Genomic DNA, 72,089 nt, shown 5'->3' with positions numbered 1-72,089 from the left:
AGTACTTCGTTACGGTACGAAACCACACCAAAACGGTACAATACCGTACGAGTACATCCATACGGTACCAAACCACACCAAAACGGTGCAATACCGTACGAGCACATCCATACGGTACCAAACCACACCAAAACGGTGCAATACCATACGAGGACATCCATACGGTACCAAACCACACCAAAACGGTGCAATACCGTACGAGTACTTTGTTACGGTACAAAGCCACACCAAAACGGTACAATACCGTACGAGTACATCCATACGGTACCAAACCACCCCAAAACGGTGCAATACCGTACGAGTACTTCGTTACGGTAGCAAACCACACCAAAACGGTACAATACCGTACGAGTACATCCATACGGTACCAAACCACACAAAAACGGTGCAATACCGTACGAGTACTTCGTTATGGTACCAAACCACACCAAAACGGTGCAATACCGTACGAGTACATCCATACGGTACCAAACCACACCAAAACGGTGCAATACCGTTCGAGTACTTCGTTACGGTACCAAACCACACCAAAACGGAACAATACCGTACGAGAACTTCGTCACGGCACCAAACCGCACTAAAACGGTGCAATACCGTACGAGTACATCCATACGGTACCAAACCACACCAAAACGGAGCAATACCGTACGAGTACTTCGTTACGGTACCAAACCACACCAAAACGGTACAATACCGTACGAGTACATCCATACAGTACCAAACCACACCAAAACGGTGCAATACCGTACGAGAACTTCGTTACGGTACCAAACCACACCAAAACGGTGCAATACCGTACGAGTACTTCGTTAAGGTACGAAACCACACCAGAACGGTACAATACCGTACGAGTACATCCATACGGTACCAAACCACACCAAAACGGTGCAATACCGTACGAGTACTTCGTTACGGTACCAAACCACACCAAAACGGTACAATACCGTACGAGAACTTAGTCACGGCACCAAACCGCACTAAAACGGTGCAATACCGTACGAGTACATCCATACGGTACCAAACCACACCAAAACGGTGCAATACCGTATGAGTACTTCGTTACGGTACCAAACCACACCAAAACGGTACAATACCGTACGAGTACATCCATACGGTACCCAACCACACCAAAACGGTGCAATACCGTACGAGTACTTCGTTACGGTACGAAACCACACCAAAACGGTACAATACCGTACGAGTACATCCATACGGTACCAAACCACACCAAAACGGTGCAATACCGTACGAGTACTTCGTTACGGTACCAAAGCACACTAAAACGGTGCAATAACGTACGAGTACTTCGTTACGGTATGAAACCACACCAAAACGGTGCAATACCGTACGAGTACTTAGTTACGGTACCAAACAACACCAAACCGGTACAATACCGTACGAGTACATCCATACCGTACCAAACAACACCAAAACGGTGCAATACCGTACGAGTACTTCGTTACGGTACCAAACCACACTAAAACAGTACAATACCATACGAGTACATCCATACGGTACCAAACCACACCAAAACGGTGCAATACCGTACGAGTACTTCGTTACGGTACCAAACCACACCAAAACGGTACAATACCGTACGAGTACATCCATACGGTACCAAACCACACCAAAACAGTACAATACCGTACGAGTACATCCATACGGTACCAAACCACACCAAAACGGTGCAATACCGTACGAGCACATCCATACGGTACCAAACCACACCAAAATGGTGCAATACCGTATGAGTACATCCATACGGCACCAAACCACACCAAAACGGTGCAATACCGTACGAGTACTTCGTTACGGTACCAAACCACACCAAAACGGAACAATACCGTACGAGAACTTCGTCACGGCACCAAACCGCACTAAAACGGTGCAATACCGTACGAGTACATCCATACGGTACCAAACCACACCAAAACGGAGCAATACCGTACGAGTACTTCGTTACGGTACCAAACCACACCAAAACGGTACAATACCGTACGAGTACATCCATACGGTACCAAACCACACCAAAACGGTGCAATACCGTACGAGAACTTCGTTACGGTACCAAACCACACAAAAACGGTGCAATACCGTACGAGTACTTCGTTAAGGTACGAAACCACACCAGAACGGTACAATACCGTACGAGTACATCCATACGGTACCAAACCACACCAAAACGGTGCAATACCGTACGAGTACTTCGTTACGGTACCAAACCACACCAAAACGGTACAATACCGTACGAGAACTTCGTCACGGCACCAAACCGCACTAAAACGGTGCAATACCGTACGAGTACATCCATACGGTACCAAACCACACCAAAACGGTGCAATACCGTATGAGTACTTCGTTACGGTACCAAACCACACCAAAACGGTACAATACCGTACGAGTACATCCATACGGTACCCAACCACACCAAAACGGTGCAATACCGTACGAGTACTTCGTTACGGTACGAAACCACACCAAAACGGTACAATACCGTACGAGTACATCCATACGGTACCAAACCACACCAAAACGGTGCAATACCGTACGAGTACTTCGTTACGGTACCAAAGCACACTAAAACGGTGCAATAACGTACGAGTACTTCGTTACGGTATCAAACCACACCAAAACGGTGCAATACCGTACGAGTACTTAGTTACGGTACCAAACAACACCAAACCGGTACAATACCGTACGAGTACATCCATACCGTACCAAACAACACCAAAACGGTGCAATACCGTACGAGTACTTCGTTACGGTACCAAACCACACTAAAACAGTACAATACCATACGAGTACATCCATACGGTACCAAACCACACCAAAACGGTGCAATACCGTACGAGTACTTCGTTACGGTACCAAACCACACCAAAACGGTACAATACCGTACGAGTACATCCATACGGTACCAAACCACACCAAAACAGTACAATACCGTACGAGTACATCCATACGGTACCAAACCACACCAAAACGGTGCAATACCGTACGAGCACATCCATACGGTACCAAACCACACCAAAATGGTGCAATACCGTATGAGTACATCCATACGGCACCAAACCACACCAAAACGGTGCAATACCGTACGAGTACTTCGTTACGGTACCAAACCACACCAAAACGGAACAATACCGTACGAGAACTTCGTCACGGCACCAAACCGCACTAAAACGGTGCAATACCGTACGAGTACATCCATACGGTACCAAACCACACCAAAACGGAGCAATACCGTACGAGTACTTCGTTACGGTACCAAACCACACCAAAACGGTACAATACCGTACGAGTACATCCATACGGTACCAAACCACACCAAAACGGTGCAATACCGTACGAGAACTTCGTTACGGTACCAAACCACACAAAAACGGTGCAATACCGTACGAGTACTTCGTTAAGGTACGAAACCACACCAGAACGGTACAATACCGTACGAGTACATCCATACGGTACCAAACCACACCAAAACGGTTCAATACCGTACGAGTACTTCGTTACGGTACCAAACCACACCAAAACGGTACAATACCGTACGAGAACTTCGTCACGGCACCAAACCGCACTAAAACGGTGCAATACCGTACGAGTACATCCATACGGTACCAAACCACACCAAAACGGTGCAATACCGTATGAGTACTTCGTTACGGTACCAAACCACACCAAAACGGTACAATACCGTACGAGTACATCCATACGGTACCCAACCACACCAAAACGGTGCAATACCGTACGAGTACATCGTTACGGTACGAAACCACACCAAAACGGTACAATACCGTACGAGTACATCCATACGGTACCAAACCACACCAAAACGGTGCAATACCGTACGAGTACTTCGTTACGGTACCAAAGCACACTAAAACGGTGCAATAACGTACGAGTACTTCGTTACGGTATCAAACCACACCAAAACGGTGCGATACCGTACGAGTACTTAGTTACGGTACCAAACCACACCAAACCGGTACAATACCGTACGAGTACATCCATACCGTACCAAACCACACCAAAACGGTGCAATACCGTACGAGTACTTCGTTACGGTACCAAACCACACTAAAACAGTGCAATACCATACGAGTACATCCATACGGTACCAAACCACACCAAAACGGTGCAATACCGTACGAGTACTTCGTTACGGTACCAAACCACACCAAAACGGTACAATACCGTACGAGTACATCCATACGGTACCAAACCACACCAACACGGTGCAATACCGTCAAGTACATCCATACGGTACCAAACCACACCAAAACGGTGCAATACCGTACGAGTACTTCGTTACGGTACCAAACCACACCAAAACGGTACAATACCGTACGACTACATCCATACGGTACAAAACCACCCCAAAACGGTGCAATACCGTACGAGTACTTCGTTACGGTACCAAACCACACCAAAACGGTACATTGCCGTACGAGTACATCCATACGGTACCAAACCACACCAACACGGTGCAATACCGTACGATAACTTCGTTACGGTTCCAAACCACACCAAAACGGTGCAATACCGTAAGAGTACTTCGTTACGGTACCAAACCACACCAAAACGGTACAATACCGTATGAGTACATCCATACAGTACCAAACCACACCAAAACGGTGCAATACCGTATGAGTACTTCGTTACGGTACCAAACCACACCAAAACAGTACAATACCGTACGAGTACATCCATACGGTACCAAACCACACCAAAACGGTGCAATACCGTACGAGCACATCCATACGGTACCAAACCACACCAAAATGGTGCAATACCGTATGAGTACATCCATACGGCACCAAACCACACCAAAACGGTGCAATACCGATCGAGTACGTGCATACGATACCAAACCACACCAAAACGGTGCAATACCATACGAGGACATCCATACGGTACCAAACCACACCAAAACGGTGCAATACCGTACGAGTACTTCGTTACGGTACAAAGCCACACCAAAACGGTACAATACCGTACGAGTACATCCATACGGTACCAAACCACCCCAAAACGGTGCAATACCGTACGAGTACTTCGTTACGGTACCAAACCACACCAAAACGGTACAATACCATACGAGTACATCCATACGGTACCAAACCACACCAAAACGGTGCAATACCGTACGAGTACTTCGTTACGGTACCAAACCACACGAAAACGGTACAATACCGTACGAGTACTTCGTTACGGTACCAAACCACACCAAAACGGTTCAATACCGTACGAGTACTTCGTTACGGTTCCAAACCATACCAAAACGGTAGAATACCGTACGAGTAAATCCATACGGTACCAAACCACACCAAAACGGTGCAATACCGTACGAGTACTTCGTTACGGTACCAAACCACACGAAAACGGTACAATACCGTACGAGTACTTCGTTACGGTACGAAACCACACCAAAATGGTGCAATACTGTACGAGTACATCCATACGGAACCAAACCACATCAAAACGGTGCAATACGGTAGGAGTAAATTCATACGGTACCAAACGAAACCAAAACGGTGCAATACCGTGCGAGTACATCCATACGGTACCAAACCACACGAAAACGGTGCAATACCGTACGAGTACTTCGTTACGGTACAAAACCACACCAAAACGGTGCAATACCGTACGAGTACATTCATACGGTACCAAACCACACCAAAACAGTTCAATACCGTACGAGTACATCCATACGGCACCAAACCACACCAAAACAGTGCAATACCGTACGAGTACTTCGTTGCGGTACCAAACCACACCAAAACGGTGCTATACCGTACGAGTACATGCATACGGTACAAAAACCACACCAAAACGGTGCAATACCGTACGAGTACTTCGTTACGGTACCAAACCACACCAAAACGGTACAATACCGTACGAGAACTTCGTCACGGCACCAAACCGCACTAAAACGGTGCAATACCGTACGAGTACATCCATACGGTACCAAACCACACCAAAACGGTGCAATACCGTACGAGTACTTCGTTACGGTACCAAACCCCACCAAAACGGTACAATACCGTACGAGTACATCCATACGGTACCAAACCACACCAAAACGGTGCAATACCGTACGAGTACTTCGTTACGGTACCAAACCACACCAAAATGGTACAATACCGTACGAGTACATCCATACGGTACCAAACCACACCAAAACGGTGCAATACCGTACGAGTACTTCGTTACGGTACCAAACCACACCAAAACGGTGCAATAACGTACGAGTACTTCGTTACGGTATCAAACCACACCAAAACGGTGCAATACCGTACGAGTACTTCGTTACGGTACCAAACCACACCAAACCGGTACAATACCGTACGAGTACATCCATACGGTACCAAACCACACCAAAACGGTGCAATACTGTACGAGTACTTCGTTACGGTACTAAACCACACCAAAACAGTACAATACCGTACGAGTACATCCATACGGTACCAAACCACACCAAAATGGTGCAATACCGTACGAGTACTTCGTTACGGTACCAAACCACACCAAAACGATGCAATACCGAACGAGTACATCCATACGGTACGAAACCACACCAAAACGGTGCAATACCGTACGAGTACATCCATACGGCACCAAACCACAGCAAAACGGTGCAATACCGAACGAGTACGTGCATACAATACCAAACCACACCAAAACGGTGCAATACCGTACGAGGACATCCATACGGTACCAAACCACACCAAAACGGTGCAATACCGTACGGGTACTTCGTTACGGTACAAAGCCACACCAACACGGTCCAATACCGTACGAGTACATCCATACGGTACCAAACCACCCCAAAACGGGGCAATACCGTACGAGTACTTCGTTACGGTACCAAACCACACCAAAACGGTACAATACCGTACGAGTACATCCATACGGTACCAAACCACACCAAAACGGTGCAATACCGTACGAGTAGTTCGTTATGGTACCAAACCACACCAAAACGGTACAATACCGTACGAGTAAATCCATACGGTACCAAACCACACCAAAACGTTGCAATACCGTACGAGTACTTCGTTACGGTACCAAACCACACCAAAACGGTGCAATACCGTACGAGTACATCCATACGGTACCAAACCACACCAAAACGGTGCAATACCGCACGAGTACTTCGTTACGGTACCAAACCACACCAAAACGGTGCAATACCACACCAAAACGGTGCAATACCGTACGAGTACTTCGTTACGGTACCAAACCACCCCAAAATGGTGCAATACCGTACGAGTACATCCATACGGTACCAAACCACACCAAAACGGTGCAATACCGTACGAGTACATCCATACGGGACCAAACCAGACCAAAACGGTACAATACCGTACGAGTACTTCGTTACAGTACAAAGTCACACCAAAACGGTACAATACCGTACGAGTCCGTCCATACGGTACCAAACCACCCCAAAACGGTGCAATACCGTACGAGTACTTCGTTACGGTACCAAACCACACCAAAACGGTACAATACCGTACGAGTACATCCATACGGTACCAAACCACCCCAAAACGGTGCAATACCGTACGAGTACTTCGTTACGGTACAAAGCCACACCAAAACGGTACAATACCGTACGAGTACATCCATACGGTACCAAACCACCCCAAAACGGTGCAACACCGTACGAGCACTTCGTTACGGTACCAAACCACACCAAAACGGTACAATACCGTACGAGTACATCCATACGGTACCAAACCACACCAAAACTGTGCAATACCGTACTAGTACTTCGTTACGGAACCAAACCACACCAAAACGGTGCAATAACGTACGAGTACTTCGTTACGGTACCAAACCACACCAAAACGGTACAATACCGTACGAGTACATCCATACGGTACCAAACCACACCAAAACGGTGCAATACCGTACGAGTACTTCGTTACGGTACCAAACCACACCAAAACGGTACAATACCATACGACTACATCCATACGGTACCAAACCACCCCAAAACGGGGCAATACCGTTCGAGTACTTCGTTACGGTACCAAACCACACCAAAACGGTACAATACCGTACAAGTACATCCATACCGTACCAAACCACACCAAAACGGTGCAATACCGTACGAGTACTTCGTTACGGTACCAAACCACACCAAAACGGTGCAATACCGTACGAGTACTTCGTTACGGTACCAAACACCACCAAAACGGTACAATACCGTACGAGTACTTCGTTACGGTACCAAACCACACCAAAACAGTGCAATACCGTACGAGTACTTCGTTACGGTACCAAACGACACCAAAACGGTGCAATACCGTACGAGTACTTCGTTACGGTACCAAACCACAACAAAACGGTGCAATACTGTACGAGTACTTCGTTACGTACCAAACCACACCAAAACGGTGCAATACCGTATGAGTACTTCGTTACGGTACCAAACCACCCCAAAACTGTGCAATAACGTACGAGTACTTCGTTACGGTACCAAACCACACCAAAACGGTGCAATAACGTACGAGTACTTCGTTACGGTACCAAACCACACCAAAACGGTGCAATACCGTACGAGTACATCCATACGGTACCAAACCACACCAAAACGGTGCAATGCCATACGAGTACTTCGTTACGGTACCAAACCACACCAAAACGGTACAATACCATACGACTACATCCATACGGTACCAAACCACCCCAAAAGGGGCAATACCGTTCGAGTACTTCGTTACGGTACCAAACCACACCAAAACGGTACAATACCGTACGAGTACATCCATACGGTACCAGACCACACCAAAACGGTGCAATACCGTACGAGTACTTCGTTACGGTACCAAACCACACCAAAACGGTGCAATAACGTACGAGTACTTCGTTACGGTATCAAACCACACCAAAACGGTGCAATACCGTACGAGTACTTCGTTACGGTACCAAACCACACCAAACCGGTACAATACCGTACGAGTACATCCATACGGTACAAAACCACACCAAAACGGTGCAATACCGTACGAGTACTTCGTTACGGTACCAAACCACACCAAAAAAGTACAATACCGTACGAGTACATCCATACGGTACAACACCACACCAAAACGGTGCAATACCGTACGAGTACTTCGTTACGGTACCAAACCACACCAAAACGATGCAATACCGTACGAGTACATCCATACGGTACGAAACCACACCAAAACGGTGCAATACCGTACGAGTACATCCATACGGCACCAAACCACAGCAAAACGGTGCAATACCGAACGAGTACGTGCATACGATACCAAACCACACCAAAACGGTGCAATACCGTACGAGGACATCCATACGGTACCAAACCACACCAAAACGGTGCAATACCGTACGGGTACTTCGTTACGGTACAAAGCCACACCAACACGGTCCAATACCGTACGAGTACATCCATACGGTACCAAACCACCCCAAAACGGGGCAATACCGTACGAGTACTTCGTTACGGTACCAAACCACACCAAAACGGTACAATACCGTACGAGTACATCCATACGGTACCAAACCACACCAAAATGGTGCAATACCGTACGAGTAGTTCGTTACGGTACCAAACCACACCAAAACGGTGCAATACCGTACGAGTACTTCGTTACGGTACCAAACCACACCAAAACGGTACAATACCGTACGAGTAAATCCATACGGTACCAAACCACACCAAAGCGGTGGAATACCGTACGAGTACTTCGCTACGGTACCAAACCACACCAAAACGGTGCAATACCGTACGAGTACATCCATACGGTACCAAACCACACCAAAACGGTGCAATACCGTACGAGTACTTCGTTACGGTACCAAACCACACCAAAACGGTGCAATACCGTACGAGTACTTCGTTACGGTACCAAACCACCCCAAAATGGTGCAATACCGTACGAGTACATCCATACGGTACCAAACAACACCAAAACGGTGCAATACCGTACGCGTACATCCATACGGGACCAAACCAGACCAAAACGGTACAATACCGTACGAGTACTTCGTTACAGTACAAAGTCACACCAAAACGGTACAATACCGTACGAGTACGTCCATACGGTACCAAACCACCCCAAAACGGTGCAATACCGTACGAGTACTTCGTTACGGTACCAAACCACACCAAAACGGTACAATACCGTACGAGTACATCCATACGGTACCAAACCACCCCAAAACGGTGCAATACCGTACGAGTACTTCGTTACGGTACAAAGCCACACCAAAACGGTACAATACCGTACGAGTACATCCATACGGTACCAAACCACCCCAAAACGGTGCAACACCGTACGAGTACTTCGTTACGGTACCAAACCACACCAAAACGGTACAATACCGTACGAGTACATCCATACGGTACGAAACCACACCAAAACTGTGCAATACCGTACGAGTACTTCGTTACGGTACCAAACCACACCAAAACGGTGCAATAACGTACGAGTACTTCGTTACGGTACCAAACCACACCAAAATGGTACAATACCGTACGAGTACATCCATACGGTACCAAACCACACCAAAACGGTGCAATACCGTACGAATACTTCGTTACGGTACCAAACCACACCAAAACGGTGCAATACCGTACGAGTACTTCGTTACGGTACCAAACCACACCAAAACGGTGCAATACCGTACGAGTACTTCGTTACGGTACCAAACACCACCAAAACGGTACAATACCGTACGAGTACTTCGTTACGGTACCAAACCACACCAAAACAGTGCAATACCGTACGAGTACTTCGTTACGGTACCAAACGACACCAAAACGGTGCAATACCGTACGAGTACTTCGTTACGGTACCAAACGACACAAAAACGGTGCAATACTGTACGAGTACTTCGTTACGTACCAAACCACACCAAAACGGTGCAATACCGTATGAGTACTTCGTTACGGTACCAAACCACCCCAAAACTGTGCAATACCGTACGAGTACATCCATACGGTACCAAACCACACCAAAACGGTGCAATACCGTACGAGTACATCCATACGGTACCAAACCACACCAAAACGGTGCAATTCCGTACGAGTACTTCGTTACGGTACCAAACCACACCAAAACGGTGCAATAACGTACGAGTACTTTGTTACGGTACCAAACCACACCAAAATGGTACAATACCGTACGAGTACAACCATACGGTACCAAACCACACCAAAACAGTGCAATCCCGTACGAGTACTTCGTTACGGTACCAAACCACACCAAAACGGTGCAATACCGTACGAGTACTTCGTTACGCTACCAAACCACACCAAAACGGTACAATACCGTACAACTACTTCCATACGGTACCAAACCACCCCAAAACGGTGCAATACCGTACGAGTACTTCGTTACGGTACCAAACCACACCAAAACGGTACAATTCCCTACGAGAACTTCGTCACGGCACCAAACCACACTAAAGCTGTGCAATACAGTACGAGTACATCCATACGGCACCAAACCACACCAAAACGGTGCAATACCGTACGAGTACTTCGTTACGGTACCAAACCACACCAAAACGGCACAATACCGTACGACTACATCCATACGGTACCAAACCACCCCAAAACGGTGCAATACCGTACGAGTACTTCGTTACGGTACCAAACCACACCAAAACGGTACAATACCGAACGAGTACATCCATACGATACCAAACCACACCAAAACGGTGCAATACCGTACGAGTACTTCGTTACGGTACCAAACGACACCAAAATGGTGCAATACCGTACGAGTACTTCGATACGGTACCAAACCACACCAAAACAGTGCAATACCGTACGAGTACTTCGTTACGGTACCAAACCACACCAAAACGGTGCAATACCGTACGAGTACTTCGTTACGGTACCAAACACCACAAAAACGGTACAATACCGTACGAGTACATCCATACGGTACCAAACCACACCAAAACGGTGCAATACCGTACGAGTAGTTCGTTACGGTACCAAACCACACCAAAACGGTGCAATACCGTACGAGTACTTCGTTACGGTACCAAACCACACCAAAACAGAACAATACCGTACGAGTAAATCCATACGCTACCAAACCACACCAAAACGGTGCAATACCGTACGAGTACTTCGTTACGGTACCAAACCACACCAAAACGGTGCAATACCGTACGAGTACTTCGTTACGGTACCAAACCACCCCAAAATGGTGCCATACCGTACGAGTACATCCATACGGTACCAAACCACACCAAAACGGTGCAATACCGTACGAGTACATCCATACGGGACCAAACCACACCAAAACGGTACAATACCGTACGAGTACTTCGTTACAGTACAAAGTCACACCAAAACGGTACAATACCGTACGAGTACGTCCATACGGTACCAAACCACCCCAAAACGGTGCAATACCGTACGAGTACTTCGTTACGGTACAAAACCACACCAAAACGGTACAACACCGTACGAGTACATCCATACGGTACCAAACCACCCCAAAACGGAGCAATACCGTACGAGTACTTCGTTACGGTACAAAGCCACACCAAAACGGTACAATACCGTACGAGTACATCCATACGGTACCAAACCACCCCAAAACGGTGCAATACCGTACGAGTACTTCGTTACGGTACCAAACCACACCAAAACGGTACAATACCATACGAGTACATCCATACGGTACCAAACCACACCAAAACTGTGCAATACCGTACGAGTACTTCGTTACGGTACCAAACCACACCAAAACGGTGCAATAACGTACGAGTACTTCGTTACGGTACCAAACCACACCAAAACGGTACAATACCGTACGAGTACATCCATACGGTACCAAACCACACCAAAACGGTGCAATACCGTACGAGTACTTCGTTACGGTACCAAACCATACCAAAACGGTACAATACCATACGACTACATCCATACGGTACCAAACCACCCCAAAACGGTGCAATACCGTTCGAGTACTTCGTTACGGTACCAAACCACACCAAAACGGTACAATACCGTACGAGTACATCCATACCGTACCAAACCACACCAAAACGGTGCAATACTGTACGAGTACTTCGTTACGGTACCAAACCACACCAAAACGGTGCAATACCGTACGAGTACTTCGTTACGGTACCAAACCACACCAAAACGGTACAATACCCTACGAGAACTTCGTCACGGCACCAAACCACACTAAAGCTGTGCAATACCGTACGAGTACATCCATACGGTACCAAACCACACCAAAACGGTGCAATACCGTACGAGTACTTCGTTACGGTACCAAACCACACCAAAATGGTACAATACCGTACGAGTACATCCATACGGTACCAAACCACACCAAAACAGTGCAATCCCGTGCGAGTACTTCGTTACGGTACCAAACCACACCAAAACGGTGCAATACCGTACGAGTACTTCGTTACGGTACCAAACCACACCAAAACGGTACAATACCGTACGACTACATCCATACGGTACCAAACCACCCCAAAACGGTGCAATACCGTACGAGTACTTCGTTACGGTACCAAACCACACCAAAACGGTACAATTCCCTACGAGAACTTCGTCACGGCACCAAACCACACTAAAGCTGTGCAATACCGTACGAGTACATCCATACGGTACCAAACCACACCAAAACGGTGCAATACCGTACGAGTACTTAGTTACGGTACCAAACCACACCAAAACGGTACAATACCGTACGAGTAAATCCATACGGTACCAAACCACACCAAAACTGTGCAATACCGTACGAGTACTTCGTTACGGTACCAAACCACACCAAAACGGTGCAATACCGTACGAGTACATCCATACGGTACCAAACCACACCAAAACGGTGCAATACCGTACGAGTACTTCGTTATGGTACCAAACCACACCAAAATGGTACAATACCGTACGAGTACTTCGTGACGGTACCAAACCACACCAAAACGGTGCAATACCGTACGAGTACATCCATACGGTACCAAACCACACGAAAACAGTGCAATACCGTACGAGTACTTCGTTACGGTACGAAACCACACCAAAACGGTCCAATACCGTACGAGTACTTCGTTACGGTACCAAACCACACCAAAACGGTGCAATACCGTACGAGTACTTCGTTACGGTACCAAACCACACCAAAACGGTACAATACCGTACGAGTAAATCCATACGGTACCAAACCACACCAAAACGGTGCAATACCGTACGAGTACTTCGTTACGGTACCAAACCACACCAAAACGGTGCAATACTGTACGAGTACTTCGTTACGGTACCAAACCACACCAAAACGGTGCAATACCGTACGAGTACTTCGTTACGGTACCAAACCACACCAAAACGGTACAATACCGTACGAGTACATCCATACGGTACCAAACCACACCAAAACTGTGCAATACCGTACGAGTACTTCGTTACGGTACCAAACAACACCAAAACGGTGCAATACCGTACGAGTACATCGATACGGTACCAAACCACACCAAAACGGTGCAATACCGTACGAGTACTTCGTTATGGTACCAAACCACACCAAAATGGTACAATACCGTACGAGTACTTCGTTACGGTACTAAACCACACCAAAACGGTCCAATACCGTACGAGTACTTCGTTACGGTACCAAACCACACCAAAACGGTGCAATACCGTACGAGTACTTCGTTACGGTACCAAACCACACCAAAACGGTCCAATACCGTACGAGTACTTCGTTACGGTACCAAACCACACCAAAACGGTGCAATACCGTACGAGTACTTCGTTACGGTACCAAACCACACCAAAACGGTGCAATACCGTACGACTACATCCATACGGTACGAAACCACCCCAAAACGGTGCAATACCGTACGAGTACTTCGTTACGGTACCAAACCACACCAAAACAGTACAATACCGAACGAGTACATCCATACGGTACCAAACCACACCAAAACGGTGCAATACCGTACGAGTACTTCGTTACGGTACCAAACCACACCAAAACGGTGCAATAGCGTACGAGTACTTCGTTACGGTACCAAACACCACCAAAACGGTATAATACCGTACGAGTACTTCGTTACGGTACCAAACCACATCAAAACGGTGCAATACCGTACGAGTACTTCGTTACGATACCAAACCACACCAAAACGGTACAATACCGTACGAGTACATCCATACGGTACCAAACCACACCAAAACTGTGCAATACCGTACGAGTACTTCGTTACGGTACCAAACCACACCAAAACGGTGCAATACCGTACGAGTGCATCCATACGGTACCAAACCACACCAAAACGGTGCAATACCGTACGAGTACTTCGTTATGGTACCAAACCACACCAAAATGGTACAATACCGTACGAGTACTTCGTGATGGTACCAAACCACACCAAAACGGTGCAATACCGTACGAGTACATCCATACGGTACCAAACCATACGAAAACGGTGCAATACCGTACGAGTACTTCGTTACGGTACTAAAGCACACCAAAACGGTCCAATACCATACGAGTACTTCGTTACGGTACCAAACCACACCAAAACGGTGCAACACCATACGAGTACTTCGTTACGGTACCAAACCACACCAAAACGGTACAATACCGTACGAGTAAATCCATACGGTACCAAACCACACCAAAACGGTGCAATACCGTACAAGTACTTCGTTACGGTACTAAACCACACCAAAACGGTGCAATACTGTACGAGTACATCCATGCGGTACCAAACCACACCAAAACGGTGCAATACCGTACGAGTACTTCGTTACGGTACCAAACCACACCAAAACGGTGCAATACCGTACGAGTACTTCGTTACGGTACCAAACCACACCAAAACGGTACAATACTGTACGACTACATCCATACGGTACCAAACCACCCCAAAATGGTGCAATACCGTACGAGTACTTTGTTACGGTACCAAACCACACCAAAACGGTACAATACCGAACGAGTACATCCATACGGTACCAAACCACACCAAAACGGTGCAATACCGTACGAGTACTTCGTTACGGTACCAAACCACACCAAAACGGTGCAATACCGTACGAGTACTTCGTTACGGTACCAAACCACACCAAAACGGTGCAATACCGTACGAGTACTTCGTTACGGTACCAAACCACACCAAAACGGTACAATACCGTACGAGTAAATCCATACGGTACCAAACCACACCAAAACGGTGCAATACCGTACGAGTACTTCGTTACGGTACCAAACCACACCAAAACGGTGCAATAGCGTACGAGTACTTCGTTACGGTACCAAACACCACCAAAACGGTATAATACCGTACGAGTACTTCGTTACGGTACCAAACCACATCAAAACGGTGCAATACCGTACGAGTACTTCGTTACGATACCAAACCACACCAAAACGGTACAATACCGTACGAGTACATCCATACGGTACCAAACCACACCAAAACTGTGCAATACCGTACGAGTACTTCGTTACGGTACCAAACCACACCAAAACGGTGCAATACCGTACGAGTACATCCATACGGTACCAAACCACACCAAAACGGAGCAATACCGTACGAGTACTTCGTTATGGTACCAAACCACACCAAAATGGTACAATACCGTACGAGTACTTCGTGACGGTACCAAACCACACCAAAACGGTGCAATACCGTACGAGTACATCCATACGGTACCAAACCACACGAAAACAGTGCAATACCGTACGAGTACTTCGTTACGGTACGAAACCACACCAAAACGGTCCAATACCGTACGAGTACTTCGTTACGGTACCAAACCACACCAAAACGGTGCAATACCGTACGAGTACTTCGTTACGGTACCAAACCACACCAAAACGGTACAATACCGTACGAGTAAATCCATACGGTACCAAACCACACCAAAACGGTGCAATACCGTACGAGTACTTCGTTACGGTACCAAACCACACCAAAACGGTGCAATACTGTACGAGTACTTCGTTACGGTACCAAACCACACCAAAACGGTGCAATACCGTACGAGTACTTCGTTACGGTACCAAACCACACCAAAACGGTACAATACCGTACGAGTACATCCATACGGTACCAAACCACACCAAAACTGTGCAATACCGTACGAGTACTTCGTTACGGTACCAAACAACACCAAAACGGTGCAATACCGTACGAGTACATCGATACGGTACCAAACCACACCAAAACGGTGCAATACCGTACGAGTACTTCGTTATGGTACCAAACCACACCAAAATGGTACAATACCGTACGAGTACTTCGTTACGGTACTAAACCACACCAAAACGGTCCAATACCGTACGAGTACTTCGTTACGGTACCAAACCACACCAAAACGGTGCAATACCGTACGAGTACTTCGTTACGGTACCAAACCACACCAAAACGGTCCAATACCGTACGAGTACTTCGTTACGGTACCAAACCACACCAAAACGGTGCAATACCGTACGAGTACTTCGTTACGGTACCAAACACCACCAAAACGGTACAATACCGTACGAGTACATCCATACGGTACCAAACCACACCAAAACGGGTCAATACCGTACGAGTAGTTCGTTACGGTACCAAACCACACCAAAATGGTGCAATTCCCTACGAGAACTTCGTCACGGCACCAAACCACACTAAAGCTGTGCAATACCGTACTAGTACATCCATACGGTACCAAACCACACCAAAACGGTGCAATACCGTACGAGTACTTCGTTACGGTACCAAACCACACCAAAACGGCACAATACCGTACGACTACATCCATACGGTACCAAACCACCCCAAAACGGTGCAATACCGTACGAGTACTTCGTTACGGTACCAAACCACACCAAAACGGTACAATACCGAACGAGTACATCCATACGGTACCAAACCACACCAAAACGGTGCAATACCGTACGAGTACTTCGTTACGGTACCAAACACCACCAAAACGGTACAATACCGTACGAGTACTTCGTTACGGTACCAAACCACACCAAAACGGTGCAATACCGTACGAGTACTTCGTTACGGTACCAAACCACACCAAAACGGTACAATACCGTACGAGTACATCCATATGGTACCAAACCACACCAAAACTGTGCAATACCGTACGAGTACTTCGATACGGTACCAAACCACACCAAAACGGTGCAATACCGTACGAGTACTTCGTTACGGTACCAAACCACACCAAAACGGTGCAATACCGTACGAGTACTTCGTTACGGTACCAAACCACACCAAAACGGTGCAATACCGTACGAGTACTTCGTTACGGTACCAAAACACACCAAAACGGTGCAATACCGTACGAGTACTTCCATACGGTACCAAACCACACCAAAACGGTGCAATAACGTACGAGTACTTCGTTACGGTACTAAACCACACCAAAACGGTCCAATACCGTACGAGTACTTCGTTACGGTACCAAACCACACCAAAACAGTGCAATACCGTACGAGTACTTCGTTACGGTACCAAACCACACCAAAACGGTACAATACCGTACGAGTAAATCCATACGGTACCAAACCACACCAAAACGGTGCAATACCGTACGAGTACTTCGTTACGGTACCAAACCACACCAAAACGGTGCAATACTGTACGAGTACATCCATACGGTACCAAACCACACCAAAACGGTGCAATACCGTACGAGTACTTCGTTACGGTACCAAACCACACCAAAACGGTGCAATACCGTACGAGTACTTCGTTACGGTACCAAACCACACCAAAACGGTGCAATACCGTACGACTACATCCATACGGTACGAAACCACCCCAAAACGGTGCAATACCGTACGAGTACTTCGTTACGGTACCAAACCACACCAAAACAGTACTATACCGAACAAGTACATCCATACGGTACCAAACCACACCAAAACGGTGCAATACCGTACGAGTACTTCGTTACGGTACCAAACCACACCAAAACGGTGCAATACCGTACGAGTACTTCGTTACGGTACCAAACCACACCAAAACGGTGCAATACCGTACGAGTACTTCGTTACGGTACCAAACCACACCAAAACGGTACAATACCGTACGAGTAAATCCATACGGTACCAAACCACACCAAAACGGTGCAATACCGTACGAGTACTTCGTTACGGTACTAAACCACACCAAAACGGTGCAATACTGTACGAGTACATCCATACGGTACCAAACCACACCAAAACGGTGCAATACCGTACGAGTACTTCGTTATGGTACCAAACCACACCAAAATGGTACAATACCGTACGAGTACTTCGTGACGGTACCAAACCACACCAAAACGGTGCAATACCGTACGAGTACATCCATACGGTACCAAACCACACGAAAACGGTGCAATACCGTACGAGTACTTCGTTACGGTACTAAACCACACCAAAACGGTCCAATACCGTACGAGTACTTCGTTACGGTACCAAACCACACCAAAACGGTGCAATACCGTACGAGTACTTCGTTACGGTACCAAACCACACCAAAACGGTACAATACCGTACGAGTAAATCCATACGGTACCAAACCACACCAAAACGGTGCAATACCGTACGAGTACTTCGTTACGGTACCAAACGACACAAAAACGGTGCAATACCGTACGAGTACTTCGTTACGGTACCAAACCACACCAAAACGGTGCAATACCGTACGAGTACTTCGTTACGGTACCAAACCACACCAAAACGGTGCAATACCGTACGAGTACTTCGTTACGGTACCAAAACACACCAAAACGGTGCAATACCGTACGAGTACTTCCATACGGTACCAAACCACACCAAAACGGTGCAATAACGTACGAGTACTTCGTTACGGTACTAAACCACACCAAAACGGTCCAATACCGTACGAGTACTTCGTTACGGTACCAAACCACACCAAAACGGTGCAATACCGTACGAGTACTTCGTTACGGTACAAAACCACACCAAAACGGTACAATACCGTACGAGTAAATCCATACGGTACCAAACCACACCAAAACGGTGCAATACCGTACGAGTACTTCGTTACGGTACCAAACCACACCAAAACGGTGCAATACTGTACGAGTACATCCATACGGTACCAAACCACACCAAAACGGTGCAATACCGTACGAGTACATCCATACGGTACCAAACCACACGAAAACGGTTCAATACCGTACGAGTACTTCGTTACGGTACTAAACCACACCAAAACGGTCCAATACCGTACGAGTACTTCGTTACGGTACCAAACCACACCAAAACGGTGCAATACCGTACGAGTACTTCGTTACGGTACCAAACCACACCAAAACGGTGCAATACCGTACGACTACATCCATACGGTACGAAACCACCCCAAAACGGTGCAATACCGTACGAGTACTTCGTTACGGTACCAAACCACACCAAAACAGTACAATACCGAACGAGTACATCCATACGGTACCAAACCACACCAAAACGGTGCAATACCGTACGAGTACTTCGTTACGGTACCAAACCACACCAAAACGGTGCAATAGCGTACGAGTACTTCGTTACGGTACCAAACACCACCAAAACGGTATAATACCGTACGAGTACTTCGTTACGGTACCAAACCACATCAAAACGGTGCAATACCGTACGAGTACTTCGTTACGATACCAAACCACACCAAAACGGTACAATACCGTACGAGTACATCCATACGGTACCAAACCACACCAAAACTGTGCAATACCGTACGAGTACTTCGTTACGGTACCAAACCACACCAAAACGGTGCAATACCGTACGAGTGCATCCATACGGTACCAAACCACACCAAAACGGTGCAATACCGTACGAGTACTTCGTTATGGTACCAAACCACACCAAAATGGTACAATACCGTACGAGTACTTCGTGATGGTACCAAACCACACCAAAACGGTGCAATACCGTACGAGTACATCCATACGGTACCAAACCATACGAAAACGGTGCAATACCGTACGAGTACTTCGTTACGGTACTAAAGCACACCAAAACGGTCCAATACCATACGAGTACTTCGTTACGGTACCAAACCACACCAAAACGGTGCAACACCATACGAGTACTTCGTTACGGTACCAAACCACACCAAAACGGTACAATACCGTACGAGTAAATCCATACGGTACCAAACCACACCAAAACGGTGCAATACCGTACAAGTACTTCGTTACGGTACTAAACCACACCAAAACGGTGCAATACTGTACGAGTACATCCATGCGGTACCAAACCACACCAAAACGGTGCAATACCGTACGAGTACTTCGTTACGGTACCAAACCACACCAAAACGGTACAATACTGTACGACTACATCCATACGGTACCAAACCACCCCAAAATGGTGCAATACCGTACGAGTACTTCGTTACGGTACCAAACCACACCAAAACGGTACAATACCGAACGAGTACATCCATACGGTACCAAACCACACCAAAACGGTGCAATACCGTACGAGTACTTCGTTACGGTACCAAACCACACCAAAACGGTGCAATACCGTACGAGTACTTCGTTACGGGACCAAACACCACCAAAACGGTACAATACCGTACGAGTACTTCGCTACGGTACATAACCACACCAAAACGGTGCAATACCGTACGAGTACTTCGTTACGGTACCAAACCACACCAAAACGGTACAATACCGTACGAGTACATCCATGCGGTACCAAACCACACCAAAACTGTGCAATACCGTACGAGTACTTCGTTACGGTACAAAACCACACCAAAACGGTGCGATACCGTACGAGTACATCCATACGGTACCAAACCACACCAAAACGGTGCAATTCCGTACGAGTACTTCGTTATGGTACCAAACCACACCAAAATGGTACAATACCGTACGAGTACTTCGTTACGGTACCAAACCACACCAAAACGGTGCAATACCGTACGAGTACATCCATACGGTACCAAACCACACGAAAACGGTGCAATACCGTACGAGTACTTCGTTACGGTACTAAACCACACAAAAACGGTCCAATACCGTACGAGTACTTCGTTACGGTACAAAACCACACCAAAACGGTAGAATACCGTACGAGTAAATCCATACGGTACCAAACCACACCAAAACGGTGCAATACCGTACGAGTACTTCGTTTCGGTACCAAACCACACCAAAACAGTAGAATACCGTACGAGTAAATCCATACGGTACCAAACCACACCAAAACGGTGCAGTACCGCACGAGTACTTCGTTACGGTACCAAACCACACCAAAACGGTAGAATACCGTACGAGTAAATCCATACGGTACCAAACCACACCAAAACGGTGCAATACCGTACAAGTACTTCGTTACGGTACTAAACCACACCAAAACGGTGCAATACTGTACGAGTACATCCATGCGGTACCAAACCACACCAAAACGGTGCAATACCGTACGAGTACTTCGTTACGGTACCAAACCACACCAAAACGGTGCAATACCGTACGAGTACTTCGTTACGGTACCAAACCACACCAAAACGGTACAATACCGTACGACTACATCCATACGGTACCAAACCACCCCAAAATGGTGCAATACCGTACGAGTACTTCGTTACGGTACCAAACCACACCAAAACGGTACAATACCGAACGAGTACATCCATACGGTACCAAACCACACCAAAACGGTGCAATACCGTACGAGTACTTCGTTACGGTACCAAACCACACCAAAACGGTGCAATACCGTACGAGTACTTCGTTACGGTACCAAACACCACCAAAACGGTACAATACCGTACGAGTACTTCGCTACGGTACCAAACCACACCAAAACGGTGCAATACCGTACGAGTACTTCGTTACGGTACCAAACCACACCAAAACGGTACAATACCGTACGAGTACATCCATGCGGTACCAAACCACACCAAAACTGTGCAATACCGTACGAGTACTTCGTTACGGTACAAAACCACACCAAAACGGTGCGATACCGTACGAGTACATCCATACGGTACCAAACCACACCAAAACGGTGCAATTCCGTACGAGTACTTCGTTATGGTACCAAACCACACCAAAATGGTACAATACCGTACGAGTACTTCGTTACGGTACCAAACCACACCAAAACGGTGCAATACCGTACGAGTACATCCATACGGTACCAAACCACACGAAAACGGTGCAATACCGTACGAGTACTTCGTTACGGTACTAAACCACACCAAAATGGTCCAATACCGTACGAGTACTTCGTTACGGTACCAAACCACACCAAAACGGTAGAATACCGTACGAGTAAATCCATACGGTACCAAACCACACCAAAACGGTGCAATACCGTACGAGTACTTCGTTTCGGTACCAAACCACACCAAAACAGTAGAATACCGTACGAGTAAATCCATACGGTACCAAACCACACCAAAACGGTGCAGTACCGCACGAGTACTTCGTTACGGTACCAAACCACACCAAAACGGTAGAATACCGTACGAGTAAATCCATACGGTACCAAACCACACCAAAACGGTGCAATACCGTACGAGTACATCCATACGGTACCAAACCACACGAAAACGGTGCAATACCGTACGAGTACTTCGTTACGGTACTAAACCACACCAAAACGGTCCAATACCGTACGAGTACTTCGTTACGGTACCGAACCACACCAAAACGGTGCAATACCGTACGAGTACTTCGTTACGGTACCGAACCACACCAAAACGGTACAATACCGTACGAGTAAATCCATACGGTACCAAACCACACCAAAACGGTGCAATACCGTACGAGTACTTCGTTACGGTACCAAACCACACCAAAACGGTGCAATACCGTACGAGTACTTCGTTACGGTACCAAACCACACCAAAACGGTACAATACCGTACGACTACATCCATACGGTACCAAACCACCCCAAAACGGTGCAATACCGTACGAGTACTTCGTTACGGTACCAAACCACACCAAAACGGTACAATACCGAACGAGTACATCCATACGGTACCAAACCACACCAAAACGGTGCAATACCGTACGAGTACTTCGTTACGGTACCAAACCACACCAAAACGGTGCAATACCGTACGAGTACTTCGTTACGGTACCAAACACCACCAAAACGGTACAATACCGTACGAGTACTTCGTTACGGTACCAAACCTCACCAAAACGGTGCAATACCGTACGAGTACTTCATTACGGTACCAAACCACACCAAAACGGTACAATACCGTACGAGTACATCCATACGGTACCAAACCACACCAAAACTGTGCAATACCGTACGAGTACTTCGTTATGGTACCAAACCACACCAAAACGGTGCGATACCGTACGAGTACATCCATACGGTACCAAACCACACCAAAACGGTGCAATCCCGTACGAGTACTTCGTTATGGTACCAAACCACACCAAAATGGTACAATACCGTACGAGTACTTCGTTACGGTACCAAACCACACCAAAACGGTGCAATACCGTACGAGTACATCCATACGGTACCAAACCACACGAAAACGGTGCAATACCGTACGAGTACTTCGTTACGGTACCAAACCACACCAAAACGGTGCAATACCGTACGAGTACTTCGTTACGGTACTAAACCACACCAAAACGGTCCAATACCGTACGAGTACTTCGTTACGGTACCAAACCACACCAAAACGGTAGAATACCGTACGAGTAAATCCATACGGTACCAAACCACACCAAAACGGTGCAATACCGTACGAGTACTTCGTTACGGTACCAAACCACACCAAAACGGTACAATACCGTACGACTACATCCATACGGTACCAAACCACCCCAAAACGGTGCAATACCGTACGAGTACTTCGTTACGGTACCAAACCACACCAAAACGGTACAATACCGAACGAGTACATCCATACGGTACCAAACCACACCAAAACGGTGCAATACCGTACGAGTACTTCGTTACGGTACCAAACCACACCAAAACGGTGCAATACCGTACGAGTACTTCGTTACGGTACCAAAAACCACCAAAACGGTACAATACCACGAGTACTTCGTTACGGTACCAAACCACACCAAAACGGTGCAATACCGTACGAGTACTTCGTTACGGTACCAAACCACACCAAAACGGTACAATACCGTACGAGTACATCCATACGGTACCAAACCACACCAAAACTGTGCAATACCGTACGAGTACTTCGTTACGGTACCAAACCACACCAAAACGGTGCGATACCGTACGAGTACTTCGTTACGGTACCAAACCACACCAAAACGGTGCAATACCGTACGAGTACTTTGTTACGGTACTAAACCACACCAAAACGGTCCAATACCGTACGAGTACTTCGTTACGGTACCAAACCACACCAAAACGGTGCAATACCGTACGAGTACTTCGTTACGGTACCGAACCACACCAAAACGGTACAATACCGTACGAGTAAATCCATACGGTACCAAACCACACCAAAACGGTGCAATACCGTACGAGTACTTCGTTACGGTACCAAACCACACCAAAACGGTGCAATACTGTACGAGTACTTCGTTACGGTACCAAACACCACCAAAACGGTATAATACCGTACGAGTACTTCGTTACGGTACCAAACCACACCAAAACGGTGCAATACCGTACGAGTACTTCGTTACGGCACCAAACCACACCAAAACGGTACAATACCGTACGAGTACATCCATACGGTACCAAACCACACCAAAACTGTGCAATACCGTACGAGTACTTCGTTACGGTACCAAACCACACCAAAACGGTGCAATACCGTACGAGTGCATCCATACGGTACCAAACCACACCAAAACGGTGCAATACCGTACGAGTACTTCGTTATGGTACCAAACCACACCAAAATGGTACAATACCGTACGAGTACTTCGTGACGGTACCAAACCACACCAAAACGGTGCAATACCGTACGAGTACATCCATACGGTACCAAACCACACGAAAACGGTGCAATACCGTACGAGTACTTCGTTACGGAACTAAAGCACACCAAAACGGTCCAATACCGTACGAGTACTTCGTTACGGTACCAAACCACACCAAAACGGTGCAACACCATACGAGTACTTCGTTACGGTACCAAACCACACCAAAACGGTACAATACCGTACGAGTAAATCCATACGGTACCAAACCACACCAAAACGGTGCAATACCGTACAAGTACTTCGTTACGGTACTAAACCACACCAAAACGGTGCAATACTGTACGAGTACATCCATACGGTACCAAACCACACCAAAACGGTGCAATACCGTACGAGTACTTCGTTACGGTACCAAACCACACCAAAACGGTGCAATACCGTACGAGTACTTCGTTACGGTACCAAACCACACCAAAACGGTACAATACCGTACGACTACATCCATACGGTACCAAACCACCCCAAAACGGTGCAATACCGTACGAGTACTTCGTTACGGTACCAAACCACACCAAAACGGTACAATACCGAACGAGTACATCCATACGGTACCAAACCACACCAAAACGGTGCAATACCGTACGAGTACTTCGTTACGGTACCCAACCACACCAAAACGGTGCAATACCGTACGAGTACTTCGTTACGGTACCAAACACCACCAAAACGGTACAATACCGTACGAGTACTTCGCTACGGTACCAAACCACACCAAAACGGTGCAATACCGTACGAGTACTTCGTTACGGTACCAAACCACACCAAAACGGTACATTACCGTACGAGTACATCCATACGGTACCAAACCACACCAAAACTGTGCAATACCGTACGAGTACTTCATTACGGTACCAAACCACACCAAAACTGTGCAATACCGTACGAGTACTTCGTTACGGTACCAAACCACACCAAAACGGTGCGATACCGTACGAGTACTTCGTTACGGTACCAAACCACACCAAAACGGTGCAATACCGTACGAGTACTTTGTTACGGTACTAAACCACACCAAAACGGTCCAATACCGTACGAGTACTTCGTTACGGTACCAAACCACACCAAAACGGTGCAATACCGTACGAGTACTTCGTTACGGTACCGAACCACACCAAAACGGTACAATACCGTACGAGTAAATCCATACGGTACCAAACCACACCAAAACGGTGCAATACCGTACGAGTACTTCGTTACGGTACCAAACCACACCAAAACGGTGCAATACCGTACGAGTACTTCGTTACGGTACCAAACCACACCAAAATGGTACAATACCGTACGACTACATCCATACGGTACCAAACCACCCCAAAACGGTGCAATACCGTACGAGTACTTCGTTACGGTACCAAACCACACCAAAACGGTACAATACCGAACGAGTACAACCATACGGTACCAAACCAAACCAAAACGGTGCAATACCGTACGAGTACTTCGTTACGGTACCAAACCACACCAAAACAGTGCAATACCGTACGAGTACTTCGTTACGGTACCAAACCACACCAAAACGGTGCAATACCGTACGAGTACTTCGTTACGGTACCAAACCACACCAAAACGGTACAATACCGTACGAGTACATCCATACGGTACCAAACCACACCAAAACTGTGCAATACCGTACGAGTACTTCGTTACGGTACCAAACCACACCAAAACGGTGCAATACCGTACGAGTGCATCCATACGGTACCAAACCACACCAAAACGGTGCAATACCGTACGAGTACTTCGTTATGGTACCAAACCACACCAAAATGGTACAATACCGTACGAGTACTTCGTGACGGTACCAAACCACACCAAAACGGTGCAATACCGTACGAGTACATCCATACGGTACCAAACCACACGAAAACGGTGCAATACCGTACGAGTACTTCGTTACGGAACTAAAGCACACCAAAACGGTCCAATACCGTACGAGTACTTCGTTACGGTACCAAACCACACCAAAACGGTGCAACACCATACGAGTACTTCGTTACGGTACCAAACCACACCAAAACGGTACAATACCGTACGAGTAAATCCATACGGTACCAAACCACACCAAAACGGTGCAATACCGTACAAGTACTTCGTTACGGAACTAAACCACACCGAAACGGTGCAATACTGTACGAGTACATCCATACGGTACCAAACCACACCAAAACGGTGCAATACCGTACGAGTACTTCGTTACGGTACCAAACCACACCAAAACGGTGCAATACCGTACGAGTACTTCGTTACGGTACCAAACCACACCAAAATGGTACAATACCGTACGACTACATCCATACGGTACCAAACCACCCCAAAACGGTGCAATACCGTACGAGTACTTCGTTACGGTACCAAACCACACCAAAACGGTACAATACCGAACGAGTACATCCATACGGTACCAAACCACACCAAAACGGTGCAATACCGTACGAGTACTTCGTTACGGTACCAAACCACACCAAAACAGTGCAATACCGTACGAGTACTTCGTTACGGTACCAAACACCACCAAAACGGTACAATACCGTACGAGTACTTCGCTACGGTACCAAACCACACCAAAACGGTGCAATACCGTACGAGTACTTCGTTACGGTACCAAACCACACCAAAACGGTACATTACCGTACGAGTACATCCATACGGTACCAAACCACACCAAAACTGTGCAATACCGTACGAGTACTTCATTACGTTACCAAACCACACCAAAACGGTGCGATACCGTACGAGTACATCCATACGGTACCAAACCACACCAAAACGGTGCAATCCCGTACGAGTACTTCGTTATGGTACCAAACCACACCAAAATGGTACAATACCGTACGAGTACTTCGTTACGGTACCAAACCACACCAAAACGGTGCAATACCGTACGAGTACATCCATACGGTACCAAACCACACGAAAACGGTGCAATACCGTACGAGTACTTCGTTACGGTACTAAACCACACCAAAACGGTCCAATACCGTACGAGTACTTCGTTACGGTACCAAACCACACCAAAACGGTAGAATACCGTACGAGTAAATCCATACGGTACCAAACCACACCAAAACGGTGCAATACCGTACGAGTACTTCGTTTCGGTACCAAACCACACCAAAACAGTAGAATACCGTACGAGTAAATCCATACGGTACCAAACCACACCAAAACGGTGCAGTACCGCACGAGTACTTCGTTACGGTACCAAACCACACCAAAACGGTAGAATACCGTACGAGTAAATCCATACGGTACCAAACCACACCAAAACGGTGCAATACCGTACGAGTACATCCATACGGTACCAAACCACACGAAAACGGTGCCATACCGTACGAGTACTTCGTTACGGTACTAAACCACACCAAAACGGTCCAATACCGTACGAGTACTTCGTTACGGTACCAAACCACACCAAAACGGTGCAATACCGTACGAGTACTTCGTTACGGTACCGAACCACACCAAAACGGTACAATACCGTACGAGTAAATCCATACGGTACCAAACCACACCAAAACGGTGCAATACCGTACGAGTACTTCGTTACGGTACCAAACCACACCAAAACGGTGCAATACCGTACGAGTACTTCGTTACGGTACCAAACCACACCAAAACGGTACAATACCGTACGACTACATCCATACGGTACCAAACCACCCCAAAACGGTGCAATACCGTACGAGTACTTCGTTACGGTACCAAACCACACCAAAACGGTACAATACCGAACGAGTACATCCATACGGTACCAAACCACAACAAAACGGTGCAATACCGTACGAGTACTTCGTTACGGTACCAAACCACACCAAAACGGTGCAATACCGTACGAGTACTTCGTTACGGTACCAAACACCACCAAAACGGTACAATACCGTACGAGTACTTCGTTACGGTACCAAACCTCACCAAAACGGTGCAATACCGTACGAGTACTTCGTTACGGTACCAAACCACACCAAAACGGTACAATACCGTACGAGTACATCCATACGGTACCAAACCACACCAAAACTGTGCAATACCGTACGAGTACTTCGTTACGGTACCAAACCACACCAAAACGGTGCGATACCGTACGAGTACATCCATACGGTACCAAACCACACCAAAACGGTGCAATCCCGTACGAGTACTTCGTTATGGTACCAAACCACACCAAAATGGTACAATACCGTACGAGTACTTCGTTACGGTACCAAACCACACCAAAACGGTGCAATACCGTACAAGTACATCCATACGGTACCAAACCACACCAAAACGGTGCAATACCGTACGAGTACTTCGTTACGGTACCAAACCACACCAAAACGGTGCAATACCGTACGAGTACTTCGTTACGGTACCAAACCACACCAAAACGGTACAATACCGTACGACTACATCCATACGGTACCAAACCACCCCAAAACGGTGCAATACCGTACGAGTACTTCGTTACGGTACCAAACCACACCAAAACGGTACAATACCGAACGAGTACATCCATACGGTACCAAACCACACCAAAACGGTGCAATACCGTACGAGTACTTCGTTACGGTACCAAACCACACCAAAACGGTACAATACCGTACGACTACATCCATACGGTACAAAACCACCCCAAAACGGTGCAATACCGTACGAGTACTTCGTTACGGTACCAAACCACACCAAAACGGTACAATACCGAACGAGTACATCCATACGGTACCAAACCACAACAAAACGGTGCAATACCGTACGAGTACTTCGTTACGGTACCAAACCACACCAAAACGGTGCAATACCGTACGAGTACTTCGTTACGGTACCAAACACCACCAAAACGGTACAATACCGTACGAGTACTTCGTTACGGTACCAAACCTCACCAAAACGGTGCAATACCGTACGAGTACTTCGTTACGGTACCAAACCACACCAAAACGGTACAATACCGTACGAGTACATCCATACGGTACCAAACCACACCAAAACTGTGCAATACCGTACGAGTACTTCGTTACGGTACCAAACCACACCAAAACGGTGCGATACCGTACGAGTACATCCATACGGTACCAAACCACACCAAAACGGTGCAATCCCGTACGAGTACTTCGTTATGGTACCAAACCACACCAAAATGGTACAATACCGTACGAGTACTTCGTTACGGTACCAAACCACACCAAAACGGTGCAATACCGTACAAGTACATCCATACGGTACCAAACCACACGAAAACGGTGCAATACCGTACGAGTACTTCGTTACGGTACTAAACCACACCAAAACGGTCCAATACCGTACGAGTACTTCGTTACGGTACCAAACCACACCAAAACGGTAGAATACCGTACGAGTAAATCCATACGGTACCAAACCACACCAAAACGGTGCAATACCGTACGAGTACTTCGTTACGGTACCAAACCACACCAAAACGGTACAATACCGTACGACTACATCCATACGGTACCAAACCACCCCAAAACGGTGCAATACCGTACGAGTACTTCGTTACGGTACCAAACCACACCAAAACGGTACAATACCGAACGAGTACATCCATACGGTACCAAACCACACCAAAACGGTGCAATACCGTACGAGTACTTCGTTACGGTACCAAACCACACCAAAACGGTGCAATACCGTACGAGTACTTCATTACGGTACCAAACACCACCAAAACGGTACAATACCGTACGAGTACTTCGTTACGGTACCAAACCACACCAAAACGGTGCAATACCGTACGAGTACTTCGTTACGGTACCAAACCACACCAAAACGGTATAATACCGTTCGAGTACATCCATACGGTACCAAACCACACCAAAACTGTGCAATACCGTACGAGTACTTCGTTACGGTACCAAACCACACCAAAACGGTGCGATACCGTACGAGTAATTCGTTACGGTACCAAACCACACCAAAACGGTGCAATACCGTACGAGTACTTCGTTACGGTACTAAACCACACCAAAACGGTCCAATACCGTACGAGTACTTCGTTACGGTACCAAACCACACCAAAACGGTGCAATACCGTACGAGTACTTCGTTACGGTACCGAACCACACCAAAACGGTACAATACCGTACGAGTAAATCCATACGGTACCAAACCACACCAAAACGGTGCAATACCGTACGAGTACTTCGTTACGGTACCAAACCACACCAAAACAGTACAATACCGTACGAGTAAATCCATACGGTACCAAACCACACCAAAACGGTGCAATACCGTACGAGTACTTCGTTACGGTACCAAACCACACCAAAACGGTGCAATACCGTACGAGTACTTCGTTACGGTACCAAACCACACCAAAACGGTACAATACCGTACGACTACATCCATACGGTACCAAACCACCCCAAAACGTTGCAATACCGTACGAGTACTTCGTTACGGTACCAAACCACACCAAAACGGTACAATACCGAACGAGTACATCCATACGGTACCAAACCACACCAAAACGGTGCAATACCGTACGAGTACTTCGTTACGGTACCAAACCACACCAAAACGGTACAATACCGTACGACTACATCCATACGGTACAAAACCACCCCAAAACGGTGCAATACCGTACGAGTACTTCGTTACGGTACCAAACCACACCAAAACGGTACAATACCGAACGAGTACATCCATACGGTACCAAACCACAACAAAACGGTGCAATACCGTACGAGTACTTCGTTACGGTACCAAACCACACCAAAACGGTGCAATACCGTACGAGTACTTCGTTACGGTACCAAACACCACCAAAACGGTACAATACCGTACGAGTACTTCGTTACGGTACCAAACCTCACCAAAACGGTGCAATACCGTACGAGTACTTCGTTACGGTACCAAACCACACCAAAACGGTACAATACCGTACGAGTACATCCATACGGTACCAAACCACACCAAAACTGTGCAATACCGTACGAGTACTTCGTTACGGTACCAAACCACACCAAAACGGTGCGATACCGTACGAGTACATCCATACGGTACCAAACCACACCAAAACGGTGCAATCCCGTACGAGTACTTCGTTATGGTATCAAACCACACCAAAATGGTACAATACCGTACGAGTACTTCGTTACGGTACCAAACCACACCAAAACGGTGCAATACCGTACAAGTACATCCATACGGTACCAAACCACACGAAAACGGTGCAATACCGTACGAGTACTTCGTTACGGTACTAAACCACACCAAAACGGTCCAATACCGTACGAGTACTTCGTTACGGTACCAAACCACACCAAAACGGTAGAATACCGTACGAGTAAATCCATACCGTACCAAACCACACCAAAACGGTGCAATACCGTACGAGTACTTCGTTACGGTACCAAACCACACCAAAACGGTACAATACCGTACGACTACATCCATACGGTACCAAACCACCCCAAAACGGTGCAATACCGTACGAGTACTTCGTTACGGTACCAAACCACACCAAAACGGTACAATACCGAACGAGTACATCCATACGGTACCAAACCACACCAAAACGGTGCAATACCGTACGAGTACTTCGTTACGGTACCAAACCACACCAAAACGGTGCAATACCGTACGAGTACTTCATTACGGTACCAAACACCACCAAAACGGTACAATACCGTACGAGTACTTCGTTACGGTACCAAACCACACCAAAACGGTGCAATACCGTACGAGTACTTCGTTACGGTACCAAACCACACCAAAACGGTATAATACCGTTCGAGTACATCCATACGGTACCAAACCACACCAAAACTGTGCAATACCGTACGAGTACTTCGTTACGGTACCAAACCACACCAAAACGGTGCGATACCGTACGAGTACTTCGTTACGGTACCAAACCACACCAAAACGGTGCAATACCGCACGAGTACTTCGTTACGGTACTAAACCACACCAAAACGGTCGAATACCGTACGAGTACTTCGTTACGGTACCAAACCACACCAAAACGGTGCAATACCGTACGAGTACTTCGTTACGGTACCGAACCACACCAAAACGGTACAATACCGTACGAGTAAATCCATACGGTACCAAACCACACCAAAACGGTGCAATACCGTACGAGTACTTCGTTACGGTACCAAACCACACCAAAACAGTACAATACCGTACGAGTAAATCCATACGGTACCAAACCACACAAAACGGTGCAATACCGTACGAGTACTTCGTTACGGTACCAAACCACACCAAAACGGTGCAATACCGTACGAGTACTTCGTTACGGTACCAAACCACACCAAAACGGTACAATACCGTACGACTACATCCATACGGTACCAAACCACCCCAAAACGGTGCAATACCGTACGAGTACTTCGTTACGGTACCAAACCACACCAAAACGGTACAATACCGAACGAGTACATCCATACGGTACCAAACCACACCAAAACGGTGCAATACCGTACGAGTACTTCGTTACGGTACCAAACCACACCAAAATGGTGCAATACCGTACGAGTACTTCGTTACGGTACCAAACACCACCAAAACGGTACAATACCGTACGAGTACTTCGTTACGGTACCAAACCTCACCAAAACGGTGCAATACCGTACGAGTACTTCGTTACGGTACCAAACCACACCAAAACGGTACAATACCGTACGAGTACATCCATACGGTACCAAACCACACCAAAACTGTGCAATACCGTACGAGTACTTCGTTACGGTACCAAACCACACCAAAACGGTGCGATACCGTACGAGTACATCCATACGGTACCAAACCACACCAAAACGGTGCAATCCCGTACGAGTACTTCGTTATGGTACCAAACCACACCAAAATGGTACAATACCGTACGAGTACTTCGTTACGGTACCAAACCACACCAAAACGGTGCAATACCGTACGAGTACATCCATACGGTACCAAACCACACGAAAACGGTGCAATACCGTACGAGTACTTCGTTACGGTACTAAACCACACCAAAACGGTCCAATACCGTACGAGTACTTCGTTACGGTACCAAACCACACCAAAACGGTAGAATACCGTACGAGTAAATCCATACGGTACCAAACCACACCAAAACGGTGCAATACCGTACGAGTACTTCGTTACGGTACCAAACAACACCAAAACGGTACAATACCGTACGACTACATCCATACGGTACCAAACCACCCCAAAACGGTGCAATACCGTACGAGTACTTCGTTACGGTACCAAACCACACCAAAACGGTACAATACCGAACGAGTACATCCATACGGTACCAAACCACACCAAAACGGTGCAATACCGTACGAGTACTTCGTTACGGTACCAAACCACACCAAAACTGTGCAATACCGTACGAGTACTTCATTACGGTACCAAACACCACCAAAACGGTACATTACCGTACGAGTACTTCGTTACGGTACAAAACCACACCAAAACGGTGCAATACCGTACGAGTACTTCGTTACGGTACCAAACCACACCAAAACGGTATAATACCGTACGAGTACATCCATACGGTACCAAACCACACCAAAACTGTGCAATACCGTACGAGTACTTCGTTACGGTACCAAACCACACCAAAACGGTGCGATACCGTACGAGTACTTCGTTACGGTACCAAACCACACCAAAACGGTGCAATACCGTACGAGTACTTCGTTACGGTACTAAACCACACCAAAACGGTCCAATACCGTACGAGTACTTCGTTACGGTACCAAACCACACGAAAACGGTGCAATACCGTACGAGTACTTCGTTACGGTACCGAACCACACCAAAACGGTACAATACCGTACGAGTAAATCCATACGGTACCAAACCACACCAAAACGGTGCAATACCGTACGAGTACTTCGTTACGGTACCAAACCACACCAAAACGGTGCAATACTGTACGAGTACATCCATACGGTACCAAACCACACCAAAACGGTGCAATACCATACGAGTACTTCGTTACGGTACCAAACCACACCAAAACGGTGCAATACCGTACGAGTACTTCGTTACGGTACCAAACCACACCAAAACGGTACAATACCGTACGACTACATCCATACGGTACCAAACCACCCCAAAACGGTGCAATACCGTACGAGTACTTCGTTACGGTACCAAACCACACCAAAACGGTACAATACCGAACGAGTACATCCATACGGTACCAAACCACAACAAAACGGTGCAATACCGTACGAGTACTTCGTTACGGTACCAAACCACACCAAAACGGTCCAATACCGTACGAGTACTTCGTTACGGTACCAAACACCACCAAAACGGTACAATACCGTACGAGTACTTCGTTACGGTACCAAACCACACCAAAACAGTGCAATACCGTACGAGTACTTCGTTACGGTACCAAACCACACCAAAACGGTACAATACCGTACGAGTACATCCATACGGTACCAAACCACACCAAAACTGTGCAATACCGTACGAGTACTTCGTTACGGTACCAAACCACACCAAAACGGTGCAATACCGTACGAGTACATCCATGCGGTACCAAACCACACCAAAACGGTGCAATACCGTACGAGTACTTCGTTATGGTACCAAACCACACCAAAATGGTACAATACCGTACGAGTACTTCGTTACGGTACCAAACCACACCAAAACGGTGCAATACCGTACGAGTACATCCATACGGTACCAAACCACACGAAAACGGTGCAATACCGTACGAGTACTTCGTTACGGTACTAAACCACACCAAAACGGTCCAATACCGTACGAGTACTTCGTTACGGTACCAAACCACACCAAAACGGTGCAATACCGTACGAGTACTTCGTTACGGTACCAAACCACACCAAAACGGTACAATACCGTACGAGTAAATCCATACGGTACCAAACCACACCAAAACGGTGCAATACCGTACGAGTACTTCGTTACGGTACCAAACCACACCAAAACGGTGCAATACTGTACGAGTACATCCATACGATACCAAACCACACCAAAACGGTGCAATACCGTACGAGTACTTCGTTACGGTACCAAACCACACCAAAACGGTGCAATACCCTACGAGTACTTCGTTACGGTACCAAACAACCCCAAAACGGTACAATACCGTACGAGTACATCGATACGGTACCAAACCACACCAAAACGGTGCAATACCGTACGAGTACTTCGTTACGGTACCGAACCACACCAAAACGGTGCAATACCGTACGAGTACTTCGTTACGGTACCAAACCACACCAAAACGGTGCAATACTGTACGAGTACATCCATACGGTACCAAACCACACCAAAACGGTGCGATACCGTACGAGTACTTCGTTACGGTACCAAACCACACCAAAACGGTGCAATACCGTACGAGTACTTCGTTACGGTACCAAACCACACCAAAACGGTGCAATACCGTACGAGTACTTCGTTACGCTACCAAACAACCCCAAAACGGTACAATACCGTACGAGTACATCCATACGGTACCAAACCACACCAAAACGGTGCAATACCGTACGAGTACTTCGTTACGGTACCGAACCACACCAAAACGGTGCAATACCGTAGGAGTACTTCGTTACGGTACCAAACCATACCAAAACGGTACAATACCGTACGAGTACATCCATACGGTACCAAACCACACCAAAACGGTGCAATACCGTACGAGTACTTCGTTACGGTACCAAACCACACCATAACGGTGCAATACCGTACGAGTACATCCATACGGTACCAAACCACACCAAAACGGTGCAATACCGTACGAGTACTTCGTTACGGTACCAAACCACACCAAAACGGTGCAATACCGTACGAGTACTTCGTTACGGTACCAAACAACCCCAAAACGGTACAATACCGTACGAGTACATCCATACGGTACCAAACCACCCCAAAACGGTGCAATACCGTACGAGTACTTCGTTACGGTACCAAACCACACCAAAACGGTACAATACCGTACGAGTACATCCATACGGTACCAAACCACCCCAAAACGGTGCAATACCGTACGAGTACTTCGTTACGGTACAAAGCCACACCAAAACGGTACAATACCGTACGAGTACATCCATACGGTACCAAACCACCCCAAAACGGTGCAATACCGTACGAGTACTTCGTTACGGTACCAAACAACCCCAAAACGGTACAATACCGTTCGAGTACATCCATACGGTACCAAACCACACCAAAACGGTGCAATACCGTACGAGTACTTCGTTACGGTACCGAACCACACCAAAACGGTGCAATACCGTGCGAGTACTTCGTTACGGTACCAAACCACACCAAAACGGTGGAATACCGTCCGAGTACTTCGTTACGGTACCAAACCACACCAAAACGGTACAATACCGTACAGATACATCCATACGGTACCTAACCACAGCAAAACTGTGCAATACCGTACGAGTACTTCGTTACGGTACCAAACCACACCAAAACGGTGCGATACCGTACGAGTACATCCATACGGTACCAAACCACACCAAAACGGTGCAATCCCGTACGAGTACTTCGTTATGGTACCAAACCACACCAAAATGGTACAATACCGTACGAGTACTTCGTTACGGTACCAAACCACACCAAAACGGTGCAATACCGTACGAGTACATCCATACGGTACCAAACCACACGAAAACGGTGCAATACCGTACGAGTACTTCGTTACGGTACTAAACCACACCAAAACGGTCCAATACCGTACGAGTACTTCGTTACGGTACCAAACCACACCAAAACGGTAGAATACCGTACGAGTAAATCCATACGGTACCAAACCACACCAAAACGGTGCAATACCGTACGAGTATTTCGTTACGGTACCAAACAACACCAAAACGGTACAATACCGTACGACTACATCCATACGGTACCAAACCACCCCAAAACGGTGCAATACCGTACGAGTACTTCGTTACGGTACCAAACCACACCAAAACGGTACAATACCGAACGAGTACATCCATACGGTACCAAACCACACCAAAACGGTGCAATACCGTACGAGTACTTCGTTACGGTACCAAACCACACCAAAACTGTGCAATACCGTACGAGTACTTCATTACGGTACCAAACACCACCAAAACGGTACATTACCGTACGAGTACTTCGTTACGGTACAAAACCACACCAAAACGGTGCAATACCGTACGAGTACTTCGTTACGGTACCAAACCACACCAAAACGGTATAATACCGTACGAGTACATCCATACGGTACCAAACCACACCAAAACTGTGCAATACCGTACGAGTACTTCGTTACGGTACCAAACCACACCAAAACGGTGCGATACCGTACGAGTACTTCGTTACGGTACCAAACCACACCAAAACGGTGCAATACCGTACGAGTACTTCGTTACGGTACTAAACCACACCAAAACGGTCCAATACCGTACGAGTACTTCGTTACGGTACCAAACCACACCAAAACGGTGCAATACCGTACGAGTACTTCGTTACGGTACCGAACCACACCAAAACGGTACAATACCGTACGAGTAAATCCATACGGTACCAAACCACACCAAAACGGTGCAATACCGTACGAGTACTTCGTTACGGTACCAAACCACACCAAAACGGTGCAATACTGTACGAGTACATCCATACGGTACCAAACCACACCAAAACGGTGCAATACCATACGAGTACTTCGTTACGGTACCAAACCACACCAAAACGGTGCAATACCGTACGAGTACTTCGTTACGGTACCAAACCACACCAAAACGGTACAATACCGTACGACTACATCCATACGGTACCAAACCACCCCAAAACGGTGCAATACCGTACGAGTACTTCGTTACGGTACCAAACCACACCAAAACGGTACAATACCGAACGAGTACATCCATACGGTACCAAACCACAACAAAACGGTGCAATACCGTACGAGTACTTCGTTACGGTACCAAACCACACCAAAACGGTCCAATACCGTACGAGTACTTCGTTACGGTACCAAACACCACCAAAACGGTACAATACCGTACGAGTACTTCGTTACGGTACCAAACCACACCAAAACAGTGCAATACCGTACGAGTACTTCGTTACGGTACCAAACCACACCAAAACAGTGCAATACCGTACGAGTACTTCGTTACGGTACCAAACCACACCAAAACGGTACAATACCGTACGAGTACATCCATACGGTACCAAACCACACCAAAACTGTGCAATACCGTACGAGTACTTCGTTACGGTACCAAACCACACCAAAACGGTGCAATACCGTACGAGTACATCCATGCGGTACCAAACCACACCAAAACGGTGCAATACCGTACGAGTACTTCGTTATGGTACAAAACCACACCAAAATGGTACAATACCGTACGAGTACTTCGTTACGGTACCAAACCACACCAAAACGGTGCAATACCGTACGAGTACATCCATACGGTACCAAACCACACGAAAACGGTGCAATACCGTACGAGTACTTCGTTACGGTACTAAACCACACCAAAACGGTCCAATACCGTACGACTACATCCATACGGTACCAAACCACCCCAAAACGGTGCAATACCGTACGAGTACTTCGTTACGGTACCAAACCACACCAAAACGGTACAATACCGAACGAGTACATCCATACGGTACCAAACCACACCAAAACGGTGCAATACCGTACGAGTACTTCGTTACGGTACCAAACCACACCAAAACTGTGCAATACCGTACGAGTACTTCATTACGGTACCAAACACCACCAAAACGGTACATTACCGTACGAGTACTTCGTTACGGTACAAAACCACACCAAAACGGTGCAATACCGTACGAGTACTTCGTTACGGTACCAAACCACACCAAAACGGTATAATACCGTACGAGTACATCCATACGGTACCAAACCACACCAAAACTGTGCAATACCGTACGAGTACTTCGTTACGGTACCAAACCACACCAAAACGGTGCGATACCGTACGAGTACTTCGTTACGGTACCAAACCACACCAAAACGGTGCAATACCGTACGAGTACTTCGTTACGGTACTAAACCACACCAAAACGGTCCAATACCGTACGAGTACTTCGTTACGGTACCAAACCACACCAAAACGGTGCAATACCGTACGAGTACTTCGTTACGGTACCGAACCACACCAAAACGGTACAATACCGTACGAGTAAATCCATACGGTACCAAACCACACCAAAACGGTGCAATACCGTACGAGTACTTCGTTACGGTACCAAACCACACCAAAACGGTGCAATACTGTACGAGTACATCCATACGGTACCAAACCACACCAAAACGGTGCAATACCATACGAGTACTTCGTTACGGTACCAAACCACACCAAAACGGTGCAATACCGTACGAGTACTTCGTTACGGTACCAAACCACACCAAAACGGTACAATACCGTACGACTACATCCATACGGTACCAAACCACCCCAAAACGGTGCAATACCGTACGAGTACTTCGTTACGGTACCAAACCACACCAAAACGGTACAATACCGAACGAGTACATCCATACGGTACCAAACCACAACAAAACGGTGCAATACCGTACGAGTACTTCGTTACGGTACCAAACCACACCAAAACGGTCCAATACCGTACGAGTACTTCGTTACGGTACCAAACACCACCAAAACGGTACAATACCGTACGAGTACTTCGTTACGGTACCAAACCACACCAAAACAGTGCAATACCGTACGAGTACTTCGTTACGGTACCAAACCACACCAAAACAGTGCAATACCGTACGAGTACTTCGTTACGGTACCAAACCACACCAAAACGGTACAATACCGTACGAGTACATCCATACGGTACCAAACCACACCAAAACTGTGCAATACCGTACGAGTACTTCGTTACGGTACCAAACCACACCAAAACGGTGCAATACCGTACGAGTACATCCATGCGGTACCAAACCACACCAAAACGGTGCAATACCGTACGAGTACTTCGTTATGGTACAAAACCACACCAAAATGGTACAATACCGTACGAGTACTTCGTTACGGTACCAAACCACACCAAAACGGTGCAATACCGTACGAGTACATCCATACGGTACCAAACCACACGAAAACGGTGCAATACCGTACGAGTACTTCGTTACGGTACTAAACCACACCAAAACGGTCCAATACCGTACGAGTACTTCGTTACGGTACCAAACCACACCAAAACGGTGCAATACCGTACGAGTACTTCGTTACGGTACCAAACCACACCAAAACGGTACAATACCGTACGAGTAAATCCATACGGTACCAAACCACACCAAAACGGTGCAATACCGTACGAGTACTTCGTTACGGTACCAAACCACACCAAAACGGTGCAATACTGTACGAGTACATCCATACGATACCAAACCACACCAAAACGGTGCAATACCGTACGAGTACTTCGTTACGGTACCAAACCACACCAAAACGGTGCAATACCCTACGAGTACTTCGTTACGGTACCAAACAACCCCAAAACGGTACAATACCGTACGAGTACATCGATACGGTACCAAACCACACCAAAACGGTGCAATACCGTACGAGTACTTCGTTACGGTACCGAACCACACCAAAACGGTGCAATACCGTACGAGTACTTCGTTACGGTACCAAACCACACCAAAACGGTGCAATACTGTACGAGTACATCCATACGGTACCAAACCACACCAAAACGGTGCGATACCGTACGAGTACTTCGTTACGGTACCAAACCACACCAAAACGGTGCAATACCGTACGAGTACTTCGTTACGGTACCAAACCACACCAAAACGGTGCAATACCGTACGAGTACTTCGTTACGCTACCAAACAACCCCAAAACGGTACAATACCGTACGAGTACATCCATACGGTACCAAACCACACCAAAACGGTGCAATACCGTACGAGTACTTCGTTACGGTACCGAACCACACCAAAACGGTGCAATACCGTACGAGTACTTCGTTACGGTACCAAACCATACCAAAACGGTACAATACCGTACGAGTACATCCATACGGTACCAAACCACACCAAAACGGTGCAATACCGTACGAGTACTTCGTTACGGTACCAAACCACACCATAACGGTGCAATACCGTACGAGTACATCCATACGGTACCAAACCACACCAAAACGGTGCAATACCGTACGAGTACTTCGTTACGGTACCAAACCACACCAAAACGGTGCAATACCGTACGAGTACTTCGTTACGGTACCAAACAACCCCAAAACGGTACAATACCGTACGAGTACATCCATACGGTACCAAACCACCCCAAAACGGTGCAATACCGTACGAGTACTTCGTTACGGTACCAAACCACACCAAAACGGTACAATACCGTACGAGTACATCCATACGGTACCAAACCACCCCAAAACGGTGCAATACCGTACGAGTACTTCGTTACGGTACAAAGCCACACCAAAACGGTACAATACCGTACGAGTACATCCATACGGTACCAAACCACCCCAAAACGGTGCAATACCGTACGAGTACTTCGTTACGGTACCAAACAACCCCAAAACGGTACAATACCGTTCGAGTACATCCATACGGTACCAAACCACACCAAAACGGTGCAATACCGTACGAGTACTTCGTTACGGTACCGAACCACACCAAAACGGTGCAATACCGTGCGAGTACTTCGTTACGGTACCAAACCACACCAAAACGGTGGAATACCGTCCGAGTACTTCGTTACGGTACCAAACCACACCAAAACGGTACAATACCGTACAGATACATCCATACGGTACCTAACCACAGCAAAACTGTGCAATACCGTACGAGTACTTCGTTACGGTACCAAACCACACCAAAACGGTGCGATACCGTACGAGTACATCCATACGGTACCAAACCACACCAAAACGGTGCAATCCCGTACGAGTACTTCGTTATGGTACCAAACCACACCAAAATGGTACAATACCGTACGAGTACTTCGTTACGGTACCAAACCACACCAAAACGGTGCAATACCGTACGAGTACATCCATACGGTACCAAACCACACGAAAACGGTGCAATACCGTACGAGTACTTCGTTACGGTACTAAACCACACCAAAACGGTCCAATACCGTACGAGTACTTCGTTACGGTACCAAACCACACCAAAACGGTAGAATACCGTACGAGTAAATCCATACGGTACCAAACCACACCAAAACGGTGCAATACCGTACGAGTACTTCGTTACGGTACCAAACAACACCAAAACGGTACAATACCGTACGACTACATCCATACGGTACCAAACCACCCCAAAACGGTGCAATACCGTACGAGTACTTCGTTACGGTACCAAACCACACCAAAACGGTACAATACCGAACGAGTACATCCATACGGTACCAAACCACACCAAAACGGTGCAATACCGTACGAGTACTTCGTTACGGTACCAAACCACACCAAAACTGTGCAATACCGTACGAGTACTTCTTTACGGTACCAAACACCACCAAAACGGTACATTACCGTACGAGTACTTCGTTACGGTACAAAACCACACCAAAACGGTGCAATACCGTACGAGTACTTCGTTACGGTACCAAACCACACCAAAACGGTATAATACCGTACGAGTACATCCATACGGTACCAAACCACACCAAAACTGTGCAATACCGTACGAGTACTTCGTTACGGTACCAAACCACACCAAAACGGTGCGATACCGTACGAGTACTTCGTTACGGTACCAAACCACACCAAAACGGTGCAATACCGTACGAGTACTTCGTTACGGTACTAAACCACACCAAAACGGTCCAATACCGTACGAGTACTTCGTTACGGTACCAAACCACACCAAAACGGTGCAATACCGTACGAGTACTTCGTTACGGTACCGAACCACACCAAAACGGTACAATACCGTACGAGTAAATCCATACGGTACCAAACCACACCAAAACGGTGCAATACCGTACGAGTACTTCGTTACGGTACCAAACCACACCAAAACGGTGCAATACTGTACGAGTACATCCATACGGTACCAAACCACACCAAAACGGTGCAATACCATACGAGTACTTCGTTACGGTACCAAACCACACCAAAACGGTGCAATACCGTACGAGTACTTCGTTACGGTACCAAACCACACCAAAACGGTACAATACCGTACGACTACATCCATACGGTACCAAACCACCCCAAAACGGTGCAATACCGTACGAGTACTTCGTTACGGTACCAAACCACACCAAAACGGTACAATACTGAACGAGTACATCCATACGGTACCAAACCACAACAAAACGGTGCAATACCGTACGAGTACTTCGTTACGGTACCAAACCACACCAAAACGGTCCAATACCGTACGAGTACTTCGTTACGGTACCAAACACCACCAAAACGGTACAATACCGTACGAGTACTTCGTTACGGTACCAAACCACACCAAAACAGTGCAATACCGTACGAGTACTTCGTTACGGTACCAAACCACACCAAAACGGTACAATACCGTACGAGTACATCCATACGGTACCAAACCACACCAAAACTGTGCAATACCGTACGAGTACTTCGTTACGGTACCAAACCACACCAAAACGGTGCAATACCGTACGAGTACATCCATGCGGTACCAAACCACACCAAAACGGTGCAATACCGTACGAGTACTTCGTTATGGTACCAAACCACACCAAAATGGTACAATACCGTACGAGTACTTCGTTACGGTACCAAACCACACAAAAACGGTGCAATACCGTACGAGTACATCCATACGGTACCAAACCACACGAAAACGGTGCAATACCGTACGAGTACTTCGTTACGGTACTAAACCACACCAAAACGGTCCAATACCGTACGAGTACTTCGTTACGGTACCAAACCACACCAAAACGGTGCAATACCGTACGAGTACTTCGTTACGGTACCAAACCACACCAAAACGGTACAATACCGTACGAGTAAATCCATACGGTACCAAACCACACCAAAACGGTGCAATACCGTACGAGTACTTCGTTACGGTACCAAACCACACCAAAACGGTGCAATACTGTACGAGTACATCCATACGATACCAAACCACACCAAAACGGTGCAATACCGTACGAGTACTTCGTTACGGTACCAAACCACACCAAAACGGTGCAATACCCTACGAGTACTTCGTTACGGCACCAAACAACCCCAAAACGGTACAATACCGTACGAGTACATCGATACGGTACCAAACCACACCAAAACGGTGCAATACCGTACGAGTACTTCGTTACGGTACCGAACCACACCAAAACGGTGCAATACCGTACGAGTACTTCGTTACGGTACCAAACCACACCAAAACGGTGCAATACTGTACGAGTACATCCATACGGTACCAAACCACACCAAAACGGTGCGATACCGTACGAGTACTTCGTTACGGTACCAAACCACACCAAAACGGTGCAATACCGTACGAGTACTTCGTTACGGTACCAAACCACACCAAAACGGTGCAATACCGTACGAGTACTTCGTTACGCTACCAAACAACCCCAAAACGGTACAATACCGTACGAGTACATCCATACGGTACCAAACCACACCAAAACGGTGCAATACCGTACGAGTACTTCGTTACGGTACCGAACCACACCAAAACGGTGCAATACCGTACGAGTACTTTGTTACGGTACCAAACCATACCAAAACGGTACAATACCGTACGAGTACATCCATACGGTACCAAACCACACCAAAACGGTGCAATACCGTACGAGTACTTCGTTACGGTACCAAACCACACCATAACGGTGCAATACCGTACGAGTACATCCATACGGTACCAAACCACACCAAAACGGTGCAATACCGTACGAGTACTTCGTTACGGTACCAAACCACACCAAAACGGTGCAATACCGTACGAGTACTTCGTTACGGTACCAAACAACCCCAAAACGGTACAATACCGTACGAGTACATCCATACGGTACCAAACCACCCCAAAACGGTGCAATACCGTACGAGTACTTCGTTACGGTACCAAACCACACCAAAACGGTACAATACCGTACGAGTACATCCATACGGTACCAAACCACCCCAAAACGGTGCAATACCGTACGAGTACTTCGTTACGGTACAAAGCCACACCAAAACGGTACAATACCGTACGAGTACATCCATACGGTACCAAACCACCCCAAAACGGTGCAATACCGTACGAGTACTTCGTTACGGTACCAAACAACCCCAAAACGGTACAATACCGTTCGAGTACATCCATACGGTACCAAACCACACCAAAACGGTGCAATACCGTACGAGTACTTCGTTACGGTACCGAACCACACCAAAACGGTGCAATACCGTGCGAGTACTTCGTTACGGTACCAAACCACACCAAAACGGTGGAATACCGTCCGAGTACTTCGTTACGGTACCAAACTACACCAAAACGGTGCAATAACGTACGAGTACTTCGTTACGGTACCAAACCACACCAAAACGGTACAATACCGTCGAGTACATCCATACGGTACCAAACCACACAAAAACGGTGCAATACCGTACGAGTACTTCGTTACGGTACCAAACCACACCAAAACGGTACAATACCGTACGAGAACTTCGTCACGGCACCAAACCACACTAAAACGGTGCAATACCGTACGAGTACATCCATACGGTACCAAACCACACCAAAACGGTGCAATACCGTACGAGTAGTTCGTTACGGTACCAAACCACACCAAAACGGTGCAATACCGTACGAGTACATCCATACGGTACCAAACCACACCAAAACGGTGCAATACCGTACGAGTACTTCGTTACGGTACCAAACCAAACCAAAATGGTACAATACCGTACGAGTACTTCGTTACGGTACCAAACCACACCAAAAGGGTGCAATACCGTACGAGTACATCCATACGGTACCAAACCACACCAAAACGGTGCAATACCGTACGAGTACTTCGTTACGGTACCAAACCACACCAAAACGGTGCAATACCGTACGAGTACTTCGTTACGGTACCAAACACCACCAAAACGGTATAATACCGTACGAGTACTTCATTACGGTACCAAACCACACCAAAACGGTACAATACCGAACGAGTACATCCATACGGTACCAAACCACACCAAAACGGTGCAATACCGTACGAGTACTTCGTTACGGTACCAAACCACGCCAAAACGGTGCAATACCGTACGAGTACTTCGTTACGGTACCAAACACCACCAAAACGGTATAATACCGTACGAGTACTTCGTTACGGTACCAAACCACACCAAAACGGTGCAATACCGTACGAGTACTTCGTTACGGTACCAAACCACACCAAAACGGTACAATACCGTACGAGTACATCCATACAGTACCAAACCACACCAAAACGGTGCAATACCGTACGAGTACTTCGTTACGGTACCAAACCACACCAAAACGGTGCAATACCGTACGAGTACTTCGTTACGGTACCAAACCACACCAAAACGGTACAATACCGTACGAGTAAATCCATACGGTACCAAACCACACCAAAACGGTGCAATACCGTACGAGTACTTCGTTACGGTACCAAACCACACCAAAACGGTGCAATACTGTACGAGTATATCCATACGGTACCAAACCACACCAAAACGGTGCAATACCGTACGAGTACTTCGTTACGGTACCAAACCACACCAAAACGGTGCAATACCGTACGAGTACTTCGTTACGGTACCAAACAACCCCAAAACGGTACAATACCGTACGAGTACATCCATACGGTACTAAACCACACCAAAACGGTGCAATACCGTACGAGTACTTCGTTACGGTACCGAACCACACCAAAACGGTGCAATACCGTACGAGTACTTCGTTACGGTAACGAACCACACCAAAACGGTGCAATACTGTACGAGTACATCCATACGGTACCAAACCACACCAAAACAGTGCAATACCGTACGAGTACTTCGTTACGGTACCAAACCACACCAAAACGGTGCAATACCGTACGAGTACTTCGTTACGGTACCAAACCACACCAAAACGGTGCAATACCGTACGAGTACTTCGTTACGGTACCAAACAACCCCAAAACGGTACAATACCGTACGAGTACATCCATACGGTACCAAACCACACCAAAACGGTGCAATACCGTACGAGTACTTCGTTACGGTACCGAACCACACCAAAACGGTGCAATACCGTATGAGTACTTCGTTACGGTACCAAACCACACCAAAACGGTGCAATACCGAACGAGTACTTCGTTACGGTACAAAACCACACCAAAACGGTGCAATACCGTACGAGTACTTCGTTACGGTACCAAACCACACCAAAACGGTACAATACCGAACGAGTACATCCATACAGTACCAAACCACACCAAAACGGTGCAATACCGTACGAGTACTTCGTTACGGTACCAAACCACACCAAAACGGTGCAATACTGTACGAGTACATCCATACGGTACCAAACCACACCAAAACGGTGCAATACCGTACGAGTACTTCGTTACGGTACCAAGCCACACCAAAACGGTGCAATACCGTACGAGTACTTCGTTACGGTACCAACCCACACCAAAACGGTGCAATACCGTACGAGTACTTCGTTACGGTACCAAACACCACCAAAACGGTACAATACCGTACGAGTACTTCGTTACGGTACCAAACCACACCAAAACGGTGCAATACCGTACGAGTACTTCGTTACGGTACCAAACCACACCAAAACGGTACAATACCGTACGAGTACATGCATACGGTACCAAACCACACCAAAACTGTGCAATACCGTACGAGTACTTCGTTACGGTACCAAACCACACCAAAACGGTGCAATACCGTACGAGAACATCGATACGGTACCAAACCACACCAAAACGTTGCAATACCGTACGAGTACTTCGTTATGGTACCAAACCACACCAAAATGGTACAATACCGTACGAGTACTTCGTTACGGTACCAAACCACACCAAAACGACGCAATACCGTACGAGTACATCCATACGGTACCAAACCACACGAAAACGGTGCAATACCGTACGAGTACTTCGTTACGGTACTAAACCACACCAAAACGGTCCAATACCGTACCAGTACTTCGTTACGGTACCAAACCACACCAAAACGGTGCAATACCGTACGAGTACTTCGTTACGGTACCAAACCACACCAAAACGGTCCAATACCGGACGAGTACTTCGTTACGGTACCAAACCACACCAAAACGGTGCAATACCGTACAAGTACTTCGTTATGGTACCAAACCACACCAAAACGGTATAATACCGTACGAGTAAATCCATACGGTACCAAACCACACCAAAATGGTGCAATACCGTACGAGTACTTCGTTACGGTACCAAACCACAGCAAAACGGTGCAATACTGTACGAGTACATCCATACGGTACCAAACCACACCAAAACGGTGCAATACCGTACGAGTACTTCGTTACGGTACCAAACCACACCAAAATGGTGCAATACCGTACGAGTACTTCGTTACGGTACCAAACTACCCCAAAACGGTACAATACCGTACGAGTACATCCATACGGTACCAAACCACACCAAAACGGTGCAAAACCGTACGAGTACTTCGTTACGGTACCGAACCACACCAAAACGGTGCAATACCGTACGAGTACTTCGTTACGGTACCAAACCACACCAAAACGGTAAAATACCGTACGAGTAAATCCATACGGTACGAAACCACACCAAAACGGTGCAATACCGTACGAGTACTTCGTTACGGTACCAAACCACACCAAAACGGTGTAATACTGTACGAGTACATCCATACGGTACCAAACCACACCAAAACGGTGCAATACCGTACGAGTACTTCGTTACGGTACCAAACCACACCAAAACGGTGCAATACTGTACAAGTACTTCGTTACAGTACCAAACCACACCAAAACGGTACAATACCGTACGACTACATCCATACGGTACCAAACCACCCCAAAACGGTGCAATACCGTACGAGTACTTCGTTACGGTACCAAACCACACCAAAACGGTACAATACCGAACGAGTACATCCATACGGTACCAAACCACACCAAAACGGTGCAATACCGTACGAGTACTTCGTTACGGTACCAAACACCACCAAAACGGTACAATACCGTACGAGTACTTCGTTACGGTACCAAACCACACCAAAACGGTGCAATACCGTACGAGTACTTCGTTACGGTACCAAACCACACCAAAACGGTACAATACCGTACGAGTACATCCATATGGTACCAAACCACACCAAAACTGTGCAATACCGTACGAGTACTTCGTTACGGTACCAAACCACACCAAAACGGTGCAATACCGTACAAGTACTTCGTTACGGTACCAAACCACACCAAAACGGTGCAATACCGTACGAGTACTTCGTTACGGTACCAAACAACCCCAAAACGGTACAATACCGTACGAGTACATCCATACGGTACCAAACCACACCAAAACGGTGCAATACCGTACGAGTACTTCGTTACGGTACCGAACCACACCAATACGGTGCAATACCGTACGAGTACTTCGTTACGGTACCAAACCACACCAAAACGGTACAATACCGTACGACTACATCCATACGGTACCAAACCACCCCAAAACGGTGCAATACCGTACGAGTACTTCGTTACGATACCAAACCACACCAAAACGGTACAATACCGAACGAGTACATCCATACGGTACCAAACCACACCAAAACGGTGCAATACCGTACGAGTACTTCGTTACGGTACCAAACCACATCAAAACGGTGCAATACTGTACGAGTACATCCATACGGTACCAAACCACACCAAAACGGTGCAATACCGTACGAGTACTTCGTTACGGTACCAAACCACACCAAAACGGTGCAATACCGTACGAGTACTTCGTTACGGTACCAAACCACACCAAAACGGTGCAATACTGTACGAGTAAATCCATACGGTACCAAACCACACCAAAACGGTGCAATACCGTACGAGTACTTCGTTACGGTACCAAACCACACCAAAACGGTACAATACCGAACGAGTACATCCATACGGTACCAAACCACACCAAAACGGTGCAATACCGTACGAGTACTTCATTACGGTACCAAACACCACCAAAACGGTACAATACCGTACGAGTACTTCGTTACGGTACCAAACCACACCAAAACGGTGCAATACCGTACGAGTACTTCGTTACGGTACCAAACCACACCAAAACGGTACAATACCGTACGAGTAAATCCATACGGTACCAAACCACACCAAAACGGTGCAATACCGTACGAGTACTTCGTTACGGTACCAAACCACACCAAAACGGTGCAATACTGTACGAGTACATCCATACGGTACCAAACCACACCAAAACGGTACAATACCGTACGACTACATCCATACGGTACCAAACCACCCCAAAACGGTGCAATACCGTACGAGTACTTCGTTACGGTACCAAACCACACCAAAACGGTACAATACCGAACGAGTACATCCATACGGTACCAAACCACACCAAAACGGTGCAATACCGTACGAGTACTTCGTTACGGTACCAAACCACACCAAAACGGTGCAATACCGTACGAGTACTTCGTTACGGTACCAAACAACCCCAAAACGGTACAATACCGTACGAGTACATCCATACGGTACCAAACCACACCAAAACTGTGCAATACCGTACGAGTACTTCGTTACGGTACCGAACCACACCAAAACGGTGCAATACCGTACGAGTACTTCGTTACGGTACCAAACCACACCAAAATGGTACAATACCGTACGAGTAAATCCATACGGTACGAAACCACACCAAAACGGTGCAATACCGTACGAGTACTTCGTTACGGTACCAAACCACACCAAAACGGTGCAATACTGTACGAGTATATCCATACGGTACCAAACCACACCAAAACGGTGCAATACCGTACGAGTACTTCGTTACGGTACCAAACCACACCAAAACGGTGCAATACCGTACGAGTACTTCGTTACGGTACCAAACCACACCAAAACGGTACAATACCGTACGACTACATCCATACGGTACCAAACCACCCCAAAACGGTGCAATACCGTACGAGTACTTCGTTACGGTACCAAACCACACCAAAACGGTACAATACCGAACGAGTACATCCATACGGTACCAAACCACACCAAAACGGTGCAATACCGTGCGAGTACTTCGTTACGGTACCAAACACCACCAAAACGGTACAATACCGTACGAGTACTTCGTTACGGTACCAAACCACACCAAAACGGTGCAATACCGTACGAGTACTTCGTTACGGTACCAAACCACACCAAAATGGTACAATACCGTACGAGTACATCCATATGGTACCAAACCACACCAAAACTGTGCAATACCGTACGAGTACTTCGTTACGGTACCAAACCACACCAAAACGGTGCAATACCGTACGAGTACATCCATACGGTACCAAACCACACCAAAACGGTGCAATACCGTACGAGTACTTCGTTATGGTACCAAACCACACCAAAATGGTACAATACCGTACGAGTACTTCGTTACGGTACCAAACCACACCAAAACGGTGCAATACCTTACGAGTACATCCATACGGTACCAAACCACACGAAAACTGTGCAATACCGTACGAGTACTTCGTTACGGTACTAAACCACACAAAAACGGTCCAATACCATACGAGTACTTCGTTACGGTACCAAACCACACCAAAACGGTGCAATACCGTACGAGTACTTCGTTACGGTACCAAACCACACCAAAACGGTACAATACCGTACGAGTAAATCCATACGGTACCAAACCACACCAAAACGGTGCAATACCGTACGAGTACTTCGTTACGGTACCAAACCACACCAAAACGGTGCAATACTGTACGAGTACATCCATACGGTACCAAACCACACCAAAACGGTACAATACCGTACGACTACATCCATACGGTACCAAACCACCCTAAAACGGTGCAATACCGTACGAGTACTTCGTTACGGTACCAAACCACACCAAAACGGTACAATACCGAACGAGTACATCCATACGGTACGAAACCACACCAAAACGGTGCAATACCGTACGAATACTTCGTTACGGTACCAAACACCACCACCAAAACGGTACAATACCGTACGAGTACTTCGTTACGGTACCAAACCACACCAAAACGGTGCAATACCGTACGAGTACTTCGTTACGGTACCAAACCACACCAAAACGGTACAATACCGTACGAGTACATCCATATGGTACCAAACCACACCAAAACTGTGCAATACCGTACGAGTACTTCGTTACGGTACCAAACCACACCAAAACGGTGCAATACCGTACGAGTACATCCATACCGTACCAAACCACACCAAAATGGTACAATACCGTACGAGTACTTCGTTACAGTACCAAACCACACCAAAACGGTGCAATACCGTACGAGTACATCCATACGGTACGAAACCACACGAAAACGGTGCAATACGTACGAGTACTTCGTTACGGTACTAAACCACACCGAAACGGTCCAATACCGAACGAGTACTTCGTTACGGTACCAAACCACACCAAAACGGTACAATACCGTACGAGTAAATCCATACGGTACCAAACCACACCAAAACGGTGCAATACCGTACGAGTACTTCGTTACGGTACCAAACCACACCAAAACGGTGCAATACTGTACGAGTACATCCATACGGTACCAAACCACACCAAAACGGTGCAATACCGTACGAGTACTTCGTTACGGTACCAAACCACACCAAAACGGTGCAATACCGTACGAGTACTTCGTTACGGCACAAAAGAACCCCAAAACGGTACAATACCGTACGAGTACATCCATACGGTACCAAACCACACCAAAACGGTGCAATACCGTACGAGTACTTCGTTACGGTACCAAACCACACCAAAACGGTACAATACCGAACGAGTACATCCATACGGTACCAAACCACACCAAAACGGTGCAATACCGTACGAGTACTTCGTTACGGTACCAAACCACACCAAAACGGTGCAATACCGTACGAGTACTTCGTTACGGCACCAAACAACCCCAAAACGGTACAATACCGTACGAGTACATCCATACGGTACCAAACCACACCAAAACGGTGCAATACCGTATGAGTACTTCGTTACGGTACCAAACCACACCAAAACGGTACAATACCGAACGAGTACATCCATACGGTACCAAACCACACCAAAACGGTGCAATACCGTACGAGTACTTCGTTACGGTACCAAACACAACCAAAACGGTACAATACCGTACGAGTACTTCGTTACGGTACCAAACCACACCAAAACGGTGCAATACCGAACGAGTACTTCGTTACGGTACCAAACCACACCAAAACGGTACAATACCGTACGACTACATCCATATGGTACCAAACCACACCAAAACTGTGCAATACCGTACGAGTACTTCATTACGGTACCAAACCACACCAAAACGGTGCAATACCGTACGAGTACATCCATACGGTACCAAACCACACCAAAACGGTGCAATACCGTACGAGTACTTCGTTATGGTACCAAACCACACCAAAATGGTACAATACCGTACGAGTACTTCGTTACGGTACCAAACCACACCAAAACGGTGCAATACCTTACGAGTACATCCATACGGTACCAAACCACACGAAAACTATGCAATACCGTACGAATACTTCGTTACGGTACGAAACCACACCAAAACGGTCCAATACCGTACGAGTACTTCGTTACGGTACCAAACCACACCAAAACGGTGCAATACCGTACGAGTACTTCGTTACGGTACCAAACCACACCAAAACGGTACAATACCGTACGAGTAAATCCATACGGTACCAAACCACACCAAAACGGTGCAATACCGTACGAGTACTTCGTTACGGTACCAAACCACACCAAAACGGTGCAATACTGTACGAGTACATCCATACGGTACCAAACCACACCAAAACGGTGCAATACCGTACGAGTACTTCGTTACGGTACCAAACCACACCAAAACGGTGCAATACCGTACGAGTACTTCGTTACGGTACCAAACAACCCCAAAACGGTACAATACCGTACGAGTACATCCATACGGTACCAAACCACACCAAAACGGTGCAATACCGTACGAGTACTTCGTTACGGTACCAAACCACACCAAAACGGTGCAATACTGTACGAGTACATCCATACGGTACCAAACCACACCAAAACGGTGCAATACCGTACGAGTACTTCGTTACGGTACCAAACCACACCAAAACGGTGCAATACCGTACGAGTACTTCGTTACGGTACAAAACCACACCAAAACGGTACAATACCGTACGACTACATCCATACGGTACCAAACCACCCCAAAACGGTGCAATACCGTACGAGTACTTCGTTACGGTACCAAACCACACCAAAACGGTACAATACCGAACGAGTACATCCATACGGTACCAAACCACACCAAAACGGTGCAATACCGTACGAATACTTCGTTACGGTACCAAACACCACCAAAACGGTACAATACCGTACGAGTACTTCGTTACGGTACCAAACCACACCAAAACTGTGCAATACCGTACGAGTACTTCGTTACGGTACCAAACCACACCAAAACGGTACAATACCGTACGAGTACATCCATATGGTACCAAACCACACCAAAACTGTGCAATACCGTACGAGTACTTCGTTACGGTACCAAACCACACCAAAACGGTGCAATACCGTACGAGTACATCCATACGGTACCAAACCACACCAAAATGGTACAATACCGTACGAGTACTTCGTTACGGTACCAAACCACACCAAAACGGTGCAATACCGTACGAGTACATCCATACGGTACGAAACCACACGAAAACGGTGCAATACCGTACGAGTACTTCGTTACGGTACTAAACCACACCGAAACGGTCCAATACCGTACAAGTACTTCGTTACGGTACCAAACCACACCAAAACGGTGCAATACCGTACGAGTACTTCGTTACGGTACCAAACCACACCAAAACGGTACAATACCGTACGAGTAAATCCATACGGTACCAAACCGCACCAAAACGGTGCAATACCGTACGAGTACTTCGTTACGGTACCAAACCACACCAAAACGGTGCAATACTGTACGAGTACATCCATACGGTACCAAACCACACCAAAACGGTGCAATACCGTACGAGTACTTCGTTACGGTACCAAACCACACCAAAACGGTGCAATAACGTACGAGTACTTCGTTACGGCACCAAACAACCCCAAAACGGTACAATACCGTACGAGTACATCCGTACGGTACCAAACCACTACAAAACGGTGCAATACCGTACGAGTACTTCGTTACGGTACCAAACCACACCAAAACGGTACAATACCGAACGAGTACATCCATACGGTACCAAACCACACCAAAACGGTGCAATACCGTACGAGTACTTCGTTACGGTACCAAACACCACCAAAACGGTACAATACCGTACGAGTACTTCGTTACGGTACCAAACCACACCAAAACGGAACGGTGCAATACCGTACGAGTACTTCGTTACGGTACCAAACCACACCAAAACGGTACAATACCGTACGAGTACATCCATACGGTACCAAACCACACCAAAACTGTGCAATACCGTACGAGTACTTCGTTACGGTACCAAACCACACCAAAACGGTGCAATACCGTACAAGAACATCCATACGGTACCAAACCACACCAAAACGGTGCAATACCGTACGAGTACTTCGTTATGGTACCAAACCACACCAAAATGGTACAATACCGTACGAGTACTTCGTTACGGTACCAAACCACACGAAAACGGTGCAATACCTTACGAGTACATCCATACGGTACCAAACCACACGAAAACGGTGCAATACCGTACGAGTACTTCGTTACGGTACTAAACCACACCAAAACGGTCCAATACCGTACGAGTACTTCGTTACGGTACCAAACTACCCCAAAACGGTGCAATACCGTACGAGTACTTCGTTACGGTACCAAACCACACCAAAACGGTACAATACCGTACGAGTAAATCCATACGGTACCAAACCACACCAAAACGGTGCAATACCGTACGAGTACTTCGTTACGGTACCAAACCACACCAAAACGGTGCAATACTGTACGAGTACATCCATACGGTACCAAACCACACCAAAACGGTGCAATACCGTACGAGTACTTCGTTACGGTACCAAACCACACAAAAACGGTGCAATACCGTACGAGTACTTCGTTACGGTACCAAACAACCCCAAAACGGTACAATACCGTACGAGTACATCCATACGGTACCAAACCACACCAAAACGGTGCAATACCGTACTAGTACTTCGTTACGGTACCAAACCACACCAAAACGGTGCAATACTGTACGAGTACATCCATACGGTACCAAAACACACCAAAACGGTGCAATACCGTACGAGTACTTCGTTACGGTACCAAACCACACCAAAACGATGCAATACCGTACGAGTACTTCGTTACGGTACCAAACCACACCGAAACGGTACAATACCGTACGACTACATCCATACGGTACCAAACCACTCCAAAACGGTGCAATACCGTACGAGTACTTCGTTACGGTACCAAACCACACCAAAATGGTACAATACCGAACGAGTACATCCATACGGTACCAAACCACACCAAAACGGTGCAATACCGTACGAGTACTTCGTTACGGTACCAAACACCACCAAAACGGTACAATACCGTACGAGTACTTCGTTACGGTACCAAACCACACCAAAACGGTGCAATACCGTACGAGTACTTCGTTACGGTACCAAACCACACCAAAACGGTACAATACCGTACGAGTACATCCATATGGTACCAAACCACACTAAAACTGTGCAATACCGTACGAGTACTTCGTTACGGTACCAAACCACACCAAAACGGTGCAATACCGTACGAGTACATCCATACGGTACCAAACCACACCAAAACGGTGCAATACCGTACGAGTACTTCGTTATGGTACCAAACAACACCAAAATGGTACAATACCGTACGAGTACTTCGTTACGGTACCAAACCACACCAAAACGGTGCAATACCGTACGAGTACTTCGTTACGGTACCAAACCACACCAAAACGGTACAATACCGAACGAGTACATCCATACGGTACCAAACCACACCAAAACGGTGCAATACCGTACGAATACTTCGTTACGGTACCAAACACCACCAAAACGGTACAATACCGTACGAGTACTTCGTTACGGTACCAAACCACACCAAAACTGTGCAATACCGTACGAGTACTTCGTTACGGTACCAAACCACACCAAAACGGTACAATACCGTACGAGTACATCCATACGGTACCAAACCACACCAAAACTGTGCAATACCGTACGAGTACTTCGTTACGGTACCAAACCACACCAAAACGGTGCAATACCGTACGAGTACATCCATACGGTACCAAACCACACCAAAATGGTACAATACCGTACGAGTACTTCGTTACGGTACCAAACCACACCAAAACGGTGCAATACCGTACGAGTACATCCATACGGTACGAAACCACACGAAAACGGTGCAATACTGTACGAGTACTTCGTTACGGTACTAAACCACACCGAAACGGTCCAATACCGTACGAGTACTTCGTTACGGTACCAAACCACACCAAAACGGTGGAATACCGTACGAGTACTTCGTTACGGTACCAAACCACACCAAAACGGTACAATACCGTACGAGTAAATCCATACGGTACCAAACCGCACCAAAACGGTGCAATACCGTACGAGTACTTCGTTACGGTACCAAACCACACCAAAACGGTGCAATACTGTACGAGTACATCCATACGGTACCAAACCCCACCAAAACGGTGCAATACCGTACGAGTACTTCGTTACGGTACCAAACCACACCAAAACGGTGCAATACCGTACGAGTACTTCGTTACGGTACCAAACCACACCAAAACGGTACAATACCGTACGACTACATCCATACGGTACCAAACCACCCCAAAACGGTGCAATACCGTACGAGTACTTCGTTACGGTACCAAACCACACCAAAACGGTACAATACCGAACGAGTACATCCATACGGTACCAAACCACACCAAAACGGTGCAATACCGTGCGAGTACTTCGTTACGGTACCAAACACCACCAAAACGGTACAATACCGTACGAGTACTTCGTTACGGTACCAAACCACACCAAAACGGTGCAATACCGTACGAGTACTTCGTTACGGTACCAAACCACACCAAAACGGTACAATACCGTACGAGTACATCCATATGGTACCAAACCACACCAAAACTGTGCAATACCGTACGAGTACTTCGTTACGGTACCAAACCACACCAAAACGGTGCAATACCGTACGAGTACATCCATACGGTACCAAACCACACCAAAACGGTGCAATACCGTACGAGTACTTCGTTATGGTACCAAACCACACCAAAATGGTACAATACCGTACGAGTACTTCGTTACGGTACCAAACCACACCAAAACGGTGCAATACCTTACGAGTACATCCATACGGTACCAAACCACACGAAAACTGTGCAATACCGTACGAGTACTTCGTTACGGTACTAAACCACACCAAAACGGTCCAATACCGTACGAGTACTTCGTTACGGTACCAAACCACACCAAAACGGTGCAATACCGTACGAGTACTTCGTTACGGTACCAAACCTCACCAAAACGGTGCAATACCGTACGAGTACTTCGTTACGGTACCAAACCACACCAAAACGGTACAATACCGTACGACTACATCCATACGGTACCAAACCACCCCAAAACGGTGCAATACCGTACGAGTACTTCGTTACGGTACCAAACCACACCAAAACGGTACAATACCGAACGAGTACATCCATACGGTACCAAACCACACCAAAACGGTGCAATACCGTGCGAGTACTTCGTTACGGTACCAAACACCACCAAAACGGTACAATACCGTACGAGTACTTCGTTACGGTACCAAACCACACCAAAACGGTGCAATACCGTACGAGTACTTCGTTACGGTACCAAACCACACCAAAACGGTACAATACCGTACGAGTACATCCATATGGTACCAAACCACACCAAAACTGTGCAATACCGTACGAGTACTTCGTTACGGTACCAAACCACACCAAAACGGTGCAATACCGTACGAGTACATCCATACGGTACCAAACCACACCAAAACGGTGCAATACCGTACGAGTACTTCGTTATGGTACCAAACCACACCAAAATGGTACAATACCGTACGAGTACTTCGTTACGGTACCAAACCACACCAAAACGGTGCAATACCTTACGAGTACATCCATACGGTACCAAACCACACGAAAACTGTGCAATACCGTACGAGTACTTCGTTACGGTACTAAACCACACCAAAACGGTCCAATACCGTACGAGTACTTCGTTACGGTACCAAACCACACCAAAACGGTGCAATACCGTACGAGTACTTCGTTACGGTACCAAACCACACCAAAACGGTACAATACCGTACGAGTAAATCCATACGGTACCAAACCACACCAAAACGGTGCAATACCGTACGAGTACTTCGTTACGGTACCAAACCACACCAAAACGGTGCAATACTGTACGAGTACATCCATACGGTACCAAACCACACCAAAACGGTACAATACCGTACGACTACATCCATACGGTACCAAACCACCCTAAAACGGTGCAATACCGTACGAGTACTTCGTTACGGTACCAAACCACACCAAAACGGTACAATACCGAACGAGTACATCCATACGGTACCAAACCACACCAAAACGGTGCAATACCGTACGAATACTTCGTTACGGTACCAAACACCACCAAAACGGTACAATACCGTACGAGTACTTCGTTACGGTACCAAACCACACCAAAACGGTGCAATACCGTACGAGTACTTCGTTACGGTACCAAACCACACCAAAACGGTACAATACCGTACGAGTACATCCATATGGTACCAAACCACACCAAAACTGTGCAATACCGTACGAGTACTTCGTTACGGTACCAAACCACACCAAAACGGTGCAATACCGTACGAGTACATCCATACCGTACCAAACCACACCAAAATGGTACAATACCGTACGAGTACTTCGTTACAGTACCAAACCACACCAAAACGGTGCAATACCGTACGAGTACATCCATACGGTACGAAACCACACGAAAACGGTGCAATACCGTACGAGTACTTCGTTACGGTACTAAACCACACCGAAACGGTCCAATACCGTACGAGTACTTCGTTACGGTACCAAACCACACCAAAACGGTACAATACCGTACGAGTAAATCCATACGGTACCAAACCACACCAAAACGGTGCAATACCGTACGAGTACTTCGTTACGGTACCAAACCACACCAAAACGGTGCAATACTGTACGAGTACATCCATACGGTACCAAACCACACCAAAACGGTGCAATACCGTACGAGTACTTCGTTACGGTACCAAACCACACCAAAACGGTACAATACCGTACGAGTACTTCGTTACGGCACAAAAGAACCCCAAAACGGTACAATACCGTACGAGTACATCCATACGGTACCAAACCACACCAAAACGGTGCAATACCGTACGAGTACTTCGTTACGGTACCAAACCACACCAAAACGGTACAATACCGAACGAGTACATCCATACGGTACCAAACCACACCAAAACGGTGCAATACCGTACGAGTACTTCGTTACGGTACCAAACCACACCAAAACGGTGCAATACCGTACGAGTACTTCGTTACGGCACCAAACAACCCCAAAACGGTACAATACCGTACGAGTACATCCATACGGTACCAAACCACACCAAAACGGTGCAATACCGTATGAGTACTTCGTTACGGTACCAAACCACACCAAAACGGTACAATACCGAACGAGTACATCCATACGGTACCAAACAACACCAAAACGGTGCAATACCGTACGAGTACTTCGTTACGGTACCAAACACCACCAAAACGGTACAATACCGTACGAGTACTTCGTTACGGTACCAAACCACACCAAAACGGTGCAATACCGAACGAGTACTTCGTTACGGTACCAAACCACACCAAAACGGTACAATACCGTACGACTACATCCATATGGTACCAAACCACACCAAAACTGTGCAATACCGTACGAGTACTTCATTACGGTACCAAACCACACCAAAACGGTGCAATACCGTACGAGTACATCCATACGGTACCAAACCACACCAAAACGGTGCAATACCGTACGAGTACTTCGTTATGGTACCAAACCACACCAAAATGGTACAATACCGTACGAGTACTTCGTTACGGTACCAAACCACACCAAAACGGTGCAATACCTTACGAGTACATCCATACGGTACCAAACCACACGGAAACTATGCAATACCGTACGAATACTTCGTTACGGTACGAAACCACACCAAAACGGTCCAATACCGTACGAGTACTTCGTTACGGTACCAAACCACACCAAAACGGTGCAATACCGTACGAGTACTTCGTTACGGTACCAAACCACACCAAAACGGTACAATACCGTACGAGTACATCCATACGGTACCAAACCACACCAAAACGGTGCAATACCGTACGAGTACTTCGTTACGGTACCAAACCACACCAAAACGGTGCAATACTGTACGAGTACATCCATACGGTACCAAACCACACCAAAACGGTGCAATACCGTACGAGTACTTCGTTACGGTACCAAACCACACCAAAACGGTGCAATACCGTACGAGTACTTCGTTACGGTACCAAACAACCCCAAAACGGTACAATACCGTACGAGTACATCCATACGGTACCAAACCACACCAAAACGGTGCAATACCGTACGAGTACTTCGTTACGGTACCAAACCACACCAAAACGGTGCAATACTGTACGAGTACATCCATACGGTACCAAACCACACCAAAACGGTGCAATACCGTACGAGTACTTCGTTACGGTACCAAACCACACCAAAACGGTGCAATACCGTACGAGTACTTCGTTACGGTACCAAACCACACCAAAACGGTACAATACCGTACGACTACATCCATACGGTACCAAACCACCCCAAAACGGTGCAATACCGTACGAGTACTTCGTTACGGTACCAAACCACACCAAAACGGTACAATACCGAACGAGTACATCCATACGGTACCAAACCACACCAAAACGGTGCAATACCGTACGAATACTTCGTTACGGTACCAAACACCACCAAAACGGTACAATACCGTACGAGTACTTCGTTACGGTACCAAACCACACCAAAACTGTGCAATACCGTACGAGTACTTCGTTACGGTACCAAACCACACCAAAACGGTACAATACCGTACGAGTACATCCATATGGTACCAAACCACACCAAAACTGTGCAATACCGTACGAGTACTTCGTTACGGTACCAAACCACACCAAAACGGTGCAATACCGTACGAGTACATCCATACGGTACCAAACCACACCAAAATGGTACAATACCGTACGAGTACTTCGTTACGGTACCAAACCACACCAAAACGGTGCAATACCGTACGAGTACATCCATACGGTACGAAACCACACGAAAACGGTGCAATACCGTACGAGTACTTCGTTACGGTACTAAACCACACCGAAACGGTCCAATACCGTACGAGTACTTCGTTACGGTACCAAACCACACCAAAACGGTGCAATACCGTACGAGTACTTCGTTACGGTACCAAACCACACCAAAACGGTACAATACCGTACGAGTAAATCCATACGGTACCAAACCGCACCAAAACGGTGCAATACCGTACGAGTACTTCGTTACGGTACCAAACCACACCAAAACGGTGCAATACTGTACGAGTACATCCATACGGTACCAAACCACACAAAAACGGTGCAATACCGTACGAGTACTTCGTTACGGTACCAAACCACACCAAAACGGTGCAATACCGTACGAGTACTTCGTTACGGCACCAAACAACCCCAAAACGGTACAATACCGTACGAGTACATCCATACGGTACCAAACCACACCAAAACGGTGCAATACCGTACGAGTACTTCGTTACGGTACCAAACCACACCAAAACGGTACAATACCGAACGAGTACATCCATACGGTACCAAACCACACCAAAACGGTGCAATACCGTACGAGTACTTCGTTACGGTACCAAACACCACCAAAACGGTACAATACCGTACGAGTACTTCGTTACGGTACCAAACCACACCAAAACGGAACGGTGCAATACCGTACGAGTACTTCGTTACGGTACCAAACCACACCAAAACGGTACAATACCGTACGAGTACATCCATACGGTACCAAACCACACCAAAACTGTGCAATACCGTACGAGTACTTCGTTACGGTACCAAACCACACCAAAACGGTGCAATACCGTACAAGAACATCCATACGGTACCAAACCACACCAAAACGGTGCAATACCGTACGAGTACTTCGTTATGGTACCAAACCACACCAAAATGGTACAATACCATACGAGTACTTCGTTACGGTACCAAACCACACGAAAACGGTGCAATACCTTACGAGTACATCCATACGGTACCAAACCACACGAAAACGGTGCAATACCGTACGAGTACTTCGTTACGGTACTAAACCACACCAAAACGGTCCAATACCGTACGAGTACTTCGTTACGGTACCAAACTACCCCAAAACGGTGCAATACCGTACGAGTACTTCGTTACGGTACCAAACCACACCAAAACGGTACAATACCGTACGAGTAAATCCATACGGTACCAAACCACACCAAAACGGTGCAATACCGTACGAGTACTTCGTTACGGTACCAAACCACACCAAAACGGTGCAATACTGTACGAGTACATCCATACGGTACCAAACCACACCAAAACGGTGCAATACTGTACGAGTACTTCGTTACGGTACCAAACCACACCAAAACGGTGCAATACCGTACGAGTACTTCGTTACGGTACCAAACAACCCCAAAACGGTACAATACCGTACGAGTACATCCATACGGTACCAAACCACACCAAAACGGTGCAATACCGTACTAGTACTTCGTTACGGTACCAAACCACACCAAAATGGTGCAATACTGTACGAGTACATCCATACGGTACCAAAACACACCAAAACGGTGCAATACCGTACGAGTACTTCGTTACGGTACCAAACCACACCAAAACGGTGCAATACCGTACGAGTACTTCGTTACGGTACCAAACCACACCGAAACGGTACAATACCGTACGACTACATCCATACGGTACCAAACCACCCCAAAACGGTGCAATACCGTACGAGTACTTCGTTACGGTACCAAACCACACCAAAACGGTACAATACCGAACGAGTACATCCATACGGTACCAAACCACACCAAAACGGTGCAATACCGTACGAGTACTTCGTTACGGTACCAAACACCACCAAAACGGTACAATACCGTACGAGTACTTCGTTACGGTACCAAACCACACCAAAACGGTGCAATACCGTACGAGTACTTCGTTACGGTACCAAACCACACCAAAACGGTACAATACCGTACGAGTACATCCATATGGTACCAAACCACACTAAAACTGTGCAATACCGTACGAGTACTTCGTTACGGTACCAAACCACACCAAAACGGTGCAATACCGTACGAGTACATCCATACGGTACCAAACCACACCAAAACGGTGCAATACCGTACGAGTACTTCGTTATGGTACCAAACAACACCAAAATGGTACAATACCGTACGAGTACTTCGTTACGGTACCAAACCACACCAAAACGGTGCAATACCGTACGAGTACTTCGTTACGGTACCAAACCACACCAAAACGGTACAATACCGAACGAGTACATCCATACGGTACCAAACCACACCAAAACGGTGCAATACCGTACGAATACTTCGTTACGGTACCAAACACCACCAAAACGGTACAATACCGTACGAGTACTTCGTTACGGTACCAAACCACAGCAAAACTGTGCAATACCGTACGAGTACTTCGTTACGGTACCAAACCACACCAAAACGGTACAATACCGTACGATTACATCCATATGGTACCAAACCACACCAAAACTGTGCAATACCGTACAAGTACTTCGTTACGGTACCAAACCACACCAAAACGGTGCAATACCGTACGAGTACATCCATACGGTACCAAACCACACCAAAATGGTACAATACCGTACGAGTACTTTGTTACGGTACCAAACCACACCAAAACGGTGCAATACCGTACGAGTACATCCATACGGTACGAAACCACACGAAAACGGTGCAATACCATACGAGTACTTCGTTACGGTACTAAACCACACCGAAACGGTCCAATACCGTACGAGTACTTCGTTACGGTACCAAACCACACCAAAACGGTGCAATACCGTACGAGTACTTCGTTACGGTACCAAACCACACCAAAACGGTACAATACCGTACGAGTAAATCCATACGGTACCAAACCGCACCAAAACGGTGCAATACCGTACGAGTACTTCGTTACGGTACCAAACCACACCAAAACGGTGCAATACTGTACGAGTACATCCATACGGTACCAAACCACACCAAAACGGTGCAATACCGTACGAGTACTTCGTTACGGTACCAAACCACACCAAAACGGTACAATACCGTACGACTACATCCATACGGTACCAAACTACCCCAAAACGGTGCAATACCGTACGAGTACTTCGTTACGGTACCAAACCACACCAAAACGGTACAATACCGAACGAGTACATCCATACGGTACCAAACCACACCAAAACGGTGCAATACCGTACGAGTACTTCGTTACGGTACCAAACACCACCAAAACGGTACAATACCGTACGAGTACTTCGTTACGGTACCAAACCACACCAAAACGGTGCAATACCGTACGAGTACTTCGTTACGGTACCAAACCACACCAAAACGGTACAATACCGTACGAGTACATCCATATGGTACCAAACCACACTAAAACTGTGCAATACCGTACGAGTACTTCGTTACGGTACCGAACCACACCAAAACGGTGCAATACCGAACGAGTACTTCGTTACGGTACCAAACCACACCAAAATGGTACAATACCGTACGACTACATCCATACGGTACCAAACCACCCCAAAACGGTGCAATACCGTACGAGTACTTCGTTACGGTACCAAACCACACCAAAACGGTACAATACCGAACGAGTACATCCATACGGTACCAAACCACACCAAAACGGTGCAATACCGTACGAGTACTTCGTTACGGTACCAAACCACACCAAAACGGTGCAATACTGTACGAGTACATCCATACGGTACCAAACCACACCAAAACGGTGCAATACCGTACGAGTACTTCGTTACGGTACCAAACCACACCAAAACGGTGCAATACCGTACGAGTACTTCATTACAGTACCAAACCACACCAAAACGGTACAATACCGTACGACTACATCCATACGGTACCAAACCACCCCAAAACGGTGCAATACCGTACGAGTACTTCGTTACGGTACCAAGCCACACCAAAACGGTACAATACGGAACGAGTACATCCATACGGTACCAAACCACACCAAAACGGTGCAATACCGTACGAGTACTTCGTTACGGTACCAAACCACACCAAAACGGTGCAATACCGTACGAGTACATCGATACGGTACCAAACCACACCAAAACGGTGCAATACCGTACGAGTACTTCGTTACGGTACCAAACCATACCAAAACGGTACAATACCGTACGAGTACATCCATACGGTACCAAACCACACCAAAACGGTTCAATACCGTACGAGTACTTCGTTACGGTACCAAACCACACCAAAACAGTGCAATACCGTACGAGTACATCGATACGGTACCAAACCACACCAAAACGGTGCAATACCGTACGAGTACTTCGTTACGGTACCAAACCACACCAAAAGGTGCAATACCGTACGAGTACATCCATACGGTACCAAACCACACCAAAACGGTGCAATACCGTACGAGTACTTCGTTACGGTACCAAACCACACCAAAACGGTGCAATACCGTACGAGTACTTCGTTACGGTACCAAAGCACACCAAAACGGTACAATACCGTACGACTACATCCATACGGTACCAAACCACCCCAAAACGGTGCAATACCGTACGAGTACTTCGTTACGGTACCAAACCACACCAAAACGGTACAATACCGAACGAGTACATCCATACGGTACCAAACCACACCAAAACGGTGCAATACCGTACGAGTACTTCGTTACGGTACAAAACCACACCAAAACGGTGCAATACCGTACGAGTACTTCGTTACGGAACCAAACCACACCAAAACGGTACAATACCGTACGAGTAAATCCATATGGTACCAAACCACACCAAAACGGTGCAATACCGTACGAGTACTTCGTTACGGTACCAAACCACACCAAAACGGTGCAATACCGTACGGGTACTTCGTTACGGTACCAAACCACACCAAAACGGTACAATACCGTACGACTACATCCATACGGTACCAAACCACACCAAAACGGTACAATACCGTACGACTACATCCATACGATACCAAACCACCCCAAAACGGTGCAATACCGTACGAGTACTTCGTTACGGTACCAAACCACACCAAAACGGTACAATACCGAACGAGTACATCCATACGGTACCAAACCACACCAAAACGGTGCAATACCGTACGAGTACTTCGTTACGGTACCAAACCACACCAAAACGGTGCAATACCGTACGAGTACTTCGTTACGGTACCAAACACCACCAAAACGGTACAATACCGTACGAGTACTTCGTTACGGTACCAAACCACACCAAAACGGTGCAATACCGTACGAGTACTTCGTTACGGTACCAAACCACACCAAAACGGTACAATACCGTACGAGTAAATCCATAGGTACCAAACCACACCAAAACGGTGCAATACCGTACGAGTACTTCGTTACGGTACCAAACCACACCAAAACGGTGCAATACCGTACGAGTACTTCGTTACGGTACCAAACCACACCAAAACGGTACAATACCGTACGACTACATCCATACGGTACCAAACCACCCCAAAACGGTGCAATACCGTACGAGTACTTCGTTACGGTACCAAACCACACCAAAACGGTGCAATACCGTACGAGTACTTCGTTACGGTACCAAACAACCCCAAAACGGTACAATACCGGACGAGTACATCCATACGGTACCAAACCACACCAAAACGGTGCAATACCGTACGAGTACTTCGTTACGGTACCGAACCACACCAAAACGGTGCAATACCGTACGAGAACTTTGTTACGGTACCAAACAACACCAAAACGGTGCAATACTATACGAGTACATCCATACGGTACCAAACCACACCAAAACGGTGCAATACCGTACGAGTACTTCGTTACGGTACCAAACCACACCAAAACGGTGCAATACCGTACGAGTACTTCGTTACGGTACCAAACAACCCCAAAACGGTACAATACCGTACGAGTACATCCATACGGTACCAAACCACACCAAAACGGTGCAATACTGTACGAGTACTTCGTAACGGTACCGAACCACACCAAAACGGTGCAATACCGTACGAGTACTTCGTTACGGTACCAAACCACACCAAAACGGTACAATACCGTACGAGTACATCCATACGGTACCAAACCACACCAAAACGGTGCAATACCGTACGAGTACTTCGTTACGGTACCAAACCACACCAAAACGGTGCAATACCGTACGAGTACTTCGTTACGGTACCAAACAACCCCAAAACGGTACAATACCGGACGAGTACATCCATACGGTACCAAACCACACCAAAACGGTGCAATACCGTACGAGTACTTCGTTACGGTACCGAACAACACCGAAACGGTGCAATACCGTACGAGTACTTCGTTACGGTACCAAACAACCCCAAAACGGTACAATACCGGACGAGTACATCCATACGGTACCAAACCACCCCAAAACGGTGCAATACTATACGAGTACATCCATACGGTACCAAACCACACCAAAACGGTGCAATACCGTACGAGTACTTCGTTACGGTACCAAACCACACCAAAACGGTGCAATACCGTACGAGTACTTCGTTACGGTACCAAACAACCCCAAAACGGTACAATACCGTACGAGTACATCCATACGGTACCAAACCACACCAAAACGGTGCAATACTGTACGAGTACTTCGTAACGGTACCGAACCACACCAAAACGGTGCAATACCGTACGAGTACTTCGTTACGGTACCAAACCACACCAAAACGGTACAATACCGTACGAGTACATCCATACGGTACCAAACCACACCAAAACGGTGCAATACCGTACGAGTACTTCGTTACGGTACCAAACCACACCAAAACGGTGCAATACCGTACGAGTACTTCGTTACGGTACCAAACAACCCCAAAACGGTACAATACCGGACGAGTACATCCATACGGTACCAAACCACACCAAAACTGTGCAATACCGTACGAGTACTTCGTTACGGTACCGAACAACACCGAAACGGTGCAATACCGTACGAGTACTTCGTTACGGTACCAAACCACACCAAAACGGTGCAATACTGTACTAGTACATCCATACGGTACCAAACCACACCAAAACGGTGCAATACCGTACGAGTACTTCGTTACGGTACCGAACCACACCAAAACGGTGCAATACCGTACGAGAACTTTGTTACGGTACCAAACAACACCAAAACGGTGCAATACTATACGAGTACATCCATACGGTACCAAACCACACCAAAACGGTGCAATACCGTACGAGTACTTCGTTACGGTACCAAACCACACCAAAACGGTGCAATACCGTACGAGTACTTCGTTACGGTACCAAACAACCCCAAAACGGTACAATACCGTACGAGTACATCCATACGGAACCAAACCACACCAAAACGGTGCAATACTGTACGAGTACTTCGTAACGGTACCGAACCACACCAAAACGGTGCAATACCGTACGAGTACTTCGTTACGGTACCAAACCACACCAAAACGGTACAATACCGTACGAGTACATCCATACGGTACCAAACCACACCAAAACGGTGCAATACCGTACGAGTACTTCGTTACGG

This window comes from Rhododendron vialii, chromosome 5a (assembly GCF_030253575.1).
Source record: "Rhododendron vialii isolate Sample 1 chromosome 5a, ASM3025357v1".
Lineage (NCBI taxonomy): Eukaryota > Viridiplantae > Streptophyta > Magnoliopsida > Ericales > Ericaceae > Rhododendron > Rhododendron vialii.
The sequence above is the reverse complement of the archived record's forward strand: the minus strand, read 5'-3'. Positions refer to the sequence as shown.